Source organism: Myotis nattereri (assembly GCF_964212035.1).
Source record: "Myotis nattereri genome assembly, chromosome: Y".
Lineage (NCBI taxonomy): Eukaryota > Metazoa > Chordata > Mammalia > Chiroptera > Vespertilionidae > Myotis > Myotis nattereri.
In genome coordinates this window covers 43,126,695-43,198,783 of record NC_138094.1, presented here as the reverse complement: position 1 = coordinate 43,198,783, position 72,089 = coordinate 43,126,695, and the positions used below count along the sequence as shown (strand labels likewise).

Below are 72,089 nucleotides of genomic sequence, written 5' to 3'. Positions count from 1 at the left end.
CAATGTCCCTCTCAGCCATCTCTATATTTGAAATCACATGTAATTTATCTTCATTATTCTTTGACCCTACTCTAGTTTAATTTGTAAATTTGAAAGCACTCTTTCAGCAAACATTCAGGAGGCCCTCAGGGACCCTGAGCTGGGCCTGGGACTTCTGAGAAGAATCTGGTGTGAACCAAAGAGCTCACAATGCAGAGGTAGGCAGGCGGAGCCAATGATTCAAACAAGATGACACTGGCCTAATTAGAGCTCAGAGAAAGAAGCCATACTTCTTCTGACTGGAATGAGCATTCAAAACCAGTTCCAGATGAGCTTCTATTGAATAGTGTGTCATCTCTATGAAGTTCTTAAGTCACTTTATTTATTGTTTATTGTTTCTGAATCGTCAAACCTGAAGCACCCCAGAGTTGAGAGGCTTTCTTTTATTTGACTGGGAGGCTCTGATGCTGGGGTTGCTATATCCATCTTCATCTGGGACCATGCACCATGCAAACTGTCTATATATCAGTGAGCTTCTGCAAGTCGGAAGTCTTAGTGCATTTCTCACTGGAGCATAGCAGAGCAGAACTGCGTTTGGAATCATCAGTCAGTGAAAGATGTAATCATGTATGGATGAGACAGTGGAAAGTGCATAAAACTATGGAAATTTTAATGAGCTTGTAAGTGGTTTAGAGATGAAGCTATGGATTAGATTGCACGACCACCGATACTGTGATTTCAGACATACAATCAAACACTTGTATATGTCTGAAACCTCAGTTTCCTCATCAGAAATGGTGATACTTATAGTACCTACCTCATAGGGTTGTGGTAAGGTTTAAGTGAGTTTATGCACGTAGAATTCTTAGAGTCTGAAGCATTGTGAAGATAAGACCCGTGGTAGCTACTATTGTTGCTGATGTTATTAACGACTAAGATGATATTGGGCATTTTGTTGAAGAGGTCAGGAAAGGAAGGTGGCACTCTGATTTTTCCTCCTCTTCCCTGCATTTGCATCCAGGAGGAAGATTTTCTTTTCCACAGGATTTGGGAAATACTCACCTTCTGATGTTTATTCTGTTCCACTCTGAGGGCCACCCAAGAAGGTTTAGCTAAAAGATGGTGAGAAATCAATAATATATATAATTTCAGAGAGGAAGGGAGAGGGCGAGGGAGAGAGAGAGAGAAACATCAATGATGATAGAGAATCATGGATTAGCTGCCTCCTGAATACCCCACACCAGGGATCAAACTGGCCGTGTGCCCTGACCGGGAATTGAACTGTGACCTCCTGGTTCATAGGTCGACACTTAATCTCTGAGCCACGCCTGCCGTGTGAGAAATCAGTTTTGGTTGGTAATTGTTTCAAAATGTGGAGATTTTTATCTTTCAGAATTCTGAATTATAGAGTAATCCCAGGACAGACCAAGGATGATTGGAAAATGTTTCCTGAGGTTTCATTACGCTTATGCTTTTATTGGGAGCATCAGCTAATTTTCTTAAAATGTTAAAAAATAGCCCTAGCCAGCTTGGCTCAGTGGATAGAGCGTCAACCTGCGGATGGAATGGTCCTGGGTTCTATTCCAGCCAAGGGTGCATGCCTGGGTTGCGGGCTCATCACAGGTGTGCAGGAGGCAGCCAATCGATGGCTCTCTCTCATCATTGATGTTTTGATCTCTCTGAATTCCTCTCTGAAATCAATAAATATATTTTAAAAAAATAGACAAAACCCCATCTGTACTTCATCCTCTGTTCAATATATATATTTAAAGTAGAAGCCCGTTGCACAAAGATTCACGCAATAGGCCTTCCTTCCCCTGGCTGCCTGCACTAGATTTCCTCTGGCACCGGGGTCCCAGGCCTTTGCTCCAGCCACTGAGGAGAAGCCAAGCCTCTTCCGTCTTCAGTCTTCACTCCAGCCAGAGCCTTCAGTCTTCTCTCAGCGGCTGCCCTGGTTAGGCAAATTAACTGCCATCTTTGTTGGGTTAATTTGCATGTGTATCCTGATTGGCTGGCGGGCCTGGCAGAGTGACACCAATTTGCATGTTTCTCTTTTATTTGTGTAGAGTGGCCTATCCCTGGCTGGGCATCTCAGTTGGTTGGAGTACCATGTTTTACACCAAAAGGTTTCCGGTTTGATCCTTATTGGGGCCTACACAGGAGGCAACTGATGGATGTTCCTCTCTCACATTGATGTTTCTGTCTCCCTTTCTGTCTCCCTCCCTTCCTCTCTCTAAATTCAATGAATATCCTTGGGTGAGGATTTAAAAAATAAAATTGCCCTAAAAAGCAAAAATAAAAAATTGGCCTTTCATGACACAAGTATAATAAAGGTCATGTAACTGCAAAGAATCTCTAGTCTGTAACCCAGCGCTTTCTCCTCTCTGTCTTCTGTCTTCACACTGGCCTTGTCCAGTCCACCTTGGACAAGGCACCAGGACCACCTTGGCTCCTTTCTTTCTTATCCTTCCTCCTTTGCACATTTGGATTGTGACCACCTTCTCTAATCACTAGATTCTGATCAGCATCACACAGTCTTAGGGACAAAGACTCAGGTCTAGTCACCACATAAACAGAGATTCGGGCAAGCTGGACATAACGTCGTGACTTCAGCTATGTTTCAACCTCAGACCCATGGAACTACAGACCCTACCAATCAGACTTTCATGAAACCTGGCAGATGATGCCATGGCTGCCATAGAACCTGGTACAATGATGAACTACTTCCTACCCTGGCGCACAACCCAACCCCCTAACTACCATGAGTAATAATTTTCCCATATGTCCCCATGCAGGTCTTAGAGCACTGCTCACCTGTCAAAACTTCCTCCTTCTATGTGATCACAACTCTTCTGAATTAGTTATTTTTTACTCACTGTTATATTTTTGTATACTTACTTGTTAATGTTCTATAACTATACAATTATATTATTATTCTATTTTATTTTTTCCACCACCATTTATACTCCTGTATTATTATTTTTTCATCCTCACCTGAGAATATATGCTTATTGATTTTAGAGAGAGAAGAAGAGGAAGAAAGAGAGGGAAACATGGATGTGAGAGAGAAACATCGATGAGTTGTATCCCATACACACCCCGACTGGGGATGGATCACGAAACCTTTTTGGTGTATGGGAGGATGCTCCAACCAACGGAGCCACCGAGACATGGCTATTCAATTATTTTTATTTTGAGAGAATGTTTATTAAAACTAGGGACAGTGAAACAAGGATAGAAGCAGCAGCAGGAGAGAGCTTAGGCTGGGCTGCTGTGTTGCTCTAGAAAGGTTAAAGGAAAGAGTTCAGCCTAGGCGGGCGGCTTTGGCTCATTGGAAAGTCATAGAAAAGGGGCCTTGGAGCCAGGTTCAGGGGGTTAGCCTGAATGAGCTGCCCCTGCCCGTACTCCCTGGTGCAAGTCTCCTGGGTCCCTTAGTTTAGGAGATGCACACCGAGTGGGGGTTGGGGGGAGGAGAGGGGAAAGGGTGAGGGGTCTGTGTGCTCCCGGAGAGAGAACAGCTTAAAAAATATATATATTAGAGCACCATTGCACGAAATTTATAAATTTCTGCACCGTGGGAATGGCGGTGGTTGTGGGGGGGGGGGGGGGAATTCCTGAGCCCGGCCTGTGCCCTCTGTGGCTCTGACAGTCTGGAAGTCCTGCGATCCATCGCTTGCAGAGGGAGGTCCCGTTCAGTAGCCCCAGCTCTGCATTGGTGGCCTGGGCCTCCCTCTTTGGGGTGACGGGGAGCCCCCATTGATGACCCAGTGGCTAGTGGCCTAGGCCTCTCTCTGCAGGGCATCATGGGGGATTGGGGGGCCGGACCAATTGCGTTTCACAGGCCTTGGCTGGCCTGGCGCCAGTGGGTGTCATAGCCTGGTCATCTGGTGGGTCCTTCAGCTGGTCCGCCCTGGATTTGCATATTATGGTTTCATTATTGTAGATTTGGGGGGTGGGTCTGGGTGAAGGTGAGAAAAGGGGGAGAAATGGGGGACCTCTGTGATAGTGTCAACACTAAATCTGTATATAATTATTGTTACACATTGAAAGAGGTTTTATGACCCTGGCCAGTGTGGCCCAGTGGTTGAGCCACGACCTATGAACCGTGAGGTGGGGGGCCGGCAGGAGGCAGCCATGGAGGTTTCTCTCTCACCTGTTTCTCTCTCTCTCTCTCTGTCTCTCTCTGTCTCTCTCTCTCTCTGTAAAATAAATGATTCATAGAAAGGGGTTTATGTGAACAGCCCCTGGCTGTGTAACTGCTCTGCCTCTTGCTCCTCCCCGGTAACTCCCGAGAGGCCGCCCGACCTACACCAGGTCAGGGTCAGGCAGCTGCGCGCCCTCCGCCCGCACCTCGTGGCCTCGGGGTCCACTCGTCATCCGAGTCCTCGGAGTCCTCCACCCGGGGCCTGGCCGTCCTCCCGCGGCGACACATGAACGCGGGTCGAGGGGCCCTGAGACCTGGAAGGAGAGAAAGAAAGAGTCTGTCCTGCAGGCGAAGAGCTGAGGGACAAACAGCAGAGCCAGCGCTTGGCGGGGGCAGAGCCCGGGGCCCTGGACGGAGCACCCCCGCCCCGCCCACCCCGCGGCCCCGTCCCCCCTCGCTCACCCATGCTGAGCAGCGCCTCGTAGTTGCTCTTCACGTTGCGGTGCCGCGCTCGCTCCCAGGCGCCCATCTGCGCCCACTCCTCCCGGGAGAAGTAGATGGACACGTCCCTGCAGGCGGCCCTGGACTGGGGGAGAGACCGTCCGTCCGTCCATCCGTCCTCCCCGGCCCGAGGGGCGGCGCCCCGCCTCCACCCCGTCCCCACCCCCGTCCCCACCTCCACCCCCTCGGACCCCCTTACCTTAGGCCTATGCCCCGCTCTCCCCGCCTCCTCCACGGGGCGCTCCTGCAGGTCCCTGTCCGGGTCCATGGTGCCGCCAGCGGAGTCCCCTCCCGAGGACACGGTGCCTGTGGGAGGAGGAGGCGCTGAGGGGACCGCTCCCACCTTGCAGGGCAAACCCCCCCCCACCCCCCCCAACCCCCAGACAGACCGGGGCCTCGGCCATTATGACCCACTAGGGGGCGCCTCCTTCCCGCCGCGGTTGGGGGGTCCCAGGGGGTACTGAGGGGCCCGGACAGGGGGGTCTGAGGGGCGCGTTCCAGGGACTGAGAGGCGCAGTCAGGGGGAACTGAGGGGCGCGTTCTGGGGGGTCTGAGGGGCACGGTGGGGGGTCTGAGGGGAGCGGTCTGGGAGGTCTGAGGGGCGCGGTCAGGTGGGACTGAGGGGAGGGGTCTGGAGGGTCTGAGGGGAGCGGTCTGGGGGATTTGCGGGGAGCGGTCTGGGGGGTCTGAGGGGCGCGGTCAGGGGGGTCTGATTGGCGTGCTCAGAGGGATCTGAGGGGCGCGGTCAGAGGGGTCTGAGGGGCGCGGTGGGGGCGTTGAGGGCCCTTGGGGGTGGAGGTGGTTCGCCTTTACAATGGGGCGGGGGGGCTGTGCCGAGAGGAACCGGGTTCGGGAATGGCACCCACGATTCAGGAGCAATGCACGCGGGAGGAGGCGCCTCAAGGGGCAGAGACGTCTCCGGCTTAGGAGATGGGCCCGCTGGACAGAATCCGGGTCTTTCTTGCCAGGAAAGTTGGGTGCTCGGGTCAGAGGATTTGGGACTCCTGTGAAGAGATTTGGGGTCTCAGGGACAGCCTCCATGGTTTCTGTCTCGGAGTTGGGGATTTGGTCTTCCTGGGTGCCGTGGTTAGGGAGCCCAGGCTCGGGGTGTGCTGTGTCTGACCTTTGGGGGATTGAGCGTTCCTCTGGGCGCTGAGACCGGGGGTCCTCCGGGTTAGCGCACTTGGGGTCCCTGGAGGCTGACAGAGTGGGAGCCTCTCGGGAGGACACCCTGCGTCTTCGGCTGGGGGTTTGAAGGCCAGCGGCAAAGGGGTTCCCACGCAAGGCTCCCGTTTTCCTGTCTGTCTCCAGGCCGCACTGCGAACCTGGCCGAGGTCCCCTCAAACCCGCGCTCCTGGCCGCGTGCTCCCGCCCTCAGGCGGTGTGCGGCCGGCTGAGGGGGAGCTTCCTGCCTCCAGAGCGTCAGCGCCAGCCGCCAATGAGTGCTGTGGTCACGGGGCCCGGCCTGCCAATGGGCGGTCAGAAACGCGAAAAGGGCGGGCCATGGAGGTGGAGCCTTCCTGCCAGTCAAGGAGAGAATCCTGTGGAAAGAGCCCGCCCTGCGCTCCCAACCCCCCATGGTGATTGGCTGCCCTGGGTCCTGCGAGTGTCCGTCAAGAAGCCTTCAGCCACTGGGAGGTGTCCAGGGCTTGGATTCCCGCTGCGTATGGGCGGGACCCCGGGAGCCGGGAGCCCCCAGCCAGGACAGGTGTTGGGCTGAGGCGGCCTTCCTGCCGCCTGACCGAGTCTCTCTTCCACCCGACGGTGTTTAGGTCCCGGACTGTCTTCCAGGCGCATTTGTTGGCTTCCTTAGCGAGAGGACCAGATGGTAGGTGGGGAGTTGCGTTCTGGGAAACAGGGATTCCCACTAGACCAGCGGTTCTGAACCTGTGGGTCGCGACCCCTTTGGGGGTCAAACGACCCTCTCACAGGGGTCGCTTAAGACCATTGGAAAACACATGTATAATTATATATTGTTTTTGTGATGAATCACTACGCTTTAATTATGTTCAGTGTGTAACAATGAAAATACATCCTGCATATCTGATATTTACATGACGATTCATAACAGTGGTAACATTACAGTGATGAAGTAGCAACGAAAAAATTTCATGGTTGGGGGTCAGCACAACATGAAGAACTGTATTCAAGGGTGGCGGCATTAGGAAGGTTGAGAACCACTGCCTTAAAGGAAGCTGTCGAGTGGAAGAGCAAGATGGTGGCGGTATAGGCAGACGTGTCCCAGGTCGTGTCCTGGAGCAAATGAAGTGAGCAGCTGAAACTAGTAACATCCACCCCAAATTGGCAAAATCGCTCAGCTGGTGAGACGGTTTGCAGCCGGGAAGACCAGAACTCCCCTGGAAAGGTAAAAGCCCAGGGATTTGGGCAGGAAAGTTTGCCAGACCTCTGAACCCAGAGAGTCGGAGGGAGACCGCGTGGCAGACAGCCGCGTCCCTTGGGACAGGCACAGCCCCTGACAGGGGAAAGGAGAACCGCCAGGGGAACTGAGAGCTGGGTTCTGTGATCACAGAGGACTGAGCCTAAAGGGGGCAGCCTGAAGAGCTGACCAGACCATGCAGTCCCGGTAAGAGAAGAAGCCTACAGAAACCAAGCCTTTCCCGTTTCCGCGGCCAGCGTTTGTTTGTTTGGTTTTACTGAATCCTGTTCATGGGACATTTCGGATACAGACACTCACCTGTGCTGAAGAGAGGGAGAGTGTGCGGAGGAGTGGAATCTGGGGAGAGACTGAGGAGAGAAGGGGGGGCCGGGAGAGGTGGCAGCGAATTGAGTGCTGAGACACCCCCGAGCCCAGGTCTGGGGCAGACATTCTCTCTTTAGAGTGAGACTCCTCCCGCTAGCCCCCAGGCAAGGAGCACAGCCACACCCAGATTCCACCCTGTAGGAGATCAAGGATTAAAATAACCTGATCAGTACCTGGGAGTTAACAGGGTCTGGCCTATAGAGGGATTTTCAATCCCAGCAACAACACAGCCCCGGTAACTAACTATTACGCAGCCAGCTCTGGGCAGTGAACCTCCACTGGACAGAGAGGCCCTATAGCCTCAGAGGCCAACCCCAGAACACTCCCACCCAGAGGCTGACCCACAAACTGACTCGTTGCTAAACACAAAATAAGGCAGTCTGGGAAACAAATGCGGCTTGCTTTAAAAAAAGGACTGTGGTTGACAACACAGAGGAACAGTGTATCGCAGGGAAACTCAACACTCTCCTGAATACCTGGCAGGTCTAAGGCGAGCCACACTGAAGAATAGAAGAACCGAAGGACCTTCACTACTGCAATTTTTTTTTTCTTTTTTCACCTTTTAACTACGGAACCAAATTTTTTTTCTTTGTTTTTTTTTCTCCTTTTTTTCCTTTTTTTTTTCTTTCTTCTTTTTTCCATCACCTGATTTTACCCTTTTATTTACTACCTTCTTACTTTTAACCAGTATTATTACTGCTACCATTTTACCATTTTTTTTAAAGTGCCATTTTATTTTCTCTTTATTTTATTTTGGGATTAGTGTTCTCCATTCTATTTTCATCGTTATATTATTGGTTGTTTCTAGTTTGCATTCATCTCCAGGGAGCTGTTGCTGGAATTTGTTGGGATTAATGGCTGTTCTGTAGGAGTATTCTCCTCGTATAAAATAAGTCTCCTCCCCTCTTCCACTTCATTCTCTCTTTTCGCTCTTTCTTTTTCTTTTCTTTTCTTTTCTCGCTTTAATTTTCCCCCCTCCTTTTTCCCAATTTCATTTTTGCACTCCTTTTTTTGGTCCCTACTTTTCTTTTTCCTCTTTTATCTTTTTCTCTTCCTTCTTCCTTATCCCCTAATTCTCTTAATTCAGGTGGTCACCTTTATTTGGGGCTATTAATATCGTGAACATATTGTGTATAGTGCCTGGTACGTGGTGCCTTGTTGTGTTGTATTTTGTGCCTTTAAATCAACGCAGCAGATCCAAGCAACAGCAACCTCCTGAGCAACAACACCCTCTGCTGAGGAACAGCAGCTGTACGTGAAACCTCGCCCCACCAGCCCGAAGAGCCACCACAGCTGTGAACAGCACCCACCAGAGGAGCTGCTGCCAACTGAAGAGCAGCTGCTACCGCAACTGCCCGAAGAGCAACCACAGACCAAGGAGTCACTGCCACCAAGGGAGCAACCACTGAACGACTCAATGTCTAGATATGTCAGTGAGATCAAACATGCGTAGACAAAGAAACCCCCAAAGGAAAGAGTAGGAGGACTCTCCAGAAAAGCAGCTAAGTAATACAGAGGCAGGCAACATGACAGAAAAAGAATTCAGAATAAGGGTCCTAGAGTGCACAAACCGGATGGAGGAAAAAATCGACAACCTCTGCAAGAAGCTAGAAGAAACAGATGAAAAAATCAACAACTTAAGTAAGACCCAAGAAGAAATGAAGAGTGATATAGCTGAAATGAAAAACTCCATTGAAAGTATCAACAGTAGACTAGGAGAAGCGGAGGACCGAATTAGTGAATTAGAAGAAAAGGAAGCAAAACACACCCAAACTGAACTGCAATTGGAGAAAAAAAATGAAAAGTCAGGAGGAGAGCCTAAGGGTGCTTTGGGACAACATGAAACGAAACAACATACGAATAATAGGGGTACCAGAACAACAGAAGGATGAACAAGGATTAGAAAACCTATTAGAAGAAATAATATCAGAAAACTTCCCTGAGGTGGGGAAGAAAAAAGTCACGCAAGCCCAGAGAGTCCCAAACAAGGTGAACCAAAAAAAAACCCACACCAAGACACATCATAATTACCATGGCAAATGTTCAGGACAAAGAGAGAATCCTACAGGCTGCAAAAGAGAGACGGAAAGTTACATACAAGGGATCTCCCATTAGATTGTCAAATGATTTCTCAACAGAAACACATCAGGCCAGAAAAGAATGGACAGAAATTTACAAAGTGATGCAAAGCAAAGGACTGAATCCAAGAATACTCTATCCAGCAAGGCTATCATTCAAACTTGAAGGGGAAATAAGAAGCTTCACAGACAAAAAAAGGCTAAGGGAGTTTATTACCACCCAGCCAGCAATGCAAGGAATGCTAAAGGGACTGGTATAAAAATAAGAAATAAAAAGCTCAGAAAGAAAACAGCCACACAAAAACAGAAATGGCTACAAACAAGTACCTTTCAATAATAACTTTAAATGTAAATGGACTAAATGCTCCAAACAAAAGATATCGAGTGGCTGAATGGATAAAAAAAACATGACCCATACATCTGCTGTCTACAAGAAACCCACCTCCTTAGAAGGGACTCACACAGCCTGAAAGTGAAAGGATGGAAAAATATCTTTCAGGCAAATGGAAAGGAAAAGAAAGCTGGGGTAGCAATACTTATATCGGACAAAATAGACCTCAAAGTGAAGGCCATAACAAGAGATAAGGAAGGCCACTTCCTAATACTAAAGGGATCAATACAACAAGAAGATATAACTCTGGTAAACATATATGCACCCAATGCAGGAGCACCCAAATTCATAAAAAAAACTCCTGGAAGATATCAAAGGAGAGATCCACAACAATACAATCATAGTAGGGGACTTTAATACACCACTGACAACACTGGATAAGCCCTCTAGACAAACAATCAGCAAAGATACAGCAATCCTAAATGACTCACTAGATCAGATGGACTTAATAGACATCTTCAGAACACTTCACCCCAAAGCCAGGGAATATACATTCTACTCAAATGCTCATAAGACATATTCAAAAATAGACCATATATTGGGTCACAAGCAAAGTATCCCCAAATTCAAGAAGATTGAAATCATAAAAAGCGTCTTCGCAGACCACGATGGCATAATATTAGAAATAAACTACAATAAAAACAACCCAAAGTACTCAAACACCTGGAAGCTGAATAGCATGCCATTACATATTGATTGGGTTACCAATGAAATCAAAGAAGAAATTCGAAACATCCTGGAAACTAATGATAATGAAAACACAACAATCCAAAACCTATGGGACACAATGAAAGCAGTCCTGAGAGGGAAGTTTATAGCTCTACAGGCCTATCACAAAAAAAAAAAAACAAGAAAAAATGGTAGTAAATCAGCTAACTCTACAACTCAAAGAATTAGAAAGAGAGCAACAAGAAAACCCCAGAGTGAGCAGAAGGAAGGAGATAATAAAGATTAGAGCAGAAATAAATGACATAGAGACCAAAAAAACAATACCGAAAATCAATGAAAACAAGAGCTGGTTCTTTGAAAGGATAAACAAGATTGACAAACCTCTAGCCAGACTCACCAAGAAGCAAAGAGAGAGGACCCAAATAAACAAAACCAGAAACGATAGAGGCGAAATAACCACAGACCCCACAGAAATACTAATGATTGTTAAAAAAATACTATGGACAGCTCTACTCCAACAAACTAGACAGCCTGGAGGAAATGGACAAATTCCTAGAAAAATACAACATTCCAAAACTCAATCAGGAAGAATCTAAAAATCTCAACAGGCCAATAACTATGGAAGAAATTGAAGCAGTCATCAAAAGGCTTCCAGCAAACAAAAGCCCAGCACCAGACGGCTTCACAGGGGAGTTTTACCAAACATTCAAGGAAGAACTAAAACCTATCCTCCTCAGACTACTACAAAAAATTCAAGAGGAAGGAACACTTCCAAGCTCATTCTATGAAGCCAGCATCACCCTAATACCAAAACCAGGTAAAGACAACACAATGAAAGAGAATTACAGGCCAATATCCCTCATGAACCTTGATGCCAAAATCCTCAACAAAATCTTAGCAAATCGGATCCAGCAGTACATCAGAAAGATCATACACCATGACCAAGTAGGATTTATCCCAGGGATGCAAGGATGGTACAATATCCGCAAATCAATAAACGTGATACATCACATAAACAAATTGAAAGAAAAAAACCACATGGTCATATCAATCGATGCAGAAAAAGCATTTGACAAAATTCAACACCCATTTTTAATAAAAGCTCTCAGCAAGGTGGGAGTAGTAGTATCATACCTCAACATAATAAAAGCCATATATGACAGGCCCACAGCCAACATCATACTCAATGGACAAAAACTAACACCATTTCCCCTAAGAACAGGAACAAGGCAGGGATGTCCCCTCTCACCACTCCTGTTCAACATAGTACTGGAAGTGTTAGCCATTGCAATTCGGCAAGAAGAAGAAATAAAAGGCATCCAAATTGGAAAAGAGGAAGTAAAACTGTCCTTATTTGCAGACGACATGATATTATACATACAAAACCCTAGAGACTCCATCAAAAAGCTACTAGACTTAATACATGAATTTGGCAATGTAGCAGGATACAAAATTAACCCCAAGAAATCTGAGTCATTTCTATACACCAATAGTGAACTTTCAGAAAGAGAGATTATAAAAACAATCCCGTTTACCATCGCACCAAAAAAATTAAGCTACCTAGGAATAAACTTAACTAAAGTGGTAAAAGACCTCTACTCAGAAAACTACAGGACGTTGAAAAAAGATATAGAGGAAGACATTAACAGATGGAAGAACATACCGTGTTCATGGATTGGTAGAATCAACATCGTTAAAATGTCCATACTACCCAAAGCAATCTATAAATTCAACGCACTTCCCATTAAAATACCAACGGCATACTTCAGAGATCTAGAACGAACTCTCCAAAAATTCATCTGGAATAAAAAAAGAACCCGAATAGCTACAGCAATCCTGAAAAAGACCAAAGTAGGTGGGATCTCAATTCCAGATATCAAGTTGTATTACAAAGCCACTGTTCTCACAACTGTGTGGTACTGGCACAAGAATAGGCATATAGATCAATGGAATAGAATAGAGAGCCCAGAAATCGGCCCGAAACAATATGCTCAATTAATATTTGACAAAGGAGGCAAGAACATACAATGGAGCCAAGATAGTCTCTTCAATAAATGGTGTTGGGAAAATTGGACAGATATATGCAAGAAAATGAAACTAGACCACCAACTTACACCATTCACAAAAAATAAACTCAAAATGGATAAAGGACTTGAATGTACGACAGGAAACCATAAAAATTCTAGAAGAATCCAAAGGCAACAAAATCTCAGACATATGCCGAAGCAATTTCGTCACTGATACTGCTCCTAGGGCACTTGAAACTAAAGAGAAAATGAACAAATGGGACTACATCAAAATAAAAAGCTTCTGAACAACAAAAGAAACCATCAACAAAACAACGAGAAAACCCACTGTGTGGGAAAACATATTTGCCAATGTCATATCTGATAAGGGCCTAATCTCCAAAATCTATAGGGAACTCATCCAACTTAACAAAAGGAAGATAAACAATCCAATCAAAAAATGGGCAAAGGACCTAAATAGACACCTTTCAAAAGAGGACATTCAGTAAGCCAAGAGACATATGAAAACATGCTCAAAGTCACTAATCATCCGAGAGATGCAAATCAAAACAGCAATGAGGTACCACCTCACACCTGTCAGATTGGCTATGATCAACAAATTAACAAACGACAAGTGCTGGAGAGTATGTGGAGAAAAAGGAACACTTGTGCACTGCTGGTGGGAATGCAGACTGGTGCAGCCACTATGGAAGACAGTATGGAGTTTCCTCAAAAAACTGAAAATGGAACTCCCATTTGACCCTGTGATCCCACTTCTAGGAATATATCCCAAGAAACCAGAAACACGAATCAGAAAGGATATATGCACCCCTATGTTCATAGCAGCACAATTCACCATAGCTAAGATCTGGAAACAGCCTAGGTGTCCATCAGTTGATGAATGGATTAGAAAACTGTGGTACATCTACACCAAGGAATACTATGCTGCTCTAAAAAGGAAGGAACTCTTACCATTTGCAACGTCATGGATGGAACTGGAGAGCATTATGCTAAGTGAAATAAGCCAGTCGATGAAGGAAAAATACCACATGATCTCACTCATTCATGGATAATAGAGACCATTATAAAATTTTGAACAATAATAGATACAGAGGCAGAGCTGCCTCAAACAGATTGTCAAACTGCATCAGGAAGGCCGGGGAAGGTTGGGGGGCAGGAGGTAGGGGGGTAAGAGATCAACCAAAGGACTTGTATGCATGCATATAAGCATAACCAGTGGACATAAGACATTGGGGGATAGGGGAGGCTAGGGGACTGTCTAGGGCGGGGGGATAAAATGGACACATATGTAATATCCTTTGTAATACTTTAAGCAATAAATTAAAAAAATAAATAAATAAATAAATAAAATAAATAAAGGAAGCTGTCAGCCAATTCCTTTGCAAAAACGAACCTCTGCTCCCCTCATGTGGCCTTTTAAAGAATAACACCTTGTGCTTCTGTCCGTGGTGCTGAAATGTTAGCTAATGTCCTGTGAATTTGATGAAAAATTCTACCCAAAAAACCACAAACAAACAAACAAAAAACAAAACCTACAGAAAACCCTACAAAATCACCGAGGCTGTCCAGGGTGCAATTATTCCTTCCCTGGATGGACTGAGGTCACGGGTCTGGCTTTTGCACCCGTTCCTGTCCCAGCCCTGCCAAGGGAAGCCTTGGCTGCTTCACTGACATGGGGAAGCTGTGCGTTCACTAATTCAGTCCGTAACCTAGAGGCTGCCATGATTGGAGCAGTCAGTCCTGGGGAGGCCGCCGTTAACAAGGCAGCCAGTACCGCACCGGTCTCCTTTCCTGAGGCAGCCAGTCAGCCGCGGCCATTGTGATTGCGTCAGCCAGTGCCTTGGATGACACCATTATGGAGGCAGCCAGTCTGTGCAGTGAGGTGCAGGGGTATCGGGAGAAGGTGTTATTCCCACTAGACTCAGCGGCCTCTGTAGGGCATTCCTGAGGCAGTCCTTTCCCTGTAGGCGGCCATTATTGATGCTGTCAGTACCAGGGAGGCTGTTGTTGATGGCAGCTCCAGATGCAGGTTATCATGGGAACATGGTAGTACCACGAGAAAAAAATTCATCTTAAACCTTTGTGTTGAAACCCAGTGTGTTTTTAAAAAATATATTTTTATTGATTTCAGAGATGAAGGGAGAGGGAAAGAGATGGAAACATCAATGATGAGAGAGAATCATGGATCCGCTACCTCCTGTATCCCCCCCATCCCCACTGTGTATTGAGACAAAAACCCCGGCATGTGCCCTGCCCTGGAACCGAACCAGGGACCCTTCAATTTGCAGGCTGACATTCTCCCCACTAAGGCACACTGGCCAGGGCCACAGTTGGTTTTTTAGAAAGATACATTTCTACTATTTCAGAGAGAAAGATCAGTGATCAGTGATCATCCTAGATTGGCTGCCTTCTGCCAGAAGAAAGAGTGACATGTGTTCTCATCAGCTAAGCGTAAGGAATATCCCTGGCCAGTGTTGTTCGCTGGTTAGAACTTCGGATGCCCAGGGATGGGTCTCTGGTGGGATTCCTGGTCTAGAGCACATACCTGGGACGCAGGTTTTATGGCCAGCCCCGGTCTGGGCTCCTGTGGGAGCCAAAGATCCATGTGTCTCTTGCATATTCATGTTTGCTTTTTGTTTCTTCTCTTTCCCCTCCTTCCATTCCTCCCTCCCTTCTTCCCTCTCTCCCTCCCTACCTCCCTCCATCCCTCCCTCCCTCCCTCCCTTCCTCCCTCCCTCCTTCTCTCTCTGTAAAAAGCATATCCTGTGGTAAGAATTAACAAAAACGTACACAAGAAAAAAGTACAAAATGGAAAAGATTTGGAGGCTGTGAAAAAGCAGCATACCCCTAAAGAAAGGCACCATGATGAGCAGAGCATTCAGCTATGCTGATGTTTTTCCTTGCGATGTGTCTATAAGATAAAAATAAAATGTCCGACTGTCCCTCAGCTGGCAAGGTCCTGAGAGAACACGAGGAGGCCACTCTAGCGCGGTCCTTGCAGGGTCTCCCAAGCCACCACGTTAGGGGCGAGGATCTCGGTGGGCGAGGCGGGGAGGAGCAGGGGAAAGCGAGGGGTGAAGGAGGTGGGGAATGGACAGAGGAGGGTCTTGCACGTGCTCCCCTGTCCTGCCTTGTGTCGCTTCTGCGAGAGTCACCCACAATGGGAAGATGCGAGCAGACTCAGCTGGTGTCGGTGACCAAGGGACACACAGACCAAGGGACAGACAGATAATCGAGGCCGCAGTGGCCTGTAGAGGTTGACATCCGGGAAGGGACATTACCTCCACAGGAAGAATAGCTCCCTCAGAGGAAGTATTGTTTTCCCAAATGAAGGAGCAATTCATTCACAACATAAGTGGTCCACATACAGGAAAGTGCAGTTCCCCTACAGGAAGAACGTTTCCTCACAGGAAGTTTGTTTCCCCCACAGGAAGAGGCGTTCTCCCACAGGAAGTTTCCATTCCCTCAGAGGTAGTTGTGATTCCCTCACAGGAAGATAGGTCAACAAACAGGAAAGTGCATTTCCCTCACAGGAATCTGACACACCCTCACAGGAAGAGTCATCCGCACACAGGAAAGTGCATGTCCACAAAAGGAAGAAGGGATTCTAAAACAAAAGAGACACTACCCCACAGGAAAATGTGTTCCTACACGGGAAAGGACACTTCCCCTACAGGAAGGAGTGTTTGCGTCTGGTAGTTTTATTTCCAAAAGGAAGTTGATTTTTCATATATGTAAGATAGGTCAGCACACAGGAACGAGTACGTCCCACAAAGAATGACCTGTCTACACACGGAGGTACATTTCCTAGAGAGGAAGAATGGTTCCCCAGAGGAAGTTTGTTTCCACACATGAATGTGTGATTCATTCGCAGCATAATAGGTGCGCATACAGGAGAGTGCATTTCCCCCAAAAGAATAAGGTTTCTTCAAAGGAAAATAGTTTTCCCTATAGGTATAGGCGTTCTCCAACAGGAAGTTTTGATTCCCGCACAGGAAGTTGCATTTCCCCCACAGGAAGAGAGATCGACAACAGGAAAGGGCATTTCCCCCACAGAAAAATGGGACGCTATCACAGGAAAAGAGATCCGCTCAAGGTTTAGTGCATTTTCCCCACAGGAAGCAGGGTCCCTAAAACAAAAGGTACACTCACCCACAAGAATATGGGTTCCTACATTACAAGGGTCATTTCCACCACAGGAAGGAGGGTTCACAGTCGGAAAATTTTGTTTCTACAAGAAGATGGCTTTCCATCAGTGGAAATAGTTCTGCACTCAGGATCCTGCATGTCCTGTAAAGAATGAAGTGTGTACACACCAGAAGTGATATTACCTCCAGAGGAAGAATAGTTCCCCCAGTGGAAGTATTTTTCCCCCACATGAGGAAATGTTCTTCACAGCATAATAAGTCCGCATTTTTGGAAAGTGCATTTCCTACATAGCAGGAAGCATGTCTCAAAGGAAGGTAGTTTCCCCGCAGGAAGAGGTGCTCTCAAAACGGAAAGGATGCTCGCACAAATAGGGGCCATTTCTTCACAGGAAGAGAGATCTGCACAAAGGAAATTGCATTTCCCCTTAAGGAGGAAGGGTTCCTACAATGGAAGGATAACTCCCCAGTAGGAAAATCAGTTCTCATTTCGGATGGGACATTTCCCAACAGGAAGGAGGGTTCACAATTCAGAAGTTTGGTTTCCACACGGGATGTTGCGTTTCCATTACAGGTCGAAAGCTCTGCACACAGGAAAGTGCATTTCCCCCACAGTACGTTGGCTTCCCAAAGCAGAAGGAAAATTTCAACCAAAGGACAAAAGCTTCCCCACCGTAAGTTTGGTATCCCCACAGGAAGATGGATTCCAACACAGGAAAATCGGTTTGGATAATGAAAAGTGCATTTCACACACGGGAAAAAGGGTTTCCTTGGAACAAGTGAATTTCCCCCACAGGAATAGTTCTTCTCCCACAGGAAGTTTCATTTCCACCACACCAATATGCACCTCCCTCACATGAAAATAGTTTCACACAAAAGAGAATGCAGTTCCCACACTAGAAATAGGATTCTCACAAAGAATTTGCAATACCCTCAAAGGAAGGTGGGATTCGCTCAAAGGAAGATACATATGCAAACAGGAAAGTGCATGTCCCACAAAGGGTGAAGTGTTCACACACAGAAAGGGACATTTCCCCCAGAGGAAGAATGGATCCCTCAGAGGAAGTATTGTTTCCCCAAGTGAAGGAGCCATTCATTCAGAGCATAATCGGTAAGCATACTGGATATTGCAGTTCCCCTACAGGAAGAAGGTTTCCTCACAGGGTGTTCGTTTCCCCCACAGGAATAGGTGTTCTCTAACAGGAAGTTTCCATTCCCCCACAGGAAGGTGCGAGTCCCTCACTGCAAGATAGGTCCACAAACAGGAAAGTGCATTTCCCACACTGGAAGTTGAGACGCCCTCACAGGAAGAGTCATCCACACACAGTAAAGTGCATTTCCCCCACATGAAGAACGTTTCCTCAAAGGAAGTTTGTTTCCCCTATAGGTAGAGGCGTTCTCCAACAGGAAGTTATGATTCCCCCACAGCAAGGTGCGATTCCCTCACAGGAGGACAGGTCCACAACAGGAAAGTGCATTTCCCCCACAGAAAAATGGGACGCTTTCACAGGAAAAGAGATCCGCACACAGGAACATGCATTTCAGCAACAGAAAGTAGGGTTCCTTAAACAATTGGGACACTCTCTCATATAATATGTTTTCCTACAGCCAGCGGACATTTCCCCGACAGGAAGGAGTGTTCACCATGGGAAAGGGATAGAGATGGAAACATCAATATTTCCCGGGAGCCGGTCCATCCTGCTGTTTCAAGTGATCTGGCATATATGATATACTGTTCTTAATATGTTTGCTCACCTTCTTGGCCCTATGTGCTTTAACCAAGGTCACCTCTTTGAGAAAGGTTGTTTCCCCAGGTAGGTTTTTTCCCCTGAAGTTAGGGAGGGAATTAACCCCCTTAACTAAGTGCCATGTGGGTAATTATTCACATTAACTACGAACAATCATGCTTAAGCTACATAATATTTACTCCCTGGAATGGAGATAAGAAACGCCCTAACCTTTGGAATAGAGATTGATAGGATGGGAATCAACTGGTATAAATACAGATGTAACAAGACAGCAAGAGACAGAACTTAGAAGACAGAACCAAAAGACACAGAACCTAGACACAGAACCTACACAGAACCTACGGACAGAAGAAATTAGCTGGAGAGAACATGTCAAATGATCCTGGACAGAAACTGGCCAAAGAACCTAGAGACAGAACCTAGTGAGAGAACATGGCAAAAGATCCTGGACAGAAACTGGCCACAGAACCTAGATACAGAACCTACACAGAACCTAGACACAGAACCTACACAGAACCTAGAGACAGAAGAACTTCGCTGGAGAGAATATGGCAAAAGATCCTGGACTGAACCTGAGTACAGAAATTGGCAAGGAATCCTCGCACCTTCCTATTTCTAGTCACCTGACTACAACCTGGTGACTGAACCTGGCTGGAGAACCTAGCAAGAGAACATGAACATAGAACCTGGCTGGATATCCTAACCAAAACTTCGCTGGAGATCCTGAACAGAACTTGGCTGGAGATCCTGGCTAGAGATCCTGGCTAGGCTGCTGATCAACTGAACGCTGTCTCTGTGTCATTCCTTCTTCGCTGACTCCGTCCACAACTTTGGGGACCCCTGGACCTGCTGGGGTTGGACCCCAGCATCTGGTGCCAGAACCGGGACCTCTAGGTAAGCCCCACTCTCGGGATGGATAGGACTCTACCGTAGGAAGAGGGTGGATAGTCTTCGCCGACTCCATCCACACCTTTGGGAAACCCTGGAACAGGATTCCCCTAGGTAAGACCCCCCCCAATGAGAACCCCCACATTCAGGACTCATAAGACTCCACCAGGGTACTGCAGACCCCCCTATAGAGGATAAGTAGGGTAAGAAGGTGGATAGTACAAAACTTAGATTGAGAAGATGTGCCATACTGAGTCCAAAGAAAGAAGACTCTGTATTGATTCTAAGATTGAGAAGATGTGCCATACTGAGACCAAAGAAAGAAGACTCTGTATTGATCTTTAGATTGAGAAGATGTGCCATACTGAGTCCAAAGAAAGAAGACTCTGTATTGATCTTTAGATTAGGAAGATGTGCCATACTGAGTCGAAAGAAATAAGACTCTGTATTGATCTTTGAACACATATGCTTGCTAGCAGAGGAATTAAGGTTACACCCAGTCAGACAGAACGTTTTATACAAGAAGTATGTCCATGCTTTTCTGAGGAAGGAAAGGTAAATGGAAAGGCATGGGAGGAGGTAGGCCCAAGGAGCCTTATCCTTAACCCCACTGCAGTCTTTCCACCGCAGGAAAGTGCAGGATTGGCTAGCTCTCCCTGGGGTGATAGATCAGGAATAAGGTAATAGCGGAAAGCGCCGATCCTACTCTTAAAATGGATACAAGAGAGCATTTGGGGTTTTTCTTTTTAATGCCTGCTTTTAAAAAATAAAAAAGGGGGAATATGCCTGAAGACGGTCCATCCTTGCTGTTTCAAGGGACCTGGCATATATGGCATACTGTTCTTAATATGTTTGCTCACCTTTTTGGCACTATGTGCTTTAACCAAGGTCACCTCTTTGAGAAAGGTTGTTTCCCCAGGGAGGGAATTTCCCCTGAAGTTAGGGAGGGAATAAACCCCCTTAAGTAAGTGCCAGGTGGGTAATTAGTCACTTTAACTACGAACAATCATGCTTAAGCTACATAATCTTTACTCCCTGGAATGGAGATAAGAAACGCCCTAACCTTTGTAATAGAGATTGATAGGATTGGAATCAACTGCTATAAATACAGATGTAACAAGACAACAAGAGACATAACTTAGAAGACAGAACCAATAGACACAGAACCTACACAGAACCTAGAGACAGAAGAGCTTCGCTGGAGAGAACATGGCCACAGAACGTAGAGACAGAACCTAGTGAGAGAACCTGGCTGAAGAACCTAGAAACAAATCCTGGCTACACAACCTGAATAGAACATGGCAAGAGAACCTGACTAGAACCTGGTGACTGAACCTGGCTGGAGAACCTGGACAGAACCTGGCTGGAGAACCTAGTAAGGTAACATGGCTACAGAACCTTGCTGGAGAACCCGGAGAACCTAGCAAGAGAACATGGACACAGAACCTGGCTGGATATCCTAACCAGAACATCGCTGGAGATCCTGAGCAGAACCTCTCTGGAGATCCAGACCAGAACTTGGCTGGAGATCCTGGCTAGGCTGCTGATCAACTGAACACTGTCTCCGTGTCCTTCCTTCTTCGCCGACTCTGTCGACGCTTTTGGGAACCCCTGGACCTGCTGGGGTTGGACCCCGGCAAATGATGAGAGAGAATCATGGATCAGCTGCCTCCTGTATCACCCCCTCCCCACTGGGGATCCAGCCTGCAACGAGGGCATGTGCCCTGACCGGGAATCAAACCAGGGACCCTTCAATACACAGGTTGACACTCTCCCCACTGAGGAACACTGGCCAGGGCCACAGTGGTTTTTTCTTAGAAATATGCATTTCTACTATTTCAGAAAAGAAGAAAGATCAATGATGAGTGATCATCCTAGATTGGCTGCCTTCTGCCAGAAGAAAGAGTGGCATGTGTTCTCATCTGCTCAGCAGAAGGAATAGGCCCTGGCCAGTGTTGTTCACTGGTTAGACCTTCGGATGCCCAGGGAAGGGTCGCTGGTGGGATTCCAGGTCCAGAGCACATACCTGGGATGCAGGCTTCATTGCCTGCCCCGGTCTGGGCTCCTGTGGGAGCCAAAGATCCATGTGTCTCTTGCATATTCATGTTTGCTTTTTTGTTTCTTCTCTATCCCCACCCTCCCTCCCTCCCTCTGTCTGTAAAAAACATATCCTCTGGTAAGAATTAACCAAAACATAAACAAGAAAAACGTACAAAGAAGGAAAAGATTTGGAGGCTGTGAAAAAGCAGCATACCCCTAAAGAAAGGCACCATGATGAGCGGAGCATTCGGCTCCGCTGATGTTTTTCCACGGAATGTGTCTATAAGATAAAAATAAAATGTCTGAGTGTCTCTCAGCTGGCCAGATCCTGACACAACAGGACGAGGCCATTCTAGCGAGGTCCTTGCAGGGTCTCCCAAGCCACCACGTTGGGGCGAGGCTCTGCGGCGGGGGGCGAGGCCAGGAGGAGCAGAGGAAAGCGAGGCGTGAAGGAGGCGGGGAATGGACAGAGGAGGGTCCTGCACGTGCTCCCCTCTACTGCGTTGTGTCGCTGCTCCCAGAGTCCCCCCCACTGAGAAGATGGGAGCAGACTCACCCGGTGTCAGTGACCGAGGGACATACAGGCTGAGGGACACACAGACTGAGGGACACATAGACCGAGGGACACAGAGACCGAGGGACACACAGATAATCGAGGCCGCAGTGGCCTGGAGAGGTGACATCCGGGAACCTGTGACCACTGTGTTGGTTCCTTTTATCCTCCCAGATGTACCTTCTCAGAGGTTTTTGACTCCAGAACCCTGGATTCCAGTTCCACAGACAGCACCTACTTCATGGTGACTCTGCCCAAGACCCAAGACCTCTCTGGACAACCATTCACACATCAGTTGTTTGGAAAGTGATCTCAAACTTATTCTATATAGTTATTGCATGTATGAAAAATAAATCAGAGCCAAGCAGTCATCTGTTTGATGTATTATACATTTGTATCATACATACATTTTAGTTTAGAAAATGACATTTCTCATTCAAAGTTGCCTTCCTAAGTGTAATTAAGTGAGCATGTTAAAAACTTTGTAAGAGTGAATGTTTTACTTGGCAAATGTTTAGAAACTTGGTAAGTATTACTGTGTATCGCTGCCCAAGGAACTGTTGGGGGTCATGTGTTGTCACCAAAACAGAATGTTTGCTCAATGACTGGTCCCCTTGTTGAGACAACCTTCATGGTTTTCCCTTCATTCTGTTATGAACCTATAGGCAGAAGGTAGAATTAGGCTTGTACTGATGCCACAGCTCCCACCTGCTGTGATGATGGAAACAGGCCTGATGCTCCAAGCATCATGAGAACACCAGCAAGCGAGGCTCAATGACTGAGCGTTGACCTATGAACCAAGAAGTCCCCTTGATTCCTGGTAAGGGCACCCCCATCACCTGATTGTTTCTCTTTGTCTCCCTGTCCCTCTGTGTCTCAGATCAAGAACAACAGATTTAAAATAAAACTGGAAACTGTCCAATCTGCTCCTATCCTCCTCCCAAAAGGTATCAGATTTTACTGAAAACACCCACCACTTGTCTTCCTTAGTCATCGTGAGAATTCCAGTTCATGAATGTTCAGAGCATCTCAGTTTCAAACGTGCGTGCACATCTACACCCAAACAGCGGAGCTTCGCATCCTGGAGAATTTTCCATTTCCTTCCAAAGGAAGTGAGATGTCTCACACTGGAAATGGAAACAAATGGTAGGAAAAGCTGGGCATGGAGATCAAGGCTAATCATTGCAACCTGGGAATGATGTACTCAACAAATCACAGCATGAATAGTCAAACCAGAACATTCCTGTACGTGGAGGTTTGGGCACGGGGACACCAACATTTTTAATGTGAATGAGCACTTGATTGTGCAAAGCTTTCCTTCACCCCCTGAGAGATACTCAGCAGAGGTGCTGAGCCACTTGGAAATGTGTGCTGTTTCAATGCGATGCTGGGGGTGGGGGTTTGCCCCTCCTGGCCTGAGCGAGAGAGCCCAGCTTCCAATGTGCACAGGGCCCCTGCTTGGGTGTCAACAGCTCCATGACTGTGGGCTGGCTCCTCCCGAGTCCGCTGAGACCCACAGAAAACAATATCCCAACTGGCAGATTTCTCCTGGTCCTGAGGTGTTTCAGGATTGGGTTAATGAGGGAAAACACAAGTATGAAGGTGTGGCTCAAAGGTTGCTTCTGAGAGTTTCAGGTCACCCACCCAAGCCCTCAGTCATTGGAGGGAATGAGGTTTCAATTCTTCACATAGAAATGCCATCATTTTTTAAAATATATTTTTTATTGAGCTCAGATAGAAAGGGAGAGGAAGCGGGGGGAGACGAGAGAGAGAGAGAGAGAGAGAGAGAGAGAGAGAGAGAGAGAGAGAGAGAGTTGAGGAACATCCATGGTGACAGAGAATCATGGATCCGCTGCCTCTTGCAGGCCCCACACTGGGCATCAAGCCCACAACCCGAGCATGTGCCCTGATCAGGAATTGAACCCTGACCTCCTGGTTCATAGGTCGATGATCAAGCACTGAGCCACACCAGCCGGGCAGGAGAGGGAAGGTCATGGTCCCAGTTCGTGGGTTTGGTGACCCCTTCAGGAGCTCTCCTCCTGGAACAGGTGCAGTGCTATGTCCCTCAGGCTGAGGGGTGACGGGCCCTCACCGCGTGGGCCTGCTCCCTGCATTGATGTCCGTCTGCTCTGTTGTAAGAAAAGAGGGGCCTCTGGTTGCTGTGGCCCCCTCGCCTCCCCAAGCAGAGGCTACCTGTTCCCTGGAGCCTCGCTGGACTCCCACCCATGGGCCCATGATCATCAGTGCCCCAGGCCTCGCTGGACATTACCTGTGAACCGGTGGCCAGGAATGACCGACACGGCCTGCCTGCTCTGCTCACGCGGGTCCATGCCCCATCAGACTCCCCATAAGAAACGTGCAGTGAAGGATTTCAGACGGGTCAGGGTAGGGTTAGACCCGCGGACCCAGGTACAAGGCCAGCACCAGGAGCTGCTGCGAGGTGGGCTTCGCACACACTGTGAGGTGAGGTGCACCTAGCAGCTCTCAGCAGGGTGGCGAGGGCCTGTGTCCTGGTAACTCGCAGTGCCGCCTGCCCAGGCTCAGTGGAAGGGGGTGGCCACGGGAAGGAGCATGCCTGACCCCACGCCTCCTGCTCAGGCAGCCGAGTCCACGCAGAACAGTGGGGCTGCGCGAGCTCTAAACTGGCTCCCGGGCCCCACGCCCTCTGCCTCCCTTGTCCACCTCAAGGCCGGGCAGACGCTGTTCACCGAGAGACGCACGTTTTAGCCACCTGAGCCAGAGGCGCCGGTGCTGACCCCACTCTGAATGACACTCCAAAGCCTGGGTCACCCTCCCGCTTTATAGCTTGGAAAGGGGCACAGAGACTTTGGGGGTCTTGCCTTAGGACACACAGTTGTGAGGGCAGAGCTGAGACTCAACCCCTTGTGGGCAGACCTGGCGCCCTCATGCTGTGCCCCAGGTGAGATGCCGATGCTACTGAGGCAGCAAGAAGGGTGAGGGCGACCAGTGCCCAGACTGAGGCAGCACAGGTGTGTGCACAGGCACACGGGCACTCACACACACACATGCACACACACACACCCACCTGTACACACCCTCTCTGGCTTTCACCTCTGAGGCTACAGAGGTCTGAGGAATCAGGGGCGGAGCCAGGAGAAGCCAAGGGGTTGTTGGGGTCCTATTCATGTTCCTGGTGAGTCTGTCTCAATCCCTCTCCCTGGCAGGAACCTCACTGGACTGATGCCAGATTCCTACCTTCCCGGGTTCAGGTCTGTGGCTGAGCATTCTTTGAGGCCCTCCTGGAACTCTGCTTTCAGTGATGAGGGGAATGAGGCATGTCGGCTTCAGGTTTGTCTGGACACAAACTTTATTAAAACGAGGCCAAAAACACCATGAGGGACATTGGTGTTGACATCCCCATAGCACTTAAGGAACTGTTTGTCTATTGCCTCTCCTCTTGAAAGTGGAGGATGTTTGACCAGTTTCTTCTGTACTAAGTACACTCTTGGGGAAGCAAAGGAGCCAGCAGGCTTCCTCTGAAGCCCCGTCAGAGCTGGGAAATGAGGTATGTGGTGCCTACACTTGCCCTGTGGCTGCTGAGGTGCAATTTAGGGCTCATGATGCATCCTCCATGCAAACACCGGGCTTCTTCCCTGAGTGTGTCCTCTGGTGTCGGATGAGATTGTACTGAAGTGTAAAGCCTCGCCCACACTCCCTGCAAACATATGGCTTTTCCCCAGAGTGTGTCCTCTGGTGTTTGATGAAATTGGACTTAAGTGTAAAGCCTCGCCCACACTCCCTGCACACATATGGCTTCTCCCCTGAGTGTGTCCTCTGGTGATTGATGAGATCAGACTTCTGTGTAAAGCCTCGCCCACACTCCCTGCACACATATGGCCTCTCCCCTGTGTGTGCCCTCTGGTGTCTAATGAGATTATACTTCACTGTAAAGCCTCGCCCGCACTCCCTGCACACAAATGGCTTCTCCCCTGAGTGTGTCCTCTGGTGTCTGATGAGATGTGACTTCTGTGTAAAGCCTTGCCCACACTCCCTGCAAACATAGGGCTTCTCCCCTGAGTGTGTCCTCTGGTGTCTGATGAGAGGTGACTTATCTGTAAAGCCTCGCCCACACTCACTACACACATAGGGCTTCTCTCCTGAGTGTGTCCTCTTGTGTATGATTAGAGTTGACTTATCTCTAAAGCCTCCCCCACACTCCCTGCAAACATGGGGCTTCTCCCCTGAGTGTGCCCTCTGGTGTCTGATGAGATGTGACTTCTTTGTAAAGCCTCGCCCACACTCCCTGCACACATATGGCTTCTCCCCTGAGTGTGTCCTCTGGTGTGTGTCGATATGTGACTTATCACTGAAGCCTTGCCCACACCCTCCATGCTTGATTGTTACAATTTTTGACATTCTTACTTCCACAAATAATTTGCCTGTGTTCTTTGCGTTAACATTCTGGCCTGTGCTGGGCTCTTCCTCCATTATTCTCTCAGGTTCACTGGAGCTCCCTGTTTGTCCGTTGGGAGGCTTGAAAGAGGCCCTTGAAGTTCCCCTGTGCCTGATCCTTTTAAGCAAAGGTTTGGACCTCCATTTGACCTCTTGACCTTCAGCTTTGTCATTCCAGCCATGTGGACCAGTCTGTTGCTGCTGCTGTTGATTCTGACGCTCTGGGCCAGCTTCCTCCGCCTGGATGTGCTTTACTGCAGATGCTCCTGACAGAATCTCAGAGGGGTGATTGCGTTTCACATGTTGGCTGAGGAATGTCCGACTGGAGAAGGCCACAGAGCAGGAGGGACATGGGTGGACCTCTGGCTTTGGTTCTGCTGGAGAAGAAAGTTTTGGTCAGGGCAGGTGTGGGCAAGCCTGCCTGTGCCGTACGCTCTGTCTCCTGGTAAGACCCGTCCCCGGAATCATTCTAGCTGTGTTGACAGTGCAAGCTCTGCCTCCCACAAAGTGTTCCTTCACTGTCTACTTTTCTTTTTCTTTGTCTGCACTACTCTTCTTCAGAAATCCAGAGACCCCATATCAAAAGTCTTTTCTACAGCCCTGGCCAGTGTGGATCAGTGGATAGAGCCTCAGCCTGTGGACAGAAAAGTCCTGGGTTTGATTCCCATCAAGAGCATGTGCCTTTGTTGCAGGCTTCTCCCCAGCCTGGGCCCTGGTCTGGGCGTGTGCAGGAGGCAGCCAGTCAATGTGTTTCTCTCACATCGACATTTCTCTTTGTCTTTCCCTCCCTCTTCCACTCTCTCTAAAAATCAATGGAAAAATATCCTGGGATGAGGATTGAAAAGAAAAAAGGTCTTACAGATCAAGGACCATCAGAAGGCATTTCACTCCTTATATGGGTTGGACTATTGTGACCATTCCATATACATGTATCTTCTAAGTCATGTTAAAGAGAAAAACCACAGGCCTGGCCAGGTAGCTCAGTGGTTGAGCATCAACCCATGAACCAGGACGTCACCAGTTTGATTCCTGGTCAGGGCACATGCCCAGGTTCTGTGCTCGATCCCAGCAGGAGGCAGCTGATCCATGTTGATATTTCTATCCCTCTCTTCATTTCCCTTCCTCTCTCTCTCAAATCACTAAAAATATTTAAAAATAGAGAAACCATAGGCCCCAACTAGCAATTGCTTCTCTCTCAGTTTTCCACAAATCACAAAATGGAAATATGTCCTTCCTCACACAGTATTCCTACTTGATTTCTTTCAGTGTTAGCCTACTTCAAATACACTACAAAGTCCTGTTTCAGAATATCTTTCCAACCATCCCCTAGCCAGTTTGGATCAGTAGATAGAGCGTCGCCTTGGGGACTCCAGGGTCCTGGGTTTGATTCTAGTCAAGGGCACATACCTGGGTTGCAAGCTCAATCCCCAGCCCTGGTTGGGGTGTCTGTGGGAGACAAGCTATTGATGTTTCTCTCTCTGTCTCTCCCCCTTCTACTCTCTCTCAAAAAATAATCAGTGGAACAATATCCCTGGGTGAGGATTAACAACAACAACAAAAATATTTCCCCAACCTGCTTCTTAAACTCCTGACTCCCATCTCTCTCCATCCAGTCCGCCTTCCTCTCTCACTGGGAGTTGAAATAATCTCAGAGGGGATTCCCCACTGAAGTTTATTTCCCCAAAAAATTAACAAAGCATAGTTTTAGAACATGCCACTCTGCAGCGGAAAACTGCTCAGTTGTCCCGTCTCACTCAAGAAAGTCCCCAGTATCTCAGCTTGGATCATAGGCACTGTATTTCCCGGCTGCTAGGCATCTGTCCAACCTCTGTTCTTGCCCTCTGTACTGAGACTGAGACGGGAGTAGCCCTCAGCCAGCTCAACACCCCACCTCTTTCCTTCCCTGCACCAGCCACTCCCTCTGCCTGGGACCTTGTGACACAACTGTTGTAAATGTTGTCTCCTGAGAAAGCCTTCCCTTGACCTTTGCAATCCGGCACACCCACCTTCCCCTCACACTGATCCCTAGGCACTTGTCCTGGGCCCGTTTTCTCCAAAGCGCTAACAACTGTGTGATATTAAGCACATGCATATATGTCTGCCGAGGCTTCCATCCTTCACCAACCAGCTGCTCAGGAGCAGTGATTCTGATCATCGTGTTAATTGGTATTTCCAGCTCCCAGAACCCTGTGTGGCACCGAGTAGGAATTCACATGACAAGTCACAAAATAATGAATGAATGCATGTTAACACACACATTTCATTTAGAAATATGCAGTAAATGAAGAAGAAACAGCTAAAGTGTTAAAAAAAACAACAACCCAAAAACAACCACCTTGATGAGAGAGCTGGTTAAGTACCTGAAACATTTTTTTTTTTTGGCTCTGATTTTTTCAGCACTATATGATGCCGTGCATTTTGTGCATGAAGTATTTTTAAAAATGTAACACAAATTGGCCCAGGCCATTGTGGCTCAGTTGGTTGAGCATTGTCCCATTTACCCAGAGGTAGCCAGTTTGATTCCTGGTCAGGGCACATGTCAGGGTGGTGGACTTGATCCCCAGTAAGGAGAATGCAGGAGGCAGCAGATTGATATTTCTCTCCCTCTCCCTTCATCTCTGTCTCTAAAACCAATAAAAGCATATTTTTAAGAATTAGAACAAAAATAAAAATATTAAAATTATTCTTAAGAATCAAAGTCCTATGTGATGAGCCATCAATTTCTGAAGCATCTGATTTGAAGCTTTGCTGACTCTAGAGTGGATTTTACTCTACTTGAGAGTTGGAGCATGAAAACTTCTAAGAATTCTTTCTTTCCATGTTGAAGAAGAGTGGTGCCCACCTCTCCCGGCCACAAGCTCTGTCTTCCACTTGCTGCCCCACTTGATGCCCAGCTTTTGGCCATACTCTTCTCCATACCAGACCAGCAGCTCACAGCCCGTCCTCACGACCCGGCAGGTTCGGTAGAAAATCTGCCTGTGATATTGAAAGGCCACCAGGTTCTGTTCTTCCTCATCCCGGGCGCAGTTCACGTACCTGGCGTTGAGGCAGATGAAAGGAAAAAAAACCACAGGCGATGAGCTTCCACTACCTGTCATATCGTGTCCAGATCCTCACTGACGCGTAAGGCCCTCAGCACTGATGGCACCCACCCCCATGCTCCTGGGGAAACTTCTGTTCAATGTCCAAGCCTCTGTCACAAGGTCATGTGAATTCCTGTCTCTATGTCCTGCTCACAGTGCTCATCCTGCCTAATGCCATTTCCAAAGCCTCATTCCAGACTTCCCCATCAAACCCGGTGGCCTCTAGCTTCTCTAAGCTGTAAGTCAGGTTCTGTGTTACACCCCAGGACTCGGGGCTTGCTCTAGGACTCACACCATTCAACATTCAGTCCAAGTCTCCCTTCTCTTCAGAGGCCTTTGTCGAGTCTCCCCACACTTTATTGAAGGCATCATTCAGTTGCCTCCCCCAGGTTCCCACAGAAATGTCGAGGTCTCTCTTTCTTAGAAAAATAACACAGAACAATAGTAGTTTATTCATAATCTGTCTCCCCTGACACAAGAGAGCCTCTCAGGAAAGGGCCATGAGCACTATGACTCTGCAGGCTCCAACATCCAGTTCTAGTTAGAACTGAGTCTGGGATGATGTGCTGCCCTCAAAGGTTTAGATTATCCTTGGTTCAAGGCTATGTGGGCACTAGGCACTTGTTGAAAAATAGGAAAATTAGAGTTAAATGTTTATGAAATAAAATGTTTCATGTCCGTCTGCAGTAAGTCCTCCCTAGGGACATGGATTGTGTGATCTGTGTAAGTAATGAATTCCTTCCTCTAAACTGGAATATAGTAAGTGTTTAACTAATGTCAGTTAGATAAATCACAGAGTAATCCAGGGTCCTCAAGGTTTTTCCCAGTGCCCAAAGTAGAGACTTCTATTTTGAGGACATATGCTATACTTTTACCTCCTTTTTTTCCTAAATGTCACTAGATGTTAAAGATCACTGTATGGAGAAAAAGGGGGAACAGAGTACTGAGGGAGACCATTAAGGAGGCATGATGGGAAGGACAGACATGTGGTTTGTGAGGCATGAGTGTCCTCTCCGGCACCCAGAAGCCTAGTGACCTTACCTCATCCAGTTGGCCTGAGATGTATCCTTTCCATCCACATACTCATAGCAGTTTCTCCCTTTGGTGATCTGCATTTCAGGAAAAGAAGTTAAAGGCTGTGTGTGTGTGTGTGTGTGTGTGTGTGTGTGTGTGTGTGTGTGTGTGTGAGTTTGAGTGTATATAATAGAATAATTACTTTATTCTAGTGTCATCAAATCTCTTTCAGCCTGCATGGTGATTCAACTGCCAATGGTGATCACAGGACATTTTTCTTACTCATCATCTACACTTCTTAGTCAATTTGTCCACTAAGCAGGAGCCCCACAAGGGAGGAGTCTGTACCACTTTGCTCCCATTTACCCTCTGATCCTTAGAGAGGAGCTCCATGTTCATGCAAAGTCCGCCCAGTACACAGAGCTAACTAACCATATGGTCCCCATCCATGTCCTAGCATGTAGAAGGTGGGGCAATCCAAGCCACAGGAGGGCCGGGAAGCCAGAGGACAGGGAAGAGGTAAAGTTCTCACCAGCCAGGAGTAGCCGCTGTTGGCTGTGGCTTCATCTTCTGTGATCTGACCCTCATAAGGGCCAAAGTGCAGGCCCACCGGCAGATCACATTCCTCATTCCACACTCCAAGCCCAGCCTCAGGGATGCCTGATGGTCCGATTCTCAACCCAGGGGGCACAGTGAGGGCTGAGCGGTTGGCATGCCCCTTGTCCACGGCACTGTCTTTTACAAACGTAGGAGGCCCGTGCACAGCACAGCTGTCAATGAAGAAGTTCTGACACTTCTCACAATCTGGAGGCAAGAGCAACAGGGATTAGTCAGGGTGCAGTGCATGTCCCTGCACTTGAAGAGTTTCAGAAAGAGCTCCCATCAGTGAGCCTCAATCCTATATTCCCGGTCACGAGAGGAAGGGAATGATTTGGGCACCCAAAGACCAGTGAAATTATTGCATCAAGGACATAACATGCTCCTTGGTTAGGGTGAGCTTACACAGGTAGTCATCGTCCTGGGGCTCGCTGATCTCTTGGTAGACATGGCCCTTTCTCTCTCGTAGGCTATACATCTTCACTTCGATCTCCTTTCTCCTGAGGTCTACATGAGAGAAGAGCTGGTGAACGAAGTGGGTCTGGAACATGAGTCCCTGACTTGTCAGAAAGCACACAATGTCTTCCCATCAAATGATCACCTGTTCTTTATAGTATCTGGTATTTTCCTCCATTAACTAAAAGACTAGTACGCAACACTGACTACCGATGGCTGATTCAATTTTAGTTTCTAGATGATCCCATTATCAGGTTCAACCTTCCAAGCTTTGGTCATTCATAAAGTATGTATTGAGGGCACGTTATGTGTTAGGCACTGAGTAAAGATCTGGGCACACAACACCAAGAGAATATGGGTGCTATTATCACAGATGGATTTATTGGACAACTTGCATGTGCCAATTGTTTGAGATTTAATTTAATGCTTTCAAACTATATGTGTCCCATGTTTCCTTATGTTCACTGTATACATTAGCATTCAGGAGCTCAGAGAGTTTGGAAGATTAGCTCAAAGCTTCAGTGCTAACTCCAGTTTCAAATCCAGGCCTGTTGAAAGTCCACCCCACATACCTAGGCTATACTGACCAGCCTTTCTAGAGGAATGAGTGGAACTGAAATCTCCAAATTGTTGAACTTACCCAATTTTGATCTAGGGTGCTTTCCAGAGGTACTTGCTTCTCCAGGAGGGGGCACTGGTTTCTGGGTCTGCTCTGAGCCACTTGTGGTCAACAAATTTGCTGTTCCTGACAATTCCTTCAAACTGGACTCATTACTTAATGGCGCCCTGGACTTTGCCTTCAGTGTGAAAGGCAAAGGGAAATAAATGTAACGTACATTTATTTAATTATGTAGGGTTTATGATATACATGACTTTAATGAACACTTCAACAACTCTTGGAAATACCTGGGAAGTATGAAAATTAGAGGAAAAAGAAATGGCCAATGTGGGTTTTGAATCGAAGACTAGAACCCATGCCTTAAGGCTCTTTCTTTTATAGCACATTGAGAATGAAGGATACTGGGAAGAGAATAAGACATAGTTGGGCCCTAACCAGTGTAGTTCAGTTGATAGAGTGTCGGCCTGCAGACTGAAGGGTCCTGAGTTGAATTCTCGTCAAGCGCGAGTTCCTTGGTTGCAGGACCCTCCTCCCTGGCCTGGACCTTGGTCTGGGCTTATGCAGGAGGCCACCAGTCATTATGTGTGTCTCTCACATTGATATTTCTCTCTTTCTCTCCCTCTTTTTTCTATTCCCCCTAAAAATCAATGAGAAAATATCCTTGGGTGAGGATTAAGAAAAAAAGAAAGAAAGAAATAGTTGGCAGAGCCCTGGCTGGTGTAGCTCAGTTGGTTGAACTGAAGGGTTGCCGGTTCCATTCCCAGTCAGGGCACATGCCCCAGTTACGGGTTATTGATCCATGTTTTTCTCTCTCACTGATGCTTCTCTCCCTTCCTCTCTCTCTCAAATCAGTAAAAACATATTTTTTAAAAAGAAATGGCTGGCAGAAACCTACCATGACAATAAAGGAAATTATGCTAAAATGTGCAATTTACTATATCATGGAAAGAATAGTTGTAATTAGATTAGTTGGTTCCCACCAATTCTGTTTGAATAAGGTTGTGCTACTAGCCTGTTCTCTTCATTTTCCTGACCTATAACATGCTAATTCTTAATGTTATAATGAACATGAAATATAATGATGTTCACCAAAGTGTTCTGTGAGCACTTTGATACAGTATGAATGTGAGATTACAGTCCTGCTATCAATGTCCCTCTCAGCCATCTCTATATTTGAAATCACGTGTAATTTATCTTCATTATTCTTTGACCCTACTCTAGTTTAATTTGTAAATTTGAAAGCACTCTTTCAGCAAACATTCAGGAGGCCCTCAGGGACCCTGAGCTGGGCCTGGGACTTCTGAGAAGAATCTGGTGTGAACCAAAGAGCTCACAATGCAGAGGTAGGCAGGCGGAGCCAATGATTCAAACAAGATGACACTGGCCTAATTAGAGCTCAGAGAAAGAAGCCATACTTCTTCTGACTGGAATGAGCATTCAAAACCAGTTCCAGATGAGCTTCTATTGAATAGTGTGTCATCTCTATGAAGTTCTTAAGTCACTTTATTTATTGTTTATTGTTTCTGAATCGTCAAACCTGAAGCACCCCAGAGTTGAGAGGCTTTCTTTTATTTGACTGGGAGGCTCTGATGCTGGGGTTGCTATATCCATCTTCATCTGGGACCATGCACCATGCAAACTGCCTATATATCAGTGAGCTTCTGCAAGTCGGAAGTCTTAGTGCATTTCTCACTGGAGCATAGCAGAGCAGAACTGCGTTTGGAATCATCAGTCAGTGAAAGATGTAATCATGTATGGATGAGACAGTGGAAAGTGCATAAAACTATGGAAATTTTAATGAGCTTGTAAGTGGTTTAGAGATGAAGCTATGGATTAGATTGCACGACCACCGATACTGTGATTTCAGACATACAATCAAACACTTGTATATGTCTGAAACCTCAGTTTCCTCATCAGAAATGGTGATACTTATAGTACCTACCTCATAGGGTTGTGGTAAGGTTTAAGTGAGTTTATGCACGTAGAATTCTTAGAGTCTGAAGCATTGTGAAGATAAGACCCGTGGTAGCTACTATTGTTGCTGATGTTATTAACGACTAAGATGATATTGGGCATTTTGTTGAAGAGGTCAGGAAAGGAAGGTGGCACTCTGATTTTTCCTCCTCTTCCCTGCATTTGCATCCAGGAGGAAGATTTTCTTTTCCACAGGATTTGGGAAATACTCACCTTCTGATGTTTATTCTGTTCCACTCTGAGGGCCACCCAAGAAGGTTTAGCTAAAAGATGGTGAGAAATCAATAATATATATAATTTCAGAGAGGAAGGGAGAGGGCGAGGGAGAGAGAGAGAGAAACATCAATGATGATAGAGAATCATGGATTAGCTGCCTCCTGAATACCCCACACCAGGGATCAAACTGGCCGTGTGCCCTGACCGGGAATTGAACTGTGACCTCCTGGTTCATAGGTCGACACTTAATCTCTGAGCCACGCCTGCCGTGTGAGAAATCAGTTTTGGTTGGTAATTGTTTCAAAATCTGGAGATTTTTATCTTTCAGAATTCTGAATTATAGAGTAATCCCAGGACAGACCAAGGATGATTGGAAAATGTTTCCTGAGGTTTCATTAGGCTTATGCTTTTATTGGGAGCATCAGCTAATTTTCTTAAAATGTTAAAAAATAGCCCTAGCCAGCTTGGCTCAGTGGATAGAGCATCAACCTGCGGATGGAATGGTCCTGGGTTCTATTCCAGCCAAGGGTGCATGCCTGGGTTGCGGGCTCATCACAGGTGTGCAGGAGGCAGCCAATCGATGGCTCTCTCTCATCATTGATGTTTTGATCTCTCTGAATTCCTCTCTGAAATCAATAAATATATTTTAAAAAAATAGACAAAACCCCATCTGTACTTCATCCTCTGTTCAATATATATATTTAAAGTAGAAGCCCGTTGCACAAAGATTCACGCAATAGGCCTTCCTTCCCCTGGCTGCCTGCACTAGATTTCCTCTGGCACCGGGGTCCCAGGCCTTTGCTCCAGCCACTGAGGAGAAGCCAAGCCTCTTTCGTCTTCAGTCTTCACTCCAGCCAGAGCCTTCAGTCTTCTCTCAGCCGCTGCCCTGGTTAGGCAAATTAACTGCCATCTTTGTTGGGTTAATTTGCATGTGTATCCTGATTGGCTGGCGGGCCTGGCAGAGTGACACCAATTTGCATGTTTCTCTTTTATTTGTGTAGAGTGGCCTATCCCTGGCTGGGCATCTCAGTTGGTTGGAGTACCATGTTTTACACCAAAAGGTTTCCGGTTTGATCCTTATTGGGGCCTACACAGGAGGCAACTGATGGATGTTCCTCTCTCACATTGATGTTTCTGTCTCCCTTTCTGTCTCCCTCCCTTCCTCTCTCTAAATTCAATGAATATCCTTGGGTGAGGATTTAAAAAATAAAATTGCCCTAAAAAGCAAAAATAAAAAATTGGCCTTTCATGACACAAGTATAATAAAGGTCATGTAACTGCAAAGAATCTCTACTCTGTAACCCAGCGCTTTCTCCTCTCTGTCTTCTGTCTTCACACTGGCCTTGTCCAGTCCACCTTGGACAAGGCACCAGGACCACCTTGGCTCCTTTCTTTCTTATCCTTCCTCCTTTGCACATTTGGATTGTGACCACCTTCTCTAATCACTAGATTCTGATCAGCATCACACAGTCTTAGGGACAAAGACTCAGGTCTAGTCACCACATAAACAGAGTTTCGGGCAAGCTGGACATAACGTCGTGACTTCAGCTATGTTTCAACCTCAGACCCATGGAACTACAGACCCTACCAATCAGACTTTCATGAAACCTGGCAGATGATGCCATGGCTGCCATGGAACCTGATACAATGATGAACTACTTCCTACCCTGGCCCACAACCCAACCCCCTAACTACCATGAGTAATAATTTTCCCATATGTCCCCATGCAGGTCTTAGAGCACTGCTCACCTGTCAAAACTTCCTCCTTCTATGTGATCACAACTCTTCTGAATTAGTTATTTTTTACTCACTGTTATATTTTTGTATACTTACTTGTTAATGTTCTATAAGTATACAATTATATTATTATTCTATTTTATTTTTTCCACCACCATTTATACTCCTGTATTATTATTTTTTCATCCTCACCTGAGAATATATGCTTATAGATTTTAGAGAGAGAAGAAGAGGAAGAAAGAGAGGGAAACATGGATGTGAGAGAGAAACATCGATGAGTTGTATCCCATACACACCCCGACTGGGGATGGATCACGAAACCTTTTTGGTGTATGGGAGGATGCTCCAACCAACGGAGCCACCGAGACATGGCTATTCAATTATTTTTATTTTGAGAGAATGTTTATTAAAACTAGGGACAGTGAAACAAGGATAGAAGCAGCAGCAGGAGAGAGCTTAGGCTGGGCTGCTGTGTTGCTCTAGAAAGGTTAAAGGAAAGAGTTCAGCCTAGGCGGGCGGCTTTGGCTCATTGGAAAGTCATAGAAAAGGGGCCTTGGAGCCAGGTTCAGGGGGTTAGCCTGAATGAGCTGCCCCTGCCCGGACTCCCTGGTGCAAGTCTCCTGGGTCCCTTAGTTTAGGAGATGCACACCGAGTGGGGGTTGGGGGGAGGAGAGGGGAAAGGGTGAGGGGTCTGTGTGCTCCCGGAGAGAGAACAGCTTAAAAAATATATATATTAGAGCACCATTGCACGAAATTTATAAATTTCTGCACCGTGGGAATGGCGGTGGTGGTGGTGGTGGTGGTGGGGGGGAATTCCTGAGCCCGGCCTGTGCCCTCTGTGGCTCTGACAGTCTGGAAGTCCTGCGATCCATCGCTTGCAGAGGGAGGTCCCGTTCAGTAGCCCCAGCTCTGCATTGGTGGCCTGGGCCTCCCTCTTTGGGGTGACGGGGAGCCCCCATTGATGACCCAGTGGCTAGTGGCCTGGGCCTCTCTCTGCAGGGCATCATGGGGGATTGGGGGGCCGGACCAATTGCGTTTCACAGGCCTTGGCTGGCCTGGCGCCAGTGGGTGTCATAGCCTGGTCATCTGGTGGGTCCTTCAGCTGGTCCGCCCTGGATTTGCATATTATGGTTTCATTATTGTAGATTTGGGGGGTGGGTCTGGGTGAAGGTGAGAAAAGGGGGAGAAATGGGGGACCTCTGTGATAGTGTCAACACTAAATCTGTATATAATTATTGTTACACATTGAAAGAGGTTTTATGACCCTGGCCAGTGTGGCCCAGTGGTTGAGCCACGACCTATGAACCGTGAGGTGGGGGGCCGGCAGGAGGCAGCCATGGAGGTTTCTCTCTCACCTGTTTCTCTCTCTCTCTCTCTGTCTCTCTCTGTCTCTCTCTCTCTCTGTAAAATAAATGATTCATAGAAAGGGGTTTATGTGAACAGCCCCTGGCTGTGTAACTGCTCTGCCTCTTGCTCCTCCCCGGTAACTCCCGAGAGGCCGCCCGACCTACACCAGGTCAGGGTCAGGCAGCTGCGCGCCCTCCGCCCGCACCTCGTGGCCTCGGGGTCCACTCGTCATCCGAGTCCTCGGAGTCCTCCACCCGGGGCCTGGCCGTCCTCCCGCGGCGACACATGAACGCGGGTCGAGGGGCCCTGAGACCTGGAAGGAGAGAAAGAAAGAGTCTGTCCTGCAGGCGAAGAGCTGAGGGACAAACAGCAGAGCCAGCGCTTGGCGGGGGCAGAGCCCGGGGCCCTGGACGGAGCACCCCCGCCCCGCCCACCCCGCGGCCCCGTCCCCCCTCGCTCACCCATGCTGAGCAGCGCCTCGTAGTTGCTCTTCACGTTGCGGTGCCGCGCTCGCTCCCAGGCGCCCATCTGCGCCCACTCCTCCCGGGAGAAGTAGATGGACACGTCCCTGCAGGCGGCCCTGGACTGGGGGAGAGACCGTCCGTCCGTCCATCCGTCCTCCCCGGCCCGAGGGGCGGCGCCCCGCCTCCACCCCGTCCCCACCCCCGTCCCCACCTCCACCCCCTCGGACCCCCTTACCTTAGGCCTATGCCCCGCTCTCCCCGCCTCCTCCACGGGGCGCTCCTGCAGGTCCCTGTCCGGGTCCATGGTGCCGCCAGCGGAGTCCCCTCCCGAGGACACGGTGCCTGTGGGAGGAGGAGGCGCTGAGGGGACCGCTCCCACCTTGAAGGGCAAACCCCCCCCCACCCCCCCAACCCCCAGACAGACCGGGGCCTCGGCCATTATGACCCACTAGGGGGCGCCTCCTTCCCGCCGCGGTTGGGGGGTCCCAGGGGGTACTGAGGGGCCCGGTCAGGGGGGTCTGAGGGGCGCGTTCCAGGGACTGAGAGGCGCAGTCAGGGGGAACTGAGGGGCGCGTTCTGGGGGGTCTGAGGGGCACGGTGGGGGGTCTGAGGGGAGCGGTCTGGGAGGTCTGAGGGGCCCGGTCAGGTGGGACTGAGGGGAGGGGTCTGGAGGGTCTGAGGGGAGCGGTCTGGTGGGTCTGAGGGGCGCGGTCAGGGGGCTCTGAGGGGCGCGGTCAGGGGGGTCTGAGGGGAGCGGTCTGGGAGGTCTGAGGGGCGCGGTCTGGGGCGACTGACGGGCGCGGTCTGGTGGGACTGAGGGGAGCGGTCTGGGGGATTTGCGGGGAGCGGTCTGGGGGGTCTGAGGGGCGCGGTCAGGGGGGTCTGATTGGCGTGCTCAGAGGGATCTGAGGGGCGCGGTCAGAGGGGTCTGAGGGGCGCGGTGGGGGCGTTGAGGGCCCTTGGGGGTGGAGGTGGTTCGCCTTTACAATGGGGGGGGGGGCTGTGCCGAGAGGAACCGGGTTCGGGAATGGCACCCACGATTCAGGAGCAATGCACGCGGGAGGAGGCGCCTCAAGGGGCAGAGACGTCTCCGGCTTAGGAGATGGGCCCGCTGGACAGAATCCGGGTCTTTCTTGCCAGGAAAGTTGGGTGCTCGGGTCAGAGGATTTGGGACTCCTGTGAAGAGATTTGGGGTCTCAGGGACAGCCTCCAGGGTTTCTGTCTCGGAGTTGGGGATTTGGTCTTCCTGGGTGCCGTGGTTAGGGAGCCCAGGCTCGGGGTGTGGTGTGTCTGACCTTTGGGGGATTGAGCGTTCCTCTGGGCGCTGAGACCGGGGGTCCTCCGGGATAGCGCACTTGGGGTCCCTGGAGGCTGACAGAGTGGGAGCCTCTCGGGAGGACACCCTGGGTCTTCGGCTGGGGGTTTGAAGGCCAGCGGCAAAGGGGTTCCCACGCAAGGCTCCCGTTTTCCTGTCTGTCTCCAGGCCGCACTGCGAACCTGGCCGAGGTCCCCTCAAACCCGCGCTCCTGGCCGCGTGCTCCCGCCCTCAGGCGGTGTGCGGCCGGCTGAGGGGGAGCTTCCTGCCTCCAGAGCGTCAGCGCCAGCCGCCAATGAGTGCTGTGGTCACGGGGCCCGGCCTGCCAATGGGCGGTCAGAAACGCGAAAAGGGCGGGCCATGGAGGTGGAGCCTTCCTGCCAGTCAAGGAGAGAATCCTGAGGAAAGAGCCCGCCCTGCGCTCCCAACCCCCCATGGTGATTGGCTGCCCTGGGTCCTGCGAGTGTCCGTCAAGAAGCCTTCAGCCACTGGGAGGTGTCCAGGGCTTGGATTCCCGCTGCGTATGGGCGGGACCCCGGGAGCCGGGAGCCCCCAGCCAGGACAGGTGTTGGGCTGAGGCGGCCTTCCTGCCGCCTGACCGAGTCTCTCTTCCACCCGACGGTGTTTAGGTCCCGGACTGTCTTCCAGGCGCATTTGTTGGCTTCCTTAGCGAGAGGACCAGATGGTAGGTGGGGAGTTGCGTTCTGGGAAACAGGGATTCCCACTAGACCAGCGGTTCTGAACCTGTGGGTCGCGACCCCTTTGGGGGTCAAACGACCCTCTCACAGGGGTCGCTTAAGACCATTGGAAAACACATGTATAATTATATATTGTTTTTGTGATGAATCACTACGCTTTAATTATGTTCAGTGTGTAACAATGAAAATACATCCTGCATATCTGATATTTACATGACGATTCATAACAGTGGTAACATTACAGTGATGAAGTAGCAACGAAAAAATTTCATGGTTGGGGGTCAGCACAACATGAAGAATTGTATTCAAGGGTGGCGGCATTAGGAAGGTTGAGAACCACTGCCTTAAAGGAAGCTGTCGAGTGGAAGAGCAAGATGGTGGCGGTATAGGCAGACGTGTCCCAGGTCGTGTCCTGGAGCAAATGAAGTGAGCAGCTGAAACTAGTAACATCCACCCCAAATTGGCAAAATCGCTCAGCTGGTGAGACGGTTTGCAGCCGGGAAGACCAGAACTCCCCTGGAAAGGTAAAAGCCCAGGGATTTGGGCAGGAAAGTTTGCCAGACCTCTGAACCCAGAGAGTCGGAGGGAGACCGCGTGGCAGACAGCCGCGTCCCTTGGGACAGGCACAGCCCCTGACAGGGGAAAGGAGAACCGCCAGGGGAACTGAGAGCTGGGTTCTGTGATCACAGAGGACTGAGCCTAAAGGGGGCAGCCTGAAGAGCTGACCAGACCATGCAGTCCCGGTAAGAGAAGAAGCCTACAGAAACCAAGCCTTTCCCGTTTCCGCGGCCAGCGTTTGTTTGTTTGGTTTTACTGAATCCTGTTCATGGGACATTTCGGATACAGACACTCACCTGTGCTGAAGAGAGGGAGAGTGTGCGGAGGAGTGGAATCTGGGGAGAGACTGAGGAGAGAAGGGGGGCCGGGAGAGGTGGCAGCGAATTGAGTTCTGAGACACCCCGGAGCCCAGGTCCGGGGCAGACATTCTCTCTGGAGAGTGAGACTCCTCCCCCCAGCCCCCAGGCAAGGAGCACAGCCACACCCAGATTCCACCCTGTAGGAGATCAAGGATTAAAATAACCTGATCAGTACCTGGGAGTTAACAGGGTCTGGCCTATAGAGGGATTTTCAATCCCAGCAACAACACAGCCCCGGTAACTAACTATTACGCAGCCAGCTCTGGGCAGTGAACCTCCACTGGACAGAGAGGCCCTATAGCCTCAGAGGCCAACCCCAGAACACTCCCACCCAGAGGCTGACCCACAAACTGACTCGTTGCTAAACACAAAATAAGGCAGTCTGGGAAACAAATGCGGCTTGCTTTAAAAAAAGGACTGTGGTTGACAACACAGAGGAACAGTGTATCGCAGGGAAACTCAACACTCTCCTGAATACCTGGCAGGTCTAAGGCGAGCCACACTGAAGAATAGAAGAACCGAAGGACCTTCACTACTGCAATTTTTTTTTTCTTTTTTCACCTTTTAACTACGGAACCAAATTTTTTTTCTTTGTTTTTTTTTCTCCTTTTTTTCCTTTTTTTTTTCTTTCTTCTTTTTTCCATCACCTGATTTTACCCTTTTATTTACTACCTTCTTACTTTTAACCAGTATTATTACTGCTACCATTTTACCATTTTTTTTAAAGTGCCATTTTATTTTCTCTTTATTTTATTTTGGGATTAGTGTTCTCCATTCTATTTTCATCGTTATATTATTGGTTGTTTCTAGTTTGCATTCATCTCCAGGGAGCTGTTGCTGGAATTTGTTGGGATTAATGGCTGTTCTGTAGGAGTATTCTCCTCGTATAAAATAAGTCTCCTCCCCTCTTCCACTTCATTCTCTCTTTTCGCTCTTTCTTTTTCTTTTCTTTTCTTTTCTCGCTTTAATTTTCCCCCCTCCTTTTTCCCAATTTCATTTTTGCACTCCTTTTTTTGGTCCCTACTTTTCTTTTTCCTCTTTTATCTTTTTCTCTTCCTTCTTCCTTATCCCCTAATTCTCTTAATTCAGGTGGTCACCTTTATTTGGGGTTATTAATATCGTGAATATATTTGTGTATAGTGCCTGGTACGTGGTGCCTTGTTGTGTTGTATTTTGTGCCTTTAAATCAACGCAGCAGATCCAAGCAACAGCAACCTCCTGAGCAACAACACCCTCTGCTGAGGAACAGCAGCTGTACGTGAAACCTCGCCCCACCAGCCCGAAGAGCCACCACAGCTGTGAACAGCACCCACCAGAGGAGCTGCTGCCAACTGAAGAGCAGCTGCTACCGCAACTGCCCGAAGAGCAACCACAGACCAAGGAGTCACTGCCACCAAGGGAGCAACCACTGAACGACTCAATGTCTAGATATGTCAGTGAGATCAAACATGCGTAGACAAAGAAACCCCCAAAGGAAAGAGTAGGAGGACTCTCCAGAAAAGCAGCTAAGTAATACAGAGGCAGGCAACATGACAGAAAAAGAATTCAGAATAAGGGTCCTAGAGTGCACAAACCGGATGGAGGAAAAAATCGACAACCTCTGCAAGAAGCTAGAAGAAACAGATGAAAAAATCAACAACTTAAGTAAGACCCAAGAAGAAATGAAGAGTGATATAGCTGAAATGAAAAACTCCATTGAAAGTATCAACAGTAGACTAGGAGAAGCGGAGGACCGAATTAGTGAATTAGAAGAAAAGGAAGCAAAACACACCCAAACTGAACTGCAATTGGAGAAAAAAAATGAAAAGTCAGGAGGAGAGCCTAAGGGTGCTTTGGGACAACATGAAACGAAACAACATACGAATAATAGGGGTACCAGAACAACAGAAGGATGAACAAGGATTAGAAAACCTATTAGAAGAAATAATATCAGAAAACTTCCCTGAGGTGGGGAAGAAAAAAGTCACGCAAGCCCAGAGAGTCCCAAACAAGGTGAACCAAAAAAAAACCCACACCAAGACACATCATAATTACCATGGCAAATGTTCAGGACAAAGAGAGAATCCTACAGGCTGCAAAAGAGAGACGGAAAGTTACATACAAGGGATCTCCCATTAGATTGTCAAATGATTTCTCAACAGAAACACATCAGGCCAGAAAAGAATGGACAGAAATTTACAAAGTGATGCAAAGCAAAGGACTGAATCCAAGAATACTCTATCCAGCAAGGCTATCATTCAAACTTGAAGGGGAAATAAGAAGCTTCACAGACAAAAAAAGGCTAAGGGAGTTTATTACCACCCAGCCAGCAATGCAAGGAATGCTAAAGGGACTGGTATAAAAATAAGAAATAAAAAGCTCAGAAAGAAAACAGCCACACAAAAACAGAAATGGCTACAAACAAGTACCTTTCAATAATAACTTTAAATGTAAACGGACTAAATGCTCCAAACAAAAGATATCGAGTGGCTGAATGGATAAAAAAAACATGACCCATACATCTGCTGTCTACAAGAAACCCACCTCCTTAGAAGGGACTCACACAGCCTGAAAGTGAAAGGATGGAAAAATATCTTTCAGGCAAATGGAAAGGAAAAGAAAGCTGGGGTAGCAATACTTATATCGGACAAAATAGACCTCAAAGTGAAGGCCATAACAAGAGATAAGGAAGGCCACTTCCTAATACTAAAGGGATCAATACAACAAGAAGATATAACTCTGGTAAACATATATGCACCCAATGCAGGAGCACCCAAATTCATAAAAAAAACTCCTGGAAGATATCAAAGGAGAGATCCACAACAATACAATCATAGTAGGGGACTTTAATACACCACTGACAACACTGGATAAGCCCTCTAGACAAACAATCAGCAAAGATACAGCAATCCTAAATGACTCACTAGATCAGATGGACTTAATAGACATCTTCAGAACACTTCACCCCAAAGCCAGGGAATATACATTCTACTCAAATGCTCATAAGACATATTCAAAAATAGACCATATATTGGGTCACAAGCAAAGTATCCCCAAATTCAAGAAGATTGAAATCATAAAAAGCGTCTTCGCAGACCACGATGGCATAATATTAGAAATAAACTACAATAAAAACAACCCAAAGTACTCAAACACCTGGAAGCTGAATAGCATGCCATTACATATTGATTGGGTTACCAATGAAATCAAAGAAGAAATTCGAAACATCCTGGAAACTAATGATAATGAAAACACAACAATCCAAAACCTATGGGACACAATGAAAGCAGTCCTGAGAGGGAAGTTTATAGCTCTACAGGCCTATCACAAAAAAAAAAAAACAAGAAAAAATGGTAGTAAATCAGCTAACTCTACAACTCAAAGAATTAGAAAGAGAGCAACAAGAAAACCCCAGAGTGAGCAGAAGGAAGGAGATAATAAAGATTAGAGCAGAAATAAATGACATAGAGACCAAAAAAACAATACCGAAAATCAATGAAAACAAGAGCTGGTTCTTTGAAAGGATAAACAAGATTGACAAACCTCTAGCCAGACTCACCAAGAAGCAAAGAGAGAGGACCCAAATAAACAAAACCAGAAACGATAGAGGCGAAATAACCACAGACCCCACAGAAATACTAATGATTGTTAAAAAAATACTATGGACAGCTCTACTCCAACAAACTAGACAGCCTGGAGGAAATGGACAAATTCCTAGAAAAATACAACATTCCAAAACTCAATCAGGAAGAATCTAAAAATCTCAACAGGCCAATAACTATGGAAGAAATTGAAGCAGTCATCAAAAGGCTTCCAGCAAACAAAAGCCCAGCACCAGACGGCTTCACAGGGGAGTTTTACCAAACATTCAAGGAAGAACTAAAACCTATCCTCCTCAGACTACTACAAAAAATTCAAGAGGAAGGAACACTTCCAAGCTCATTCTATGAAGCCAGCATCACCCTAATACCAAAACCAGGTAAAGACAACACAATGAAAGAGAATTACAGGCCAATATCCCTCATGAACCTTGATGCCAAAATCCTCAACAAAATCTTAGCAAATCGGATCCAGCAGTACATCAGAAAGATCATACACCATGACCAAGTAGGATTTATCCCAGGGATGCAAGGATGGTACAATATCCGCAAATCAATAAACGTGATACATCACATAAACAAATTGAAAGAAAAAAACCACATGGTCATATCAATTGATGCAGAAAAAGCATTTGACAAAATTCAACACCCATTTTTGATAAAAGCTCTCAGCAAGGTGGGAGTAGTAGTATCATACCTCAACATAATAAAAGCCATATATGACAGGCCCACAGCCAACATCATACTCAATGGACAAAAACTAACACCATTTCCCCTAAGAACAGGAACAAGGCAGGGATGTCCCCTCTCACCACTCCTGTTCAACATAGTACTGGAAGTGTTAGCCATTGCAATTCGGCAAGAAGAAGAAATAAAAGGCATCCAAATTGGAAAAGAGGAAGTAAAACTGTCCTTATTTGCAGACGACATGATATTATACATACAAAACCCTAGAGACTCCATCAAAAAGCTACTAGACTTAATACATGAATTTGGCAATGTAGCAGGATACAAAATTAACCCCAAGAAATCTGAGTCATTTCTATACACCAATAGTGAACTTTCAGAAAGAGAGATTATAAAAACAATCCCGTTTACCATCGCACCAAAAAAATTAAGCTACCTAGGAATAAACTTAACTAAAGTGGTAAAAGACCTCTACTCAGAAAACTACAGGACGTTGAAAAAAGATATAGAGGAAGACATTAACAGATGGAAGAACATACCGTGTTCATGGATTGGTAGAATCAACATCGTTAAAATGTCCATACTACCCAAAGCAATCTATAAATTCAACGCACTTCCCATTAAAATACCAACGGCATACTTCAGAGATCTAGAACGAACTCTCCAAAAATTCATCTGGAATAAAAAAAGAACCCGAATAGCTACAGCAATCCTGAAAAAGACCAAAGTAGGTGGGATCTCAATTCCAGATATCAAGTTGTATTACAAAGCCACTGTTCTCACAACTGTGTGGTACTGGCACAAGAATAGGCATATAGATCAATGGAATAGAATAGAGAGCCCAGAAATCGGCCCGAAACAATATGCTCAATTAATATTTGACAAAGGAGGCAAGAACATACAATGGAGCCAAGATAGTCTCTTCAATAAATGGTGTTGGGAAAATTGGACAGATATATGCAAGAAAATGAAACTAGACCACCAACTTACACCATTCACAAAAAATAAACTCAAAATGGATAAAGGACTTGAATGTACGACAGGAAACCATAAAAATTCTAGAAGAATCCAAAGGCAACAAAATCTCAGACATATGCCGAAGCAATTTCGTCACTGATACTGCTCCTAGGGCACTTGAAACTAAAGAGAAAATGAACAAATGGGACTACATCAAAATAAAAAGCTTCTGCACAACAAAAGAAACCATCAACAAAACAACGAGAAAACCCACTGTGTGGGAAAACATATTTGCCAATGTCATATCTGATAAGGGCCTAATCTCCAAAATCTATAGGGAACTCATACAACTTAACAAAAGGAAGATAAACAATCCAATCAAAGAATGGGCAAAGGACCTAAATAGACACCTTTCAAAAGAGGACATTCAGAAAGCCAAGAGACATATGAAAACATGCTCAAAGTCACTAATCATCCGAGAGATGCAAATCAAAACAGCAATGAGGTACCACCTCACACCTGTCAGATTGGCTATGATCAACAAATTAACAAACGACAAGTGCTGGAGAGTATGTGGAGAAAAAGGAACACTTGTGCACTGCTGGTGGGAATGCAGACTGGTGCAGCCACTATGGAAGACAGTATGGAGTTTCCTCAAAAAACTGAAAATGGAACTCCCATTTGACCCTGTGATCCCACTTCTAGGAATATATCCCAAGAAACCAGAAACACGAATCAGAAAGGATATATGCACCCCTATGTTCATAGCAGCACAATTCACCATAGCTAAGATCTGGAAACAGCCTAGGTGTCCATCAGTTGATGAATGGATTAGAAAACTGTGGTACATCTACACCAAGGAATACTATGCTGCTCTAAAAAGGAAGGAACTCTTACCATTTGCAACGTCATGGATGGAACTGGAGAGCATTATGCTAAGTGAAATAAGCCAGTCGATGAAGGAAAAATACCACATGATCTCACTCATTCATGGATAATAGAGACCATTATAAAATTTTGAACAATAATAGATACAGAGGCAGAGCTGCCTCAAACAGATTGTCAAACTGCATCAGGAAGGCCGGGGAAGGTTGGGGGGCAGGAGGTAGGGGGGTAAGAGATCAACCAAAGGACTTGTATGCATGCATATAAGCATAACCAGTGGACATAAGACATTGGGGGATAGGGGAGGCTAGGGGACTGTCTAGGGCGGGGGGATAAAATGGACACATATGTAATATCCTTTGTAATACTTTAAGCAATAAATTAAAAAAATAAATAAATAAATAAATAAAATAAATAAAGGAAGCTGTCAGCCAATTCCTTTGCAAAAACGAACCTCTGCTCCCCTCATGTGGCCTTTTAAAAAATAACACCTTGTGCTTCTGTCCGTGGTGCTGAAATGTTAGCTAATGTCCTGTGAATTTGATGAAAAATTCTACCCAAAAAACCACAAACAAACAAACAAAAAACAAAACCTACAGAAAACCCTACAAAATCACCGAGGCTGTCCAGGGTGCAATTATTCCTTCCCTGGATGGACTGAGGTCACGGGTCTGGCTTTTGCACCCCTTCCTGTCCCAGCCCTGCCAAGGGAAGCCTTGGCTGCTTCACTGACATGGGGAAGCTGTGCGTTCACTAATTCAGTCCGTAACCTAGAGGCTGCCATGATTGGAGCAGTCAGTCCTGGGGAGGCCACCGTTAACAAGGCAGCCAGTACCGCACCGGTCTCCTTTCCTGAGGCAGCCAGTCAGCCGCGGCCATTGTGATTGCGGCAGCCAGTGCCTTGGATGACACCATTATGGAGGCAGCCAGTCTGTGCAGTGAGGTGCAGGGGTATCGGGAGAAGGTGTTATTCCCACTAGACTCAGCGGCCTCTGTAGGGCATTCCTGAGGCAGTCCTTTCCCTGTAGGCGGCCATTATTGATGCTGTCAGTACCAGGGAGGCTGTTGTTGATGGCAGCTCCAGATGCAGGTTATCATGGGAACATGGTAGTACCACGAGAAAAAAATTCATCTTAAACCTTTGTGTTGAAACCCAGTGTGTTTTTAAAAAATATATTTTTATTGATTTCAGAGATGAAGGGAGAGGGAAAGAGATGGAAACATCAATGATGAGAGAGAATCATGGATCCGCTACCTCCTGTATCCCCCCCATCCCCACTGTGTATTGAGACAAAAACCCCGGCATGTGCCCTGCCCTGGAACCGAACCAGGGACCCTTCAATTTGAAGGCTGACATTCTCCCCACTAAGGCACACTGGCCAGGGCCACAGTTGGTTTTTTTAGAAAGATACATTTCTACTATTTCAGAGAGAAAGATCAGTGATCAGTGATCATCCTAGATTGGCTGCCTTCTGCCAGAAGAAAGAGTGACATGTGTTCTCATCAGCTAAGCGTAAGGAATATCCCTGGCCAGTGTTGTTCGCTGGTTAGAACTTCGGATGCCCAGGGATGGGTCTCTGGTGGGATTCCTGGTCTAGAGCACATACCTGGGACGCAGGTTTTATGGCCAGCCCCGGTCTGGGCTCCTGTGGGAGCCAAAGATCCATGTGTCTCTTGCATATTCATGTTTGCTTTTTGTTTCTTCTCTTTCCCCTCCTTCCATTCCTCCCTCCCATCTTCCCTCTCTCCCTCCCTACCTCCCTCCATCCCTCCCTTCCTCCCTCCCTCCCTCCCTCCCTCCTTCTCTCTCTGTAAAAAGCATATCCTGTGGTAAGAATTAACAAAAACGTACACAAGAAAAAAGTACAAAATGGAAAAGATTTGGAGGCTGTGAAAAAGCAGCATACCCCTAAAGAAAGGCACCATGATGAGCAGAGCATTCAGCTATGCTGATGTTTTTCCTTGCGATGTGTCTATAAGATAAAAATAAAATGTCCGACTCTCCCTCAGCTGGCAAGGTCCTGACAGAACACGAGGAGGCCACTCTAGCGCGGTCCTTGCAGGGTCTCCCAAGCCACCACGTTAGGGGCGAGGATCTCGGTGGGCGAGGCGGGGAGGAGCAGGGGAAAGCGAGGGGTGAAGGAGGTGGGGAATGGACAGAGGAGGGTCTTGCACGTGCTCCCCTGTCCTGCCTTGTGTCGCTTCTGCGAGAGTCACCCACAATGGGAAGATGCGAGCAGACTCAGCTGGTGTCGGTGACCAAGGGACACACAGACCAAGGGACAGACAGATAATCGAGGCCGCAGTGGCCTGTAGAGGTTGACATCCGGGAAGGGACATTACCTCCACAGGAAGAATAGCTCCCTCAGAGGAAGTATTGTTTTCCCAAATGAAGGAGCAATTCATTCACAACATAAGTGGTCCACATACAGGAAAGTGCAGTTCCCCTACAGGAAGAACGTTTCCTCACAGGAAGTTTGTTTCCCCCACAGGAAGAGGCGTTCTCCCACAGGAAGTTTCCATTCCCTCAGAGGTAGTTGTGATTCCCTCACAGGAAGATAGGTCAACAAACAGGAAAGTGCATTTCCCTCACAGGAATCTGACACACCCTCACAGGAAGAGTCATCCGCACACAGGAAAGTGCATGTCCACAAAAGGAAGAAGGGATTCTAAAACAAAAGAGACACTACCCCACAGGAAAATGTGTTCCTACACGGGAAGGGACACTTCCCCTACAGGAAGGAGTGTTTGCGTCTGGTAGTTTTATATCCAAAAGGAAGTTGATTTTTCATATATGTAAGATAGGTCAGCACACAGGAACGAGTACGTCCCACAAAGAATGAACTGTCTACACACGGAGGTACATTTCCTAGAGAGGAAGAATGGTTCCCCAGAGGAAGTTTGTTTCCACACATGAATGTGTGATTCATTCCCAGCATAATAGGTGCGCATACAGGAGAGTGCATTTCCCCCAAAAGAATAAGGTTTCTTCAAAGGAAAATAGTTTTCCCTATAGGTATAGGCGTTCTCCAACAGGAAGTTTTGATTCCCGCACAGGAAGTTGCATTTCCCCCACAGGAAGAGAGATCGACAACAGGAAAGGGCATTTCCCCCACAGAAAAATGGGACGCTATCACAGGAAAAGAGATCCGCTCAAGGTTAAGTGCATTTTCCCCACAGGAAGCAGGGTCCCTAAAACAAAAGGTACACTCACCCACAAGAATATGGGTTCCTACATTACAAGGGTCATTTCCACCACAGGAAGGAGGGTTCACAGTCGGAAAATTTTGTTTCTACAAGAAGATGGCTTTCCATCAGTGGAAATAGTTCTGCACTCAGGATCCTGCATGTCCTGTAAAGAATGAAGTGTGTACACACCAGAAGTGATATTACCTCCAGAGGAAGAATAGTTCCCCCAGTGGAAGTATTTTTCCCCCACATGAGGAAATGTTCTTCACAGCATAATAAGTCCGCATTTTTGGAAAGTGCATTTCCTACATAGCAGGAAGCATGTCTCAAAGGAAGGTAGTTTCCCCGCAGGAAGAGGTGCTCTCAAAACGGAAAGGATGCTCGCACAAATAGGGGCCATTTCTTCACAGGAAGAGAGATCTGCACAAAGGAAATTGCATTTCCCCTTAAGGAGGAAGGGTTCCTACAATGGAAGGATAACTCCCCAGTAGGAAAATCAGTTCTCATTTCGGATGGGACATTTCCCAACAGGAAGGAGGGTTCACAATTCAGAAGTTTGGTTTCCACACGGGATGTTGCGTTTCCATTACAGGTCGAAAGCTCTGCACACAGGAAAGTGCATTTCCCCCACAGTACGTTGGCTTCCCAAAGCAGAAGGAAAATTTCAACCAAAGGACAAAAGCTTCCCCACCGTAAGTTTGGTATCCCCACAGGAAGATGGATTCCAACACAGGAAAATCGGTTTGGATAATGAAAAGTGCATTTCACACACGGGAAAAAGGGTTTCCTTGGAACAAGTGAATTTCCCCCACAGGAATAGTTCTTCTCCCACAGGAAGTTTCATTTCCACCACACCAATATGCACCTCCCTCACATGAAAATAGTTTCACACAAAAGAGAATGCAGTTCCCACACTAGAAATAGGATTCTCACAAAGAATTTGCAATACCCTCAAAGGAAGGTGGGATTCGCTCAAAGGAAGATAGATATGCACACAGGAAAGTGCATGTCCCACAAAGGGTGAAGTGTTCAGACACAGAAAGGGACATTTCCCCCAGAGGAAGAATGGATCCCTCAGAGGAAGTATTGTTTCCCCAAGTGAAGGAGCCATTCATTCAGAGCATAATCGGTAAGCATACTGGATATTGCAGTTCCCCTACAGGAAGAAGGTTTCCTCACAGGGTGTTCGTTTCCCCCACAGGAATAGGTGTTCTCTAACAGGAAGTTTCCATTCCCCCACAGGAAGGTGCGAGTCCCTCACTGCAAGATAGGTCCACAAACAGGAAAGTGCATTTCCCACACTGGAAGTTGAGACGCCCTCACAGGAAGAGTCATCCACACACAGTAAAGTGCATTTCCCCCACATGAAGAACGTTTCCTCAAAGGAAGTTTGTTTCCCCTATAGGTAGAGGCGTTCTCCAACAGGAAGTTATGATTCCCCCACAGCAAGGTGCGATTCCCTCACAGGAGGACAGGTCCACAACAGGAAAGTGCATTTCCCCCACAGAAAAATGGGACGCTTTCACAGGAAAAGAGATCCGCACACAGGAACATGCATTTCAGCAACAGAAAGTAGGGTTCCTAAAACAATAGGGACACTCTCTCATATAATATGTTTTCCTACAGCCAGCGGACATTTCCCCCACAGGAAGGAGTGTTCACCATGGGAAAGGGATAGAGATGGAAACATCAATATTTCCCGGGAGCCGGTCCATCCTGCTGTTTCAAGTGATCTGGCATATATGATATACTGTTCTTAATATGTTTGCTCACCTTCTTGGCCCTATGTGCTTTAACCAAGGTCACCTCTTTGAGAAAGGTTGTTTCCCCAGGTAGGTTTTCTCCCCTGAAGTTAGGGAGGGAATTAACCCCCTTAACTAAGTGCCATGTGGGTAATTATTCACATTAACTACGAACAATCATGCTTAAGCTACATAATATTTACTCCCTGGAATGGAGATAAGAAACGCCCTAACCTTTGGAATAGAGATTGATAGGATTGGAATCAACTGCTATAAATACAGATGTAACAAGACAACAAGAGACAGAACTTAGAAGACAGAACCAAAAGACACAGAACCTAGACACAGAACCTACACAGAACCTACGGACAGAAGAAATTAGCTGGAGAGAACATGTCAAATGATCCTGGACAGAAACTGGCCAAAGAACCTTGAGACAGAACCTAGTGAGAGAACATGGCAAAAGATCCTGGACAGAAACTGGCCACAGAACCTAGATACAGAACCTACACAGAACCTAGACACAGAACCTACACAGAACCTAGAGACAGAAGAACTTCGCTGGAGAGAATATGGCAAAAGATCCTGGACTGAACCTGAGTACAGAAATTGGCAAGGAATCCTCGCACCTTCCTATTTCTAGTCACCTGACTACAACCTGGTGACTGAACCTGGCTGGAGAACCTAGCAAGAGAACATGAACACAGAACCTGGCTGGATATCCTAACCAAAACTTCGCTGGAGATCCTGAACAGAACTTGGCTGGAGATCCTGGCTAGAGATCCTGGCTAGGCTGCTGATCAACTGAACGCTGTCTCTGTGTCATTCCTTCTTCGCTGACTCCGTCCACAACTTTGGGGACCCCTGGACCTGCTGGGGTTGGACCCCAGCATCTGGTGCCAGAACCGGGACATCTAGGTAAGCCCCACTCTCGGGATGGATAGGACTCTACCGTAGGAAGAGGGTGGATAGTCTTCGCCGACTCCATCCACACCTTTGGGAAACCCTGGAACAGGATTCCCCTAGGTAAGACCCCCCCCAATGAGAACCCCCACATTCAGGACTCATAAGACTCCACCAGGGTACTGCAGACCCCCCTATAGAGGATAAGTAGGGTAAGAATGTGGATAGTACAGAACTTAGATTGAGAAGATGTGCCATACTGAGTCCAAAGAAAGAAGACTCTGTATTGATTCTTAGATTGAGAAGATGTGCCATACTGAGTCCAAAGAAAGAAGACTCTGTATTGATCTTTAGATTAGGAAGATGTGCCATACTGAGTCGAAAGAAATAAGACTCTGTATTGATCTTTGAACACATATGCTTGCTAGCAGAGGAATTAAGGTTACACCCAGTCAGACAGAACGTTTTATACAAGAAGTATGTCCATGCTTTTCTGAGGAAGGAAAGGTAAATGGAAAGGCATGGGAGGAGGTAGGCCCAAGGAGCCTTACCCTTAACCCCACTGCAGTCTTTCCACCGCAGGAAAGTGCAGGATTGGCTAGCTCTCCCTGGGGTGATAGATCAGTACTAAGGTAATAGCGGAAAGCGCCGATCCTACTCTTAAAATGGATACAAGAGAGCATTTGGGGTTTTTCTTTTTAATGCCTGCTTTTAAAAAATAAAAAAGGGGGAATATGCCTGAAGCCGGTCCATCCTTGCTGTTTCAAGGGACCTGGCATATATGGCATATTGTTCTTAATATGTTTGCTCACCTTTTTGGCACTATGTGCTTTAACCAAGGTCACCTCTTTGAGAAAGGTTGTTTCCCCAGGGAGGGAATTTCCCCTGAAGTTAGGGAGGGAATAAACCCCCTTAAGTAAGTGCCAGGTGGGTAATTAGTCACTTTAACTACGAACAATCATGCTTAAGCTACATAATCTTTACTCCCTGGAATGGAGATAAGAAACGCCCTAACCTTTGTAATAGAGATTGATAGGATTGGAATCAACTTGTATAAATACAGATGTAACAAGACAACAAGAGACATAACTTAGAAGACAGAACCAATAGACACAGAACCTACACAGAACCTAGAGACAGAAGAACTTCGCTGGAGAGAACATGGCCACAGAACGTAGAGACAGAACCTAGTGAGAGAACCTGGCTGAAGAACCTAGAAACAAATCCTGGCTACACAACCTGGATAGAACATGGCAAGAGAACCTGACTAGAACCTGGTGACTGAACCTGGCTGGAGAACCTGGACAGAACCTGGCTGGAGAACCTAGTGAGGTAACATGGCTACAGAACCTTGCTGGAGAACCCGGAGAACCTAGCAAGAGAACATGGACACAGAACCTGGCTGGAGATCCTAACCAGAACATCGCTGGAGATCCTGAGCAGAACCTCTCTGGAGATCCAGACCAGAACTTGGCTGGAGATCCTGGCTAGGCTGCTGATCAACTGAACACTGTCTCCGTGTCCTTCCTTCTTCGCCGACTCTGTCGACGCTTTTGGGAACCCCTGGACCTGCTGGGGTTGGACCCCGGCAAATGATGAGAGAGAATCATGGATCAGCTGCCTCCTGTATCACCCCCTCCCCACTGGGGATCCAGCCTGCAACGAGGGCATGTGCCCTGACCGGGAATCAAACCAGGGACCCTTCAATACACAGGTTGACACTCTCCCCACTGAGGAACACTGGCCAGGGCCACAGTGGTTTTTTCTTAGAAATATGCATTTCTACTATTTCAGAAAAGAAGAAAGATCAATGATGAGTGATCATCCTAGATTGGCTGCCTTCTGCCAGAAGAAAGAGTGGCATGTGTTCTCATCTGCTCAGCAGAAGGAATAGGCCCTGGCCAGTGTTGTTCACTGGTTAGACCTTCGGATGCCCAGGGAAGGGTCGCTGGTGGGATTCCAGGTCCAGAGCACATACCTGGGATGCAGGCTTCATTGCCTGCCCCGGTCTGGGCTCCTGTGGGAGCCAAAGATCCATGTGTCTCTTGCATATTCATGTTTGCTTTTTTGTTTCTTCTCTATCCCCACCCTCCCTCCCTCCCTCTGTCTGTAAAAAACATATCCTCTGGTAAGAATTAACCAAAACATAAACAAGAAAAACGTACAAAGAAGGAAAAGATTTGGAGGCTGTGAAAAAGCAGCATACCCCTAAAGAAAGGCACCATGATGAGCGGAGCATTCGGCTCCGCTGATGTTTTTCCACGGAATGTGTCTATAAGATAAAAATAAAATGTCTGAGTGTCTCTCAGCTGGCCAGATCCTGACACAACAGGACGAGGCCATTCTAGCGTGGTCCTTGCAGGGTCTCCCAAGCCACCACGTTGGGGCGAGGCTCTGCGGCGGGGGGCGAGGCCAGGAGGAGCAGAGGAAAGCGAGGCGTGAAGGAGGCGGGGAATGGACAGAGGAGGGTCCTGCACGTGCTCCCCTCTACTGCGTTGTGTCGCTGCTCCCAGAGTCCCCCCCACTGAGAAGATGGGAGCAGACTCACCCGGTGTCAGTGACCGAGGGACATACAGGCTGAGGGACACACAGACTGAGGGACACATAGACCGAGGGACACAGAGACCGAGGGACACACAGATAATCGAGGCCGCAGTGGCCTGGAGAGGTGACATCCGGGAACCTGTGACCACTGTGTTGGTTCCTTTTATCCTCCCAGATGTACCTTCTCAGAGGTTTTTGACTCCAGAACCCTGGATTCCAGTTCCACAGACAGCACCTACTTCATGGTGACTCTGCCCAAGACCCAAGACCTCTCTGGACAACCATTCACACATCAGTTGTTTGGAAAGTGATCTCAAACTTATTCTATATAGTTATTGCATGTATGAAAAATAAATCAGAGCCAAGCAGTCATCTGTTTGATGTATTATACATTTGTATCATACATACATTTTAGTTTAGAAAATGACATTTCTCATTCAAAGTTGCCTTCCTAAGTGTAATTATGTGAGCATGTTAAAAACTTTGTAAGAGTGAATGTTTTACTTGGCAAATGTTTAGAAACTTGGTAAGTATTACTGTGTATCGCTGCCCAAGGAACTGTTGGGGGTCATGTGTTGTCACCAAAGCAGAATGTTTGCTCAATGACTGGTCCCCTTGTTGAGACAACCTTCATGGTTTTCCCTTCATTCTGTTATGAACCTATAGGCAGAAGGTAGAATTAGGCTTGTACTGATGCCACAGCTCCCACCTGCTGTGATGATGGAAACAGGCCTGATACTCCAAGCATCATGAGAACACCAGCAAGCGAGGCTCAATGACTGAGCGTTGACCTATGAACCAAGAAGTCCCCTTGATTCCTGGTAAGGGCACCCCCATCACCTGATTGTTTCTCTTTGTCTCCCTGTCCCTCTGTGTCTCAGATCAAGAACAACAGATTTAAAATAAAACTGGAAACTGTCCAATCTGCTCCTATCCTCCTCCCAAAAGGTATCAGATTTTACTGAAAACACCCACCACTTGTCTTCCTTAGTCATCGTGAGAATTCCAGTTCATGAATGTTCAGAGCATCTCAGTTTCAAACGTGCGTGCACATCTACACCCAAACAGCGGAGCTTCGCATCCTGGAGAATTTTCCATTTCCTTCCAAAGGAAGTGAGATGTCTCACACTGGAAATGGAAACAAATGGTAGGAAAAGCTGGGCATGGAGATCAAGGCTAATCATTGCAACCTGGGAATGATGTACTCAACAAATCACAGCATGAATAGTCAAACCAGAACATTCCTGTACGTGGAGGTTTGGGCACGGGGACACCAACATTTTTAATGTGAATGAGCACTTGATTGTGCAAAGCTTTCCTTCACCCCCTGAGAGATACTCAGCAGAGGTGCTGAGCCACTTGGAAATGTGTGCTGTTTCAATGCGATGCTGGGGGTGGGGGTTTGCCCCTCCTGGCCTGAGCGAGAGAGCCCAGCTTCCAATGTGCACAGGGCCCCTGCTTGGGTGTCAACAGCTCCATGACTGTGGGCTGGCTCCTCCCGAGTCCGCTGAGACCCACAGAAAACAATATCCCAACTGGCAGATTTCTCCTGGTCCTGAGGTGTTTCAGGATTGGGTTAATGAGGGAAAACACAAGTATGAAGGTGTGGCTCAAAGGTTGCTTCTGAGAGTTTCAGGTCACCCACCCAAGCCCTCAGTCATTGGAGGGAATGAGGTTTCAATTCTTCACATAGAAATGCCATCATTTTTTAAAATATATTTTTTATTGATCTCAGATAGAAAGGGAGAGGAAGTGGGGGGAGACGAGAGAGAGAGAGAGAGAGAGAGAGAGAGAGAGAGAGAGAGAGAGAGAGAAACATCCATGATGACAGAGAATCATGGATCCGCTCCCTCTTGCAAGCCCTACACTGGGCATCAAGCCCACAACCCGAGCATGTGCCCTGACCAGGAATTGAACCCTGACCTCCTGGTTCATAGGTCGATGGTCAAGCACTGAGCCACACCAGCCTGGCAGGAGAGGGAAGGTCATGGTCCCAGTTCGTGGGTTTGGTGACCCCTTCAGGAGCTCTCCTCCAGGAACAGGTGCTGTGCTAGGTCCCTCAGGCTGAGGTGTGATGGGCCCACACCGCGTGTGCCTGCTCCCTGCATTGATGTCCGTCTGCTCTGTTGTAAGAAAAGAGGGGCCTCTGGTTGCTGTGGCCCCGTCGCCTCACTAAGCAGACGCTACCTGTTCCCTGGAGCCTCGCTGGACTCCCACCATGGGCCCATCAGCATCAGTGCTCCAGGCCTCGCTGGACATTACCTGTGAACCGGTGGCCAGGAATGACCGACACGGCCTGCCTGCTCTGCTCACGCGGGTCCATGGCCCATCAGACTCCCCATAAGAAACGTGCAGTGAAGGATTTCTGACGGGTCAGGGGAGGGTTAGACACGCGGACCCAGGTACAAGGCCAGCACCAGGAGCTGCTGCGAGGTGGGCTTCGCACACACTGTGAGGTGAGGTGCACCTAGCAGCTCTCAGCAGGGTGGCGAGGGCCTGTGTCCTGGTCACTCGCAGTGCCGCATGCCCAGGCTCAGTGGGAGGGGGTAGCCCGGGGGAGGCGCATGCCTGACCCCACGCCTCCTGCTCAGGCAGCCAAGTCCACGCAGAACAGTGGGGCTGCGCGAGCTCTAAACTGTCTCCCGGGCCCCACGCCCTCTGCCTCCCTTGTCCACCTCAAGGCCTGGCAGACGCTGTTCACCGAGAGACGCACGTTTTAGGCACCTGAGCCAGAGTCGCCGGTGCTGACCACACTCTGAATGACACTCCAAAGCCTGGGTCACCCTCCCGCTTTATAGCTTGGAAAGGGGCACAGAGACTTTGGGGGTCTTGCCTTAGGACACACAGTTGTGAGGGCAGAGCTGAGACTCAAAACCTTGTGGGCAGACCTGGCGCCCACATGCTATGCCCCAGGCAAGATGCCATTGCTACAGAGGCAGCAAGTAGAGGGCGACCAGTGCCCAGACTGAGGCAGCACAGGTGTGTGCACACACACACACACAAACACACACACACACACACACACACACACACACACACACACACACACGTACACACACACCTGTACACACCCTCTCTGGCTTTCACCTCTGAGGCTACAGAGGTCTGAGGAATCAGGGGCGGAGCCAGGAGAAGCCTAGGGGTTGTTGGGGTCCTACTCATGTTCCTGGTGAGTCTGTCTCAATCCCTCTCCCTGGCAGGAACCTCACTGGACTGATGACAGATTCCTACCTTCCCGGGTTCAGGTCTGTGGCTGAGCGTTCTCTGAGGCCCTCCTGGAACTCTGCTTTCAGTGATGAGGGGGATGAGGCATGTCGGCTTCAGGTTTGTCTGGACACAAAATTTATTAAAACGAGGCCAAAAACACCATGAGGGACATGGATGTTGACATCCCCATAGCACTTAAGGAACTGTTTGTCTATTGCCTCTCCTCTTGAAAGTGGAGGATGTTTGACCAGTTACTTCTGTACTAAATACACTCTTGGGGAAGGAAAGGAGCCTGCAGGCTTACTCTGAAGCCCCCTCAGAGCTGGGGTATGAGGTATGTGGTGCCGACAGTTGCCCTGTGGCTACTGAGGTGCAATTTAGGGCTCATGATGCATCCTCCCTGCAAACACCGGGCTTCTCCCCTGAGTGTGTCCTCTGGTGTCTGATGAGAGATGACTTATCTCTAAAGCCACCCCCACACTCACTGCACACATAGGGCTTCTCCCCTGAGTGTGTCCTCTGGTGTCTGATGAGAGATGACTTATCTGTAAAGCCTCGCCCACACTCCCTACACACATATGGCTTCTCTCCTGAGTGTGTCCTCTGGTGTCTGATGAGAGATGACTTATCTGTAAAGCCTCGCCCACACTCCCTACACACATACGGCTTCTCTCCTGAGTGTGTCCTCTGGTGTCTGATGAGAGATGACTTATTTGTAAAGCCTTGCCCACACTCCCTACACACATACGGCTTCTCTCCTGAGTGTGTCCTCTGGTGTCTGATGAGAGATGACTTATCTGTAAAGCCTCGCCCACACTCCCTACACACATAGGGCTTCTCCCCTGAGTGTTTCCTCTGGTGTCTGATGAGAGATGACTTATCTCTAAAGCCTCGCCCACACTCCCTACAAACATAGGGCTTCTCTCCTGAGTGTGTCCTCTGGTGTCTGATGAGAGATGACTTATCTCTAAAGACTCCCCCACACTCACTGCAAACATAGGGCTTCTCCCCTAAGTGTGTCCTCTGGTGTCTGATGAGAGATGACTTATCTGTAAAGCCTCGCCCACACTCACTGCACACATAGGGCTTCTCTCCTGTGTGTGTCCTTTGGTGTCTGATGAGAGATGACTTATCTGTAAAGCCTCGCCCACACTCCCTACACACATAATGCTTCTCTCCTGAGTGTGTCCTCTGGTGTCTGATGAGATGTGACTTATCTCTAAAGCCTCGCCCACACTCCCTACACACATAGGGCTTCTCCCCTGAGTGTGCCCTCTGGTGTCTGATGAGATGTGACTTCTTTGTAAAGCCTCGCCCACACTCCCTGCACACATAGGGCTTCTCCCCTGAGTGTGTCCTCTGGTGTGTGTCGATATGTGACTTATCATTGAAGCCTTGCCCACACCCTCCATGCTTGATTGTTACAATTTTTGACATTCTTACTTCCACAAATAATTTGCCTGTGTTCTTTGCATTAACATTCTGGCCTGTGCTGGGCTCTTCCTCCATTATTCTCTCATGGTCACTGGAGCTCCCTGTTTGTCCGTTTGGAGGCTTGAAAGAGGCCCTTGAAGTTCCCCTGTGCCTGATCCTTTTAAGAAAAGGTTTGGACCTCCATTTGACCTCTTGACCTTCAGCTTTGTCATTCCAGCCATGTGGACCAGTCTGTTGCTGCTGCTGTTGATTCTGACGCTCTGGGCCAGCTTCCTCCGCCTGGACGTGTTTTCCTGCAGATGCTCCTGGCAGAATCTCAGAGGGGTGATTGCGTTTCACATGTTGGCTGAGGAATGTCCGACTGGAGAAGGCCACAGAGCAGGAGGGACATGGGTGGATCTCTGGCTTTGGTTCTGCTGGAGAAGAAAGTTTTGGTCAGGGCAGGTGTGGGCAAGCCTGCCTGTGCCGTACGCTCTGTCTCCTGGTAAGACCCGTCCCCGGAATCATTCTAGCTGTGTTGACAGTGCAAGCTCTGCCTCCCACAAAGTGTTCCTTCACTGTCTACTTTTCTTTTTCTTTGTCTGCACTACTCTTCTTCAGAAATCCAGAGACCCCATATCAAAAGTCTTTTCTACAGCCCTGGCCAGTGTGGATCAGTGGATAGAGCCTCAGCCTGTGGACGGAAAGGTCTGGGTTTGATTCCCATCAAGAGCATGTGCCTTGGTTGCAGGCTTCTCCCCAGCCTGGGCCCTGATCTGGGCGTGTGCAGGAGGCAGCCAGTCAATGTGTTTCTCTCACATCGACATTTCTCTTTGTCTTTCCTCCCTCTTCCATTCTCTCTAAAAATCAATGGAAAAATATCCTGGGATGAGGATTGAAAAGAAAAAAGGTCTTACAGATCAAGGACCATCAGAAGGCATTTCACTCCTTATATGGGTTGGACTATTGTGACCTTTCCATATACATGTGTCTTCTAAGTCATGTTAAAGAGAAAAACCACAGGCCTGGCCAGGTAGCTCAGTGGTTGAGCATCAACCCATGAACCAGGACGTCACCAGTTTGATTCCTGGTCAGGGCACATGCCAGGTTTTGTGCTCGATCCCAGCAGGAGGCAGCTGATCCATGTTGATATTTCTATCCCTCTCTTCATTTCCCTTCCTCTCTCTCTCAAATTACTAAAAATATTTAAAAATAGAGAAACCATAGGCCCCAACTAGCAATTGCTTCTCTCTCAGTTTTCCACAAATCACAAAATGGAAATATGTCCTTCCTCACACAGTATTCCTACTTGATTTCTTTCAGTGTTAGCCTACTTCAAATACACTACAAAGTCCTGTTTCAGAATATCTTTCCAACCATCCCCTAGCCAGTTTGGATCAGTAGAGAGAGCGTCGCCTTGGGGACTCCAGGGTCCTGGATTTGATTCTAGTCAAGGGCACATACCTGGGTTGCTAGCTCAATCCCCAGCCCTGGTTGGGGTGTCTGTGGGAGACAAGCTATTGATGTTTCTCTCTCTGTCTCTCCCCCTTCTACTCTCTCTCAAAAAATAATCAGTGGAAAAATATCCCTGGGTGAGGATTAACAACAACAACAAAAATATTTCCCCAACCTGCTTCTTACACTCCTGACTCCCGTACCTCTCCAGCCAGTCCGCCTTCCTCTCTCACTTGGAGTTGAAATAATCTCGGAGGGGATTCCCCACTGAAGTTTATTTCCCCAAAAAATTAACAAAGCATAGTTTTAGAACATGCCACTCTGCAGCTGAAAACTGCTCAGTTGTCCCGTCTCACTCAAGAAAGTCCCCAGTATCTCAGCTTGGATCATAGGCACTGTATTTCCCGGCTGCTAGGCATCTGTCCAACCTCTGTTCTTGCCCTCTGTACTGAGACTGAGACGGGAGTAGCCCTCAGCCAGCTCAACACCCCACCTCTTTCCTTCCCTGCACCAGCCAATCCCTCTGCCTGGGACCTTGTGACACAACTGTTGTAAATGTTGTCTCCTGAGAAAGCCTTCCCTTGACCTTTGCAATCCGACACACCCACCTTCCCCTCACACTGATCCCTAGGCACTTGTCCTGGGCCCGTTTTCTCCAAAGCGCTAACCACTGTGTGATATTAAGCACATGCACATATGTCTGCCGAGGCTTCCATCCTTCACCAACCAGCTGCTCAGGAGCAGTGATTCTGATCATCGTGCTAATCTGTATTTCCAGCTCCCAGAACCCTGTGTGGCACCGAGTAGGAATTCACATGACAAGTCAAAAAATAATGAATGAATGCATGTTAACACACACATTTCATTTAGAAATATGCAGTAAATGAAGAAGAAACAGCTAAAGTGTTAAAAAAAAAAAAAAAAAACAACAACCCAAAAACAACCACCTTGATGAGAGAGCTGGTTAAGTGCCTGAGACCTTTTTTTTTTTTTTTTTTTTTGCCTCTAATCCTTTCAGCACTATATGATGCTGTGCATTTTGTGCATGAAGTATTTTTAAAAATGGAACACAAATTGGCCCTGGCCATTGTGGCTCAGTTGGTTGAGCATTGTCACATTCACCCAGAGGTAGCCAGTTTGATTCCTGGTCAGGGCACATGTCAGGGTGGTGGACTTGATCCCCAGTAGAGAGAATGCAGGAGGCAGCAGATTGATATTTCTCTCCCTCTCTCTTCATCTCTGTCCCTAAAACCAATACAAGCATATTTTTAAAAATTAGAACAAAAATAAAAATATTAAAATTATTCTTAAGAATCAAAGACCTATGTGATGAGCCATCAATTTCTGAAGCATCTGATTTGAAGCTTTGCTGACTCTAGAGTGGATTTTACTCTACTTGAGAGTTGGAGCATGAAAACTTCTAAGAATTCTTTCTTTCCATGTTGAAGAAGAGTGGTGCCCACCTCTCCCGGCCACAAGCTCTGTCTTCCACTTGCTGCCCCACTTGATGCCCAGCTTTTGGCCATACTCTTCTCCATACCAGACCAGCAGCTCACAGCCCGTCCTCACGACCCGGCAGGTTCGGTAGAAAATCTGCCTGTGATATTGAAAGGCCACCAGGTTCTGTTCTTCCTCATCCCGGGCGCAGTTCACATACCTGGCGTTGAGGCAGATGAAAGGAAAGAAAACCACAGGCGATGAGCTTCCACTACCTGTCATATCGTGTCCAGATCCTCACTGACGCGTAAGGCCCTCAGCACTGATGGCACCCACCCCCATGTTCCTGGGGAAACTTCTGTTCAATGTCCAAGCCTCTGTCACAAGGTCATGTGAATTCCTGTCTCTACGTCCTGCTCACAGGTCTCATCCTGCCTAATGCCATTTCCAAAGCCTCATTCCAGACTTCCCCATCAAACCCGGTGGCCTCTAGCTTCTCTAAGCTGTAAGTCAGGTTCTGTGTTACACCCCAGGACTCGGGGCTTGCTCTAGGACTCACATCATTCAACACTCAGTCCAAGTCTACCTTCTCTTCAGAGGCCTTTGTCGAGTCTCCCCACACTTTATTGAAGGCATCATTCAGTTGCCTCCCCCAGGTTCCCACAGAAATGTCGAGGTCTCTCTTTCTTAGAAAAATAACACAGAACAATAGTAGTTTATTCATAATCTGTCTCCCCTGACACAAGAGAGCTCCTCAGGAAAGGGCCATGAGCACTATGACTCTGCAGGCTCCAACATCCAGTTCTAGTTAGAACTGAGTCTGGGATGATGTGCTGACCTCACAGGTTTAGACTATCCTTGGTTCAAGGCTATCTGGGCACTGGGAACTTCTTGAAAAATAGGAAAATTAGAGTTAAATGTTTATGAAATAAAATGTTTCATGTCCGTCTGCAGTAAGTCCTCCCTAGGGACATGGATTGTGTGATCTGTGTAAGTAATGAATTCCTTCCTCTAAACTGGAATATAGTAAGGGTTTAACTAATGTCAGTTAGACAAATCACAGAGTAATCCAGGGTCCTCAAGGTTTTTCCCATTGCCCAAACTAGATTCTTCTCTTTTGAGGACATATGCTATACTGTTACCTCCTTTTTTCCTAAATGTCTCTAGATGTTAAAGATCACTGTATGGAGAAAAAGGGGGAACAGAGGACTGAGGGAGACCATTAGGGAGGCATGATTGGAAGGACAGACATGTGGGTTGTGAGGCATGAGTGTCCTCTCCGGCACCCAGAAGCCTAGTGACCTTACCTCATCCAGTTGGCCTGAGATGTATACTTTCCATCCACATACTCATAGCAGTTTCTCCATTTGTTGACCTGCATTTCAGGAAAAGAAGTTAAAGGCTGTGTGTGTGTGTGTGTGTGTGTGTGTGTGTGTGTGTGTGTGTGGTTGTGAGTATACAATAGAATAATTACTTTATTCTAGTGTCATCAAATCTCTTTCAGCCTGCATGGTGATTCAACTGCCAATGGTGATCACAGGATATTTTTCTTACTAATCATCTACACTTCTGAGTCAATTTGTCCACTAAGCAGGAGCCCCACAAGGGAGGAGTCTGTACCACTTTGCTCCCATTTACCCTCTGATCCTTAGAGAGGAGCTCCATGTTCATGCAAAGTCCGCCCAGTACACAGAGCTAACTAACCATATGGTCCCCATCCATGTCCTAGCATGTAGAAGGTGGGGGCATCCAAGCCACAGGAGGGACGGGAAGCCAGACGACAGGGAAGAGGTAAAGTTCTCACCAGCCAGGAGTAGCCGCTGTTGGCTGTGGCTTCATCTTCTGTGATCTGACCCTCATAAGGGCCAAAGTGCAGGCCCACCAGCAGATCACATTCCTCATTCCACACTCCAAGCCCAGCCTCAGGGATGCCTGATGGTCCGATTCTCAACCCAGGGGGCAGAGTGAGGGCTGAGAGGTTGACATGCCCGTTGTCCGAGGCACTGTCTTTTACAAACGTAGGAGGCCCGTGCACAGCACAGCTGTCAATGAAGAAGTTCTGACACTTCTCACAATCTGGAGGCAAGAGCAACAGGGATTAGTCAGGGTGCAGTGCATGTTCCTGCACACGAAGAGCTTCAGAAAGAACTCCCATCAGTGAGCCTCAATCCTATATTCCCTGTCACGAGAGGAAGGGAATGATTTGGGCACCCAAAAACCAGGTGAAATCATAGCATCAAGGACATAACATGCCCCTTGGTTAGGGTGAGCTTAAACAGGTAGTCAACATCCTGGGACTCGCTGATCTCTTGGTAGACATGGCCCTTTCTCTCTCGTAGGCTATACATCTTCACTTCGATCTCCTTTCTCCTGAGGTCTACATGAGAGAAGAGCTAGTGAACGAAGGGGGTCTGGAACATGAGTCCCTGTCTTGTCAGAAAACACACAATGTCTTCCCATCAAATGATCACCTGTTCTTTATAGTATCTGGTATTTTCCTCCATTAACTAAAAGACTAGTACGCCACACTGACTACCGATGGCAGATTCAATTTTAGTTTCTAGATGATCCCATTATCAGGTTCAACCTTCCAAGCTTTGGTCATTCATAAAGTATTTATGGAGGGCACGTTATGTGTTAGGCACTGAGTAAAGATCTGGGCACACAACACCAAGAGAATATGGTTGCTATTATCACAGATGGATTTATTGGACAGCTTGCATGTGTCAATTGTTTGAGATTTAATTTAATGCTTTCAAACTATATGTGTCCCATGTTTCCTTATGTTGACTGTATACATTAGCATTCAGGAGCTCAGAGAGTTTGTAAGATTAGCTCAAAGCTTCAGTGCTAACTCCAGTTTCAAATCCAGGCGTGTTGAATGTCCACCCCACATACCTAGGCTATACTGACCAGCCTTTCCAGAGGAATTAGTGGAACTGAAATCTCCAAATTATTGAACTTACCCAATTTTGATCTAGGGTGCTGTCCGGAGGTACTTGCTTCTCCAGGAGGGGGCACTGGTTTCTGGGTCTGCTCTGAGCCACTTGTGGTCAACAAATTTGCTGTTCCTGACAATTCCTTCAAACTGGACTCATTACTTAATGGCGCCCTGGACTTTGCCTTCAGTGTGAAAGGCAAAGGGAAATAAATGTAACGTACATTTATTTAATTATGTAGGGTTTATGATATACATGACTTTAATGAACACTTCAACACCTCTTGGAAATACCTGGGAAGTATGAAAATTAGAGGAAAAAGAAATGGCCAATGTGGGTTTTGAATCGAAGACTAGAACCCATGCCTTAAGGCTCTTTCTTTTATAGCACATTGAGAATGAAGGATACTGGGAAGAGAATAAGACATAGTTGGGCCCTAACCAGTGTAGTTCAGTTGATAGAGTGTCGGCCTGCAGACTGAAGGGTCCTGAGTTCAATTCTCGTCAAGCGCGAGTTCCTTGGTTGCAGGACCCTCCTCCCTGGCCTGGACCTTGGTCTGGGCTTATGCAGGAGGCCACCAGTCATTATGTGTGTCTCTCACATTGATATTTCTCTCTTTCTCTCCCTCTTTTTTCTATTCCCCCTAAAAATCAATGAGAAAATATCCTTGGGTGAGGATTAAGAAAAAAAGAAAGAAAGAAATAGTTGGCAGAGCCCTGGCTGGTGTAGCTCAGTTGGTTGAACTGAAGGGTTGCGGGTTCCATTCCCGGTCAGGGCACATGCCCCAGTTATGGGTTATTGATCCATATTTTTCTCTCTCACTGATGCTTCTCTCCCTTTCTCTCTCTCTCAAATCAGTAAAAACATATTTTTTAAAAAGAAATGGCTGGCAGAAACCTACCATGACAATAAAGGAAATTATGCTAAAATGTGCAATTTACTATATCATGGAAAGAACAGTTGTAATTAGATTAGTTGGTTCCCACCAATTCTGTTTGAATAAGGTTGTGCTACCAGCCTGTTCTCTTCATTTTCCTGACCTATAACATGCTAATTCTTAATGTTATAATGAACATGAAATATAATGATGTTCACCAAAATGTTCTGTGAGCACTTTGATACAGTATGAATGTGAAATTACAGTCCTGCTATCAATGTCCCTCTCAGCCATCTCTATATTTGAAATCACATGTAATTTATCTTCATTATTCTTTGACCCTACTCTAGTTTAATTTGTAAATTTGAAAGCACTCTTTCAGCAAACATTCAGGGGGCCCTCAGGGACCCTGAGTTGGGCCTGGGACTTCTGAGAAGAATCTGGTGTGAACCAAAGAGCTCACAATGCAGAGGTAGGCAGGCGGAGCCAATGATTCAAACAAGATGACACTGGCCTAATTAGAGCTCAGAGAAAGAAGCCATACTTCTTCTGACTGGAATGAGCATTCAAAACCAGTTCCAGATGAGCTTCTATTGAATAGTGTGTCATCTCTATGAAGTTCTTAAGTCACTTTATTTATTGTTTATTGTTTCTGAATCGTCAAACCTGAAGCTCCCCAGAGTTGAGAGATGCTTTCTTTTATTTGACTGGGAGGCTCTGATGCTGGGGTTGCTATATCCATCTTCATCTGGGACCATGCACCGTGCAAACTGCCTATATATCAGTGAGCTTCTGCAAGTCGGAAGTCTTAGTGCATTTCTCACTGGAGCATAGCAGAGCAGAACTGCGTTTGGAATCATCAGTCAGTGAAAGATGTAATCATGTATGGATGAGACAGTGGAAAGTGCATAAAACTATGGAAATTTTAATGAGCTTGTAAGTGGTTTAGAGATGAAGCTAAGGATTAGAATGCACGACCACCGATACTGTGATTTCAGACATACAATCAAACACTTGTATATGTCTGAAACCTCAGTTTCCTCATCAGAAATGGTGATACTTATAGTACCTACCTCATAGGGTTGTGGTAAGGTTTAAGTGAGTTTATGCACGTAGAATTCTTAGAGTCTGAAGCATTGTGAAGATAAGACCCGTGGTAGCTACTATTGTTGCTGATGTTATTAACGACTAAGATGATATTGGGCATTTTGTTGAAGAGGTCAGGAAAGGAAGGTGGCAGTTCCTAGGGTGCACTCTGATTTTTCCTCCTCTTCCCTGCATTTGCATCCAGGAGGAAGATTTTCTTTTCCACAGGATTTGGGAAATACTCACCTTCTGATGTTTATTCTGTTCCACTCTGAAAGACACCCAAGAAGGTTTAGCTAAAAGATGGTGAGAAATCAATAATATATATAATTTCAGAGAGGAAGGGAGAGGGCGAGGGAGAGAGAGAGAGAAACATCAATGATGATAGAGAATCATGGATTAGCTGCCTTCCTGAACACCCCACACCAGGGATCAAACTGGCCTTGTGCCCTGACCGGGAATTGAACTGTGACCTCCTGGTTCATAGGTCGACGCTTAATCTCTGAGCCACACCTGCCGTGTGAGAAATCAGTTTTGGTTGGTAATTGTTTCAAAATCTGGAGATTTTTATCTTTCAGAATTCTGAATTATAGAGTAATCCCAGGACAGACCAAGGATGATTGGAAAATGTTTCCTGAGGTTTCATTAGGCTTATGCTTTTATTGGGAGCATCAGCTAATTTTCTTAAAATGTTAAAAAATAGCCCTAGCCAGCTTGGCTCAGTGGATAGAGCGTCAACCTGCGGATGGAATGGTCCTGGGTTCTATTCCAGCCAAGGGTACATGCCTGGATTGCGGGCTCATCCCACAGGTGTGCCGGAGGCAGCCAATTGATGGCTCTCTCTCATCATTGATGTTTTGATCTCTCTGAATTCCTCTCTGAAATCAATAAATATATTTAAAAAAAATAGACAAAACCCCATCTGTACTTCATCCTCTGTTCAATATATATATATTTAAAGTAGAAGTCCGTTGCACAAAGATTCACGCAATAGGCCTTCCTTCCCCTGGCTGCCGGCACTAGATTTCCTCTGGCACCCGGGTCCCAGGCCTTTGCTCCAGCCACTGAGGAGAAGCCAAGTCCCTTCAGTCTTCAGTCTTCACTCCAGCCAGAGCCTTCAGTCTTCTCTCAGCTGCTGCCCTGGTTAGGCAAATTAACTGCCATCTTTGTTGGGTTAATTTGCATGTGTATCCTGATTGGCTGGCGGGCCTGGCAGAGTGACACCAATTTGCATGTTTCTCTTTTATTTGTGTAGAGTGGCCTATCCCTGGCTGGGCATCTCAGTTGGTTGGAGTACCATGTTTTACACCAAAAGGTTTCCGGTTTGATCCTTATTGGGGCCTACACAGGAGGCAACTGATGGATGTTCCTCTCTCACATTGATGTTTCTGTCTCCCTTTCTGTCTCCCTCCCTTCCTCTCTCTAAATTCAATGAATATCCTTGGGTGAGGATTTAAAAAATAAAATTGCCCTAAAAAGCAAAAATAAAAAATTGGCCTTTCATGACACAAGTATAATAAAGGTCATGTAACTGCAAAGAATCTCTAGTCTGTAACCCAGCGCTTTCTCCTCTCTGTCTTCTGTCTTCACACTGGCCTTGTCCAGTCCACCTTGGACAAGGCACCAGGACCACCTTGGCTCCTTTCTTTCTTATCCTTCCTCCTTTGCACATTTGGATTGTGACCACCTTCTCTAATCACTAGATTCTGATCAGCATCACACAGTCTTAGGGACAAAGACTCAGGTCTAGTCACCACATAAACAGAGATTCGGGCAAGCTGGACATAACGTCGTGACTTCAGCTATGTTTCAACCTCAGACCCATGGAACTACAGACCCTACCAATCAGACTTTCATGAAACCTGGCAGATGATGCCGTGGCTGCCATGGAACCTGATACAACGATGAACTACTTCCTACCCTGGCCCACAACCCAACCCCCTAACTACCATGAGTAATAATTTTCACATATGTCCCCATGCAGGTCTTAGAGCACTGCTCACCTGTCAAACCTTCCTCCTTCTATGTGATCACAACTCTTCTGAATTAGTTATTTTTTACTCACTGTTATATTTTTGTATACTTACTTGTTAATGTTCTATAACTATACAATTATATTATTATTCTATTTTATTTTTTCCACCACCATTTATACTCCTGTATTATTATTTTTTCATCCTCACCTGAGAATATATGCTTATTGATTTTAGAGAGAGAAGAAGAGGAAGAAAGAGAGGGAAACATGGATGTGAGAGAGAAACATCGATGAGTTGTATCCCATACACACCCCGACTGGGGATGGATCACGAAACCTTTTTGGTGTATGGGAGGATGCTCCAACCAACGGAGCCACCGAGACATGGCTATTCAATTATTTTTATTTTTAGAGATTGTTTATTAAAACTAGGGACAGTGAAACAAGGATAGAAGCAGCAGCAGGAGAGAGCTTAGGCTGGGCTGCTGTGTTGCTCTAGAAAGGTTAAAGGAAAGAGTTCAGCCTAGGCGGGTGGCTTTGGCTCATTGGAAAGTCATAGAAAAGGGGCCTTGGAGCCAGGTTCAGGGGGTTAGCCTGAATGAGCTGCCCCTGCCCGTACTCCCTGGTGCAAGTCTCCTGGGTCCCTTAGTTTAGGAGATGCACACCGAGTGGGGGTTGGGGGGAGGAGAGGGGAAAGGGTGAGGGGTGTGTGTGCTCCCGGAGAGAGAACAGCTTAATAATATATATATATTAGAGCACCATTGCACGAAATTTATAAATTTCTGCACCGTGGGAATGGCGGTGGTGGTGGTGGTGAGGGGGGGAATTCCTGAGCCCGGCCTGTGCCCTCTGTGCCTCTGACAGTCTGGGAGTCCTGCGATCCATCGCCTGCAGAGGGAGGTCCCTTTCAGTAGCCCCAGCTCTGCATTGGTGGCCTGGGCCTCCCTCTTTGGGGTGACGGGGAGCCCCCATTGATGACCCAGTGGCTAGTGGCCTGGGCCTCTCTCTGCAGGGCATCATGGGGGATTGGGGGGCCGGACCAATTGCGTTTCACAGGCCTTGGCTGGCCTGGCGCCAGTGGGTGTCATAGCCTGGTCATCTGGTGGGTCCTTCAGCTGGTCCGCCCTGGATTTGCATATTATGGTTTCATTATTGTAGATTTGGGGGGTGGGTCTGGGTGAAGGTGAGAAAAGGGGGAGAAATGGGGGACCTCTGTGATAGTGTCAACACTAAATCTGTATATAATTATTGTTACACATTGAAAGAGGTTTTATGACCCTGGCCAGTGTGGCCCAGTGGTTGAGCCACGACCGATGAACCGTGAGGTGGGGGGCCGGCAGGAGGCAGCCATGGAGGTTTCTCTCTCACCTGTTTCTCTCTCTCTCTCTCTGTCTCTCTCTGTCTCTCTCTCTCTCTGTAAAATAAATGATTCATAGAAAGGGGTTTATGTGAACAGCCCCTGGCTGTGTAACTGCTCTGCCTCTTGCTCCTCCCCGGTAACTCCCGAGAGGCCGCCCGACCTACACCAGGTCAGGGTCAGGCAGCTGCGCGCCCTCCGCCCGCACCTCGTGGCCTCGGGATCCACTCGTCATCCGAGTCCTCGGAGTCCTCCACCCGGGGCCTGGCCGTCCTCCCGCGGCGACACATGAACGCGGGTCGAGGGGCCCTGAGACCTGGAAGGAGAGAAAGAAAGAGTCTGTCCTGCAGGCGAAGAGCTGAGGGACAAACAGCAGAGCCAGCGCTTGGCGGGGGCAGAGCCCGGGGCCCTGGACGGAGCACCCCCGCCCCGCCCACCCCGCGGCCCCGTCCCCCCTCGCTCACCCATGCTGAGCAGCGCCTCGTAGTTGCTCTTCACGTTGCGGTGCCGCGCTCGCTCCCAGGCGCCCATCTGCGCCCACTCCTCCCGGGAGAAGTAGATGGACACGTCCCTGCAGGCGCCCCTGGGCTGGGGGAGAGACCGTCCGTCCGTTCGTCCGTCCTCCCCGGCCCGAGGGGGGGCGCCCCGCCTCCACCCCGTCCCCACCCCCCGTCCCCACCTCCACCCCCTCGGACCCCCTCACCTTGGGCCTATGCCCTGCTCACCCCGCCTCCTCCACGGGGCGCTCCTGCAGGTCCCTGTCCGGGTCCATGGTGCCGCCAGCGGAGTCCCCTCTGGAGGACGAGGTGACGGTGGGAGGAGGAGTCGCTGAGGGGACCCGCTCCCACCTGGCAGGGCGACCCCCCCCCCACCTCCCCCACCCCCAGACAGACCGGGCCTGCGGCCATTATGACCCACTAGGGGGCGCCTCCTCCTGCCGCGGTTGAGGGGTCCCAGGGGGTAATGAGGGGCCCGGTCAGGGGGGTCTGAGGGGCGCAGTCAGGGGGAACTGAGGGGCGCGTTCTGGGGGGTCTGAGGGGCACGGTGGGGGGTCTGAGGGGAGCGGTCTGGGAGGTTTGAGGGG

General features: G+C 47.7%; 1 protein-coding gene and 1 pseudogene across 2 annotated transcripts in view; both read right to left on the bottom strand.

The window, feature by feature from the left end:
• Positions 1 to 4,892, bottom strand: part of LOC308512512 (histone-lysine N-methyltransferase PRDM9-like) — a gene marked incomplete at both ends in the record, with an annotated part of 9,032 nt that extends 4,140 nt beyond the window's left edge. Inside the window, 3 exons of the mRNA XM_081082225.1 lie at positions 4,330 to 4,437; positions 4,586 to 4,709; positions 4,824 to 4,892. Of these exons, the coding sequence (XP_080938351.1) occupies positions 4,330 to 4,437; positions 4,586 to 4,709; positions 4,824 to 4,892 (301 nt within the window). The remainder of the gene's footprint in view (positions 1 to 4,329; positions 4,438 to 4,585; positions 4,710 to 4,823) is intronic.
• Positions 4,893 to 26,633: 21,741 nt separating this feature from the next.
• Positions 26,634 to 71,777, bottom strand: LOC308512511 (histone-lysine N-methyltransferase PRDM7-like; annotated as a pseudogene). Its single transcript has 15 exons — positions 71,731 to 71,777; positions 71,470 to 71,588; positions 71,214 to 71,321; positions 64,576 to 64,847; positions 38,294 to 38,339; positions 38,080 to 38,186; positions 37,842 to 37,965; positions 37,586 to 37,693; positions 33,800 to 33,819; positions 32,128 to 32,284; positions 31,437 to 31,538; positions 30,967 to 31,238; positions 30,462 to 30,529; positions 29,180 to 29,373; positions 26,634 to 26,711 (listed from the first exon to the last, which is right to left on the bottom strand). The product of its transcript is annotated as a histone-lysine N-methyltransferase PRDM7-like (transcript).
• Positions 71,778 to 72,089: the final 312 nt, after the last annotated feature.